The sequence below is a fragment of the Xenopus laevis genome, chromosome 7L (assembly GCF_017654675.1).
Source record: "Xenopus laevis strain J_2021 chromosome 7L, Xenopus_laevis_v10.1, whole genome shotgun sequence".
Taxonomy (NCBI): Eukaryota; Metazoa; Chordata; class Amphibia; order Anura; family Pipidae; genus Xenopus; species Xenopus laevis.
Window position 1 is genome coordinate 85,377,700 of NC_054383.1, and position 71,529 is coordinate 85,449,228.

Sequence of the window (71,529 nt, forward strand, 5' to 3'; positions counted from 1 at the left end):
CTGAGCATTTGTTTCCTGCTGCACTGAAATTGCCTGCAGAAGGGCTTTAACTACATTCTCCATCTTAGTTACCAAAGTTGGCACCAGCACAAACAGTGGATCCCACTTCTGACACCACGTGTGAACGATTGGCAGTGAAGGATCCAGACAATGGGTCTTGCAACAGAAGGTGCAGCGTTGCCTTTGTATATAAGACAACAGGCTGCCCATTTTAGGGCTTGCAGAGAACAAAATAAAACACAAAATAAAATCCTACTCCTGTCTTTAGGCTAACCAAACACACAGTTTTCCTTTCAAACGCAGTCAGCTATCCTGAGCTGTAGACGTAGAAACACACCAAAGGTATTCACCTGTTCAGTACACTGCGGCTTCTAATCAGAGCAGTCTCTCTAAAGAACTCCCCATCTCCTCTCACAGGCCACACAGTGCTGTAGAACAAACGTTTTAACACCCAGCAGCTAGCTTAATTGGAAACCCATGCACATGCTTGCCTGACAGGATTAACCCTAGAGCTGCTGGCAGAAATATTGCTTCTTTTGTCAAAAAAATCCCTCACTCCACTACAATAGGCAGAGAAAAACAATGTTTACTAAGGGAGAGCCAAGTGAGAAATAAATTACACAATGCCAGTGATTCAGAAAGGCAAAAAAATAGAGAAACAAATTGAAATCAATGGGCAGCAAAAAGATTTTGTGCACCACAATTTTTTATGCTCTCATCAATATTTCTCGCTTCAAATGCATTAAAGTCAATGGGCGTTTTTTTTGTGGTGACTTTTTGCCTCTGATATTTTTCGGGGGAATTTTTGCCACAGTTTCCCGATAAAATTTGCAGATGGAGAAATGCGGAATTTCTCCCAGAATCCATGGCTGGTGCAAAAAATTCTCTCATCCCTTCTGATTGATGTTTCTATTTAGATACTTATTTCTTTACTTTTTTTAATCTGCTGTGCTGTATGACACATTCTTAAACATCTTCTTTGCGAGGGTTGGGGTAAGCCTCCCTAAATCTTAATTTATTTCTTAAACCTAATGCAAATCCTTCAATTCAGTATATCTATATATATATATATATATATATATATATATATATATATATATATATATATATATATATATATATATATATATACACACTATAGGAAAATGGAAAACGAGGTTATTTAAAATTGAGGTTATTATTATCAGTTAATTTACAAAAAACACATTCCTTTTTTTCATTCTTCCCAATTAGAATCACCAACAGACAATTTGGGACACATTTACTAAGCTCGAGTGGATTCGAAGTAAAAAAACTTTGAATTTCGAAGTTTTTTTTGGGGTACTTCGACCATCGAATAGGCTACTACGACCTTCGACTACGACTTCGATTTGAACAATTCGAACTAAAAATCGTTCGACTATCCGACCATTTGATAGTCGAAGTACTGTCTCTTTAAAAAAAACGTTGACTACCTACTTCGCCACTTTAAACCTACCGAGCTACAGTGTTAGCCTATGGGGACCTTCCCCATAAGTTTTTTCTGATCGAAGGAAAATCCTTCGATCGATCGATTAAAATCCTTCGAATCGTTTGATTCGAAGGATTTAATCGTTCAATCGAACGATTTTACCTTTGATCATTCCATCGAAGCATTTGAGGTAAATCCTTCGACTTCGATATTCGAAGTCGAAGGATTTTACTTCGAGGGTCGAATATCGAGGGTTAATTAACCCTCGATATTCGACCCTTAGTAAATGTGCCCCATGATGTTAAATGCTGAAGTCTCTTCCCATTGTGATAGAAATCCACGACAATATAGACAATAATAACGACAATATAGACATAATATTATTTATTAGAGTGACAAGTACCCTCAGAACTGCAAAAAGTAACCTGGCTTGAGACAATAGAAGCCACTACCAGAACTAATTTGTAACCTTCTCTACACAACACAGTTGGGGCTTGTGTATCATTAATGCGACTGGGTGAACAAAGCTAATCAATGATTAGTTGCTATAGTTACTGCCCAAGTGCATATTTGCCCAGTGTCTGTAGATGAATCCTATTGTGTGTTTATTTCCTTGGTCTTTATTTTCTCAACCTCTTTGCTTTATTACTCCAACTTTATTCATCTCTTCTGTGTTCCAATTTATTGTGCTTCTCTTTCCGTTCTCTGTATTTCAGTTTTTCTGTATTTGTACAACTAAATGTAGACTCCCAGTTTGCACTGTACAGACATGTATGGTTTCAATCGTTGAACCATTCTTTTTCCATGAAGTATAATTATGCATAGCCAACATATTTATCTCTGTCTTAATGCAATTTGGATTTGCAGTTCTTGGCATCAGACTGTAGATATCAAGCATTCTTAAATATTTCTCTAAAATTCTTTTCTTATCACTCATTTGCATTTGCCGTGAATATCAATCAGCAAAAAAGTTATAAGCTGTCATTTTAAAAACCTCAGAAGTGCTCTAGTTTTCATAAACGGCAGTTATTTAAAGTAACTAAGTTAATTAGAACTTTTTTTAAAAAATATTTGGGGTTATGCAATAAATGGCACTAAGTTTGCCCAAGGGCAATAACTCATAGCAACCAATCAGCAGGTAGCGTTTACTGGTCACCTGTTTAAAAGCTAACATCTTATTGGTTACTATGGGTTACTGCTTCTGGGCAAACTTAATGCCTTTTATTACATATGGGGGTATGTGTGTTCTCCTCATATTTGTGTGGGTTTCTTCTTGTAACATTGGTTTTATCTCACACTCCTAAGGGTTAGTTCACACAGGGCATTTTGGGGAGATTTGGTCGCCTGGCGACTAATCGCCTTGTTTTTGCAGCGACCAATCTCCCCACTTTGGGCGACTTCGAAAAACGAACCACCGCGTGTGAATAGCGCCGGCATTTTTTTTCATTTTAGCCGGCGCAGGAACAGGGAAGGCATTTGGGGTGATTAGTCGCCACAAAAACGAGGCAATTAGTCGCTAGGTGATCGAATCTCCCCAAAATGCCCTGTGTGAACAAACCCTTAAACATACAGACAGGTTAGGTGGTTCCTAATAACATAGACCCTACTGTGTGTCTAAGGGGTATATTTATCAAAGAGTGAAGTTAATAGTGAAGTTCCGCCACTAGAGTGAAATTCTGCCACTTCCCATTAATTTCTATGGGGTTTTTAAAGGCGCATTTATCAAAGGGTGAAATTTCACTTTCACCCATTGATAAATACGCCTTTCAAAATCCCATAGAAATGAATGGAGAGCTGCGGAATTTCACTCTAGTGGTGGAACTTCACTCTTTGATAAATTTACCCCTAAGGGGCCGATTCACTGAGGGGCCGATTCATCAATAGTCGAATATCGAGGGTTAATTAACCCTCGATATTCGACTGGGAACTAAAATCGTTCGACTTCGAATATCGAATCGATCGATCGATCGAATCGAACGATTCGAAGGATTTTAATCCAACAATCGAAGGAAAATCCTTCGATCAAAAAATCACAGGACCTTCCCCATAGGCTAACATTGACTTCGGTAGGTTTTATCTACCGAAGTAGGTGGTCGAAGTATTTTTTAAAGAGACAGTACTTCGATTATCGAATGGTCGAATAGTCGAACGATTTTTACTTCGAATCGTTCGAATCGTTCGAATCGTTCGAATTCGAACGAATTTAACCAATTCGATGGTCGAAGTACCCAAAAAATACTTCGAAATTCTACGTTTTTTACATTCGAATTCTTCACTCGAATTTTGTAAATCTGCCCCTAAGGGTCGAATATTGAGGGTTAATTAACCCTCGATATTCGACTAGGAATTAAAATCCTTCGACTTTGAATATCGAAGTCGAAGGCTTTAGCACAGATAGTTTGATCAAACGATCGAAGGATAATTCCTTCGATCGAACGATAAAATCCTTCGAATCGAACGATTCGAAAGGATTTTAATCCAACGATCGAAGGAATATCCTTCAATCAAAAAAAGTTAGGCAAGCCTATGGGGACCTTCCCCATAGGCTAACATTGACTTCGGTAGCTTTTAGATGGCGAACTAGGGGGTCAACTTTTTTTTAAAGAGACAGTATATCGAATGGTCGAATAGTCGAACGATTTTTACTATGAATCCTTCGATTCAAAGTCGTAGTCGTAGTCGAAGTAGCCCATTCGATGGTCGAAGTAGCCCAAAAAAACTTCGAAATTCAACGTTTTTTTACTTCGAATCCTTCACTCTAAGTTAGTGAATCGGCCCCTAAATGTGATAGGGACCTTAGATTATAAGCTCCTCTGGGGCATGGACTGGTGTAAATGACATATCATTTCTAATCAGTGAATAGGACATCATCATATAAATAAAGAATGATGATAATAAAAATTTATGTATAATTCATTATAATACACAAAAGCCATGAATATCCTGTAAATTATATCCTTATAAACGGTGAGTTCTGATGTCATCAGTTATAAACGGTGAGTTCTGATGTCATTTCTGTCACATGACTCACTTAAATTTGTGTATTATAATAAATAAAGTACCCCCAGTTGCAAAATATAAGGATATTAGAAGTTACCTCGGAGTTCCATGACCTGTATAAAAACACTCGGCCTTCGGCCTCATGTTTTTATATGGTCATGAAACTCCTCGGTAACTGATAATATCCTTATATTTTACAAGAGGGGGTACTTTATTCACTATATAATAAACACTATATAATACACAAAAGCCATGAATATCCTGTAAATTATATCCTTATAAACGGTGAGTTCTGATGTCATCAGTTATAAACGGTGAGTTCTCATGTCATTTCTGTCACATGACTCACTTAAATTTGTGTATTATAATAAATAAAGTACCCCCAGTTGCAAAATATGAGGATATTAGAAGTAACCTCGGAGTTCCATGACCTGTATAAAAACACTCGGCCTTCGGCCTCGTGTTTTTATATGGTCATGAAACTCATCGGTAACTTATAATATCCTTATATTTTACAAGAGGGGGTACTTTATTCACTATATATATAATACAGATATATGGTCTGTTATCCGGAAATCTGTTATCCAGAAAGATCCAAATTACAGTCCCATAGACTCCATTTTATCGAAATCATCCACATTTTTAAAAATGATTTCCTTTTTCTCTGCACTAATAAAACAGTACCGTGTACTTGATCCAAACTAAGATGTAATTAATCCTTATTGGAAGCAAACCCAGTCTATTATAGGGTGTCATTTGTCCCCAGTACATTTTGTCGACATAAATACATTCTACTGTATATACAAAAATATCCCGGTACACTGAATGAATGTCTTTCAGGATAAATATGTAATTGTGGCCATATACACTGGTAAAAAAAAAGTATATTGTATGACTAAAAAGACAGCTCTCCATTTAATGGAGGTCTTTGTTCAGTAATATTCAGTAATATTATTCTAATATTATGTTACATTTAGGGGTCATATTTTTAAAGCTGTGCAAAAAAGTGGTACAGGTATAGATACAATATTCACAGCGCTTGGTTGTGTAGAAACCTGAAAAGCAGAGTGAAAAAGCAGTATGTCTAGTAACTTATATAGAAAACAACAAAGTACTAGACTCGCTGCAGTACTGCTTTCTTCTCACAGTCTTCAAAGAAGTCTGAATGAAGTCTATTTTCTTTTATCATTTTGGAGCATATTTCAGCAGAACTCTGGCACAGATTCTTTAATAAAATGTCCACAAAAAATGTACTCATGTATGGAAGATACAGTAAATACTGCACACAAAGCCTTTACATACAGAATAAAAGCCAGCTCAGCATTTGTTTAAACACAATATCTGCATCTTTATAAATGGATATGTAGTGCTATAGTAAACTGCTTTGTATTTAGCAGTTTTAGCTACTCCTTTGTGGGCTGATACCACAGATGAGCTCTATTTGTCAGGGGCAAGCCCTCACAGCAGGGTGGAGGCAGGGTTTAATGTAACTGTAACTGTGTGCAATGCACAAGAGATTGGGCGCCAGTAGTTTTATTTTGCTTAAACAATAAACGGAGTTTATTAACCAAAACCAGAGTTCACAATGGAGCATGGAACATACAGTAACACATAGATCAATCAATGTAACAAGGTATACTCACTGTATTAAACATAGAAATACTCTCTGCAAAGTAAAGAGTACACGTAGAGAACTAGGCAGTATGTCAGAAGGTATTTCCCCAATCTTCAGGATTACCTTAGGTGGAACTCAGAAGACTATATACTTCCCTGAGCCTAACACTTAGGCCCTATTATGGGGTCAGTAATGCCCGGGATCTTAATCCCTCTAATATCCTCGTCGGAGCTTTGAGCTGCTCAACTACATACCCTATCTATCACTCCTAGGGGCCGATTCATGAAGCTCGAGTGAAGGATTCGAATGAAAAAAATTTGAATTTCGAAGTATTTTTTTGGTACTTCGACCATCGAATTGGTTAAATTCGTTCGAATTCGAAAGAAATCGAACGAATCGAACGAAAAATCGTTCGACTATTCGACCATTCGATAGTCAAAGTACTTCCCCTTTAAAAAAAACTTCGACCCTTTACTTCGGCAGGTAAAACCTACCGAAGTCAATGTTAGCCTATGGGGAAGGTCCCCATAGGCTTGCCTGTGATTTTTTGATCGAAGGATTTTCCTTCGATCGTTGGATTAAAATCCTTCGAATCGTTCGATTCGAAGGATTTAATCGTTCGATCGAACGAAAAATCCTTCGATCGATCGATCGCAGGATTAGCGCTAAATCCTTCGACTTCGATATTCGAAGTCAAAGGATTTCAATTCGAGGGTCGAATTTCGAAGTATTTTTAACTTCGAAATTCGACCCTTAATGAATCTGCCCCCTAGAGTGATCTATTAAAGGGTATAACTATCACTTCCTATACTCAGGCTGAGTCCACCACCCCTAACCTCTGTGGCCTAACAGAGGAAAGGTTCAGCAGCAATGGCCCTGACCTCATGGTTTTCAAGCCTGGTTTTTCTAGCATCCACTAAGAGAACTGCAGGGATTACATAAGTACAAAGCCCCCATAAGGACCCACTTAGGCGTCAATATCACTAAGAATGTGCCTGTCAACAAAGAGTAAGGGTGTCTAAATTTTCACATCCCTACAGATATTATATAATATGCCAGTTTTAATTTATAAATTGGTTTGGTGTAAATGGAATACCCAGTTAATAAATCAGACCTTAAGCTTTTTTTGTAATTTTTACATCTACATCTCATTAGTAAGGCTTTACAGCTATAGTATCATACAGGTATGGGATCTATTATCCAGAACCCATTATTCAGAAAGCTCTGAATTACAGAAAGGCCATCTCTCAAAGACTCAATTTTATCCAAATAATTCAAATGTTTAAAAATGATTTCCTTTTCCTTTGTAATAATAAAACAGTACCTTGTATTTGATCCAAATTAAGATATAATTAATCCTTATTGAAAGCAAAACCAGCCTATTGGATTCATCTATGATCTTCTAGTAGACTTAAGGTATGAAGATCCAAATTAGAGAAAAATCCGTTATCCAGAAAATACCAGGTCCTTAACATTCTGGAAAACATGTCCCATACCCGTATATTCATTTTATTCTAATTTATTGGAATTTATTCCAGTCTGCTGTTGTTTTATTGGTCATCATAGAAATATAAATAGTATACAAACTTGCCAAAGCTTCATGGTTGTTTTTTGTGCAAGATGCACTCACAGAATATACCTGCACTTTCTTAGCAAGTGATTATATTTTATCCATCAGAAAGGGGAAATACGTGTCCATTACAAATGTATTGTTTCACATTACATTAGGGAAAGCCTCGATTTAAATTCTTTTAATTCTGTTGTAAGACCCCTAACAGTAAATAAATAGATACATCGTGTAGAAGACTTGGAAACCATGCACCAAATACTGATTTCCAACAGTAGAAAAAAATATTTGCATAGAGGATTGATTTAGACTGTCATCCAACCATAATAACCACCCTCCTTCACAATTGTAGTGTATTGACATGGCCTGCAGGGTGTACACAGGAATGAGCCATTAAGGTCTATTTAAACAGTATGTCATAGCATGGACTATCTAAACATTATATTGAGCAGATGAGACTTCAGATGATTCTTTCAGGTAGATGGAAAATGGGCCTGATCCAGTCTATCTTTGGAGCTTTATGCAAAGCAAAGGATTACCTCCAACAGAAAGTAATTTAAGACATGGCGATAATTAATTACGGGCAGATGGGGGAATATAGCAAATGGCATGACTGTAAACTAGAATTCAGCAAGGCTTGTGAATATTTTTGCACTTATTTGGCTTCTAGTTTTACTTTATACAACATAATCATAAACTTTTCTCTGCATTGCCTCCCCCCCATTATTGTGCTGATGCTATGTATATCGCTTCTTAATGGCTTCCAATTACACAAACCATCCAACAACACAGACCATATCTTTTTTATGACACCTTTGAAATAACTTTTAGCATGATGTAGTGTGTGATATTCTGAGACAATTTGCAATTGGTTTTCATTTTTTATTATTGAAGGTTTTTGAGTTATTCAGCTTTTTATTCAGCAGCTCTTCAATTTGCATCTTAAGCAACTAGGGACCAAATTACCCTAGCAACCATGCATTGATTTGAATAAGAGACTGGAATATGAATAGGAGAGGGCCTGAATAGAAGGATCAGGTAATAAATACTGAAACATTAAAGAGATACTGTCATGGGAAAAAATAAATTTTTCAAAATGTATCAGTTAATAGTGCTGCTCCAGCAGAATTCTGCACTGAAATCCATTTCTCAAAAGAGCAAACAGATTTTTTTATATTCAGTTTTGAAATCTGACATGGGGCTAGACATATTGTCAATTTCCCAGCTACCCCAAGTCATGTGACTTGTTCTCTGATAAACTTCGATCACTCTTTACTGCTGTACTGCAAGTTGGAGTGATATCACCCCCTCCCTTTCCCCCCCCCCAGCAGCCAAACAAAAGAACAATGGGAAGGTAACCAGATAGCAGCTCCCTAACACAAGATAACAGCTGCCTGGTAGATCTAAGAACAACACTCAATAGTAAAAACCCATGTCTCACTGAGACACATTCAGTTACATTGAGAAGGAAAAATAGCAGCTTGCCAGAAAGCATTTCTCTCCTGAAGTGCAGGCACAAGTCACATGACCAGGGGCAGCTGGGAAATTGACAAAATGACTAGCCCCATGTCAGATTTCAAAATTGAATATAAGAAATCTGTTGCTCTTTTGAGAAATGGATTTCAGTGCAGAATTTTGCCGGAGCAGCACTATTAACTGATGTGTTTTGAAAAAAAAATTTTTTTTTCCCATGACAGTATCCCTTTAAGAATAAGCGAGGCGGTCTCACCAAGTAATTTTTAATTTAGTACCTCTTGTAGATGGTATTGTTCTCAAATACAGACAAGTTGGTTAAAGGAGTTATTTCATAGTTAGAAACATTTGCCAATACTGACATTTGTCCAGTTGAATGTTTAAAAAAATCTATTAATGTTTGGCCTGATCGTCCAGGCTCACTTTTTGTTCATACAGACGTGTCCTTTTTATCAAGATTCTAATTTTCTCATGTCTTGCAAATGTGTTTAAAGCAGTTAAATATTCCTGGGGATCAAGTAAAATGTCATTCCTTTAGGACAGAAACTGCAACTCAGTAGTTTGGGGGCTGAAGAAAGACATTATTAAAAATATACGTAGGTGGGCAGTTCATTGAAAAGAATTTCGATCATTGGACATTCTCAAGGGAGAACATATTGTAAGAACTTTCGTTTGATGAAAAACCAAATTCCACACATGATGAATGGGACTCTGTGGAAATAGATTGGATAACCTTATCTCTGTAGTTTTGCAAATGGTTACTAAATTGGGTTTTCCAGATATTGTTATTGTTCATTTGGAGGTTAATGACTTGGAAAAATTCAGGTTGATTGATTTGATGAGGCAACTAAAGCATGTATTAGGGATGTAGCGAACTGTTCGCCGGCGAACTAGTTCGCGCGAACTTCGACTGTTCGCGTCCGCTGCAAGTTCGCGAACGTCGCGCGACGTTCGCCAATAGGTGTTCGCGTCAAAATCGTTCGACCATTCGACCATTCGATCGCTAAAATCGAACGATTTTCGTTCGATTCGAACGAAAATCGTTCGATCGAACGATTAAAATCCTTCGATCGTTCGAATCGAACGATTTTCGGATGTTCGAAGTTCGCGAACAGTTCGCGAACTGTTCGCATTTTTTGCCGGCGTTCGCGAACACATACTCGGCGGTTCGCTACATCCCTAGCATGTATTAGCTCAGATCCGCTTGCTATTACCAGATGTATTTGTATTTATCATTTGGTCAGAAATCATTAGCAGATTGATTTGGTTATCAGGCAGGTTTAGACCTCTGGAAAAATGTCAGCAAAAAAACACCTTGTAAAATGAGCTAAGTCACTGAATGTTCTGGTTTATAGACACAGAGACTTAGGGGGTTATTTATTAAAGTCTGAATGCCAAAAACTTATGAAATTTATGGTTTTAAAAGTCCGAATAAAAAAGTTCTCCAACTCAGACCTGCCGAGTTCATGTAGAAGTCATAGATATCCTGATCTGCTCTGGGTTTCGTGAAATAATTCGAATAGTTTGTGGATTTCAGGCAAAAATCCGAAAAATCTGAGTTTTCAGGCAACAAATCGTATGATTCAAATTTTTTCATGATTTTTTTATTTTTTTTCCCACGCAGGAAATTTTCGAAAGAATGTATTAATAGGAAATAGGAAAAAACTTGTGGGTATTTGGTCACAGTAGCTTTCAGAAAATAACAAGAAGATAAATAACCCCCTTAAAGTCATTGGAAACAGGTCAATATATTAAAGATGGCATTTGCTTTTCAGATATCAGCATGGATATCTTCAACAATGGTTTGCAATCAGCTATTGAACGAGCATTGTTTATGGAGGAATGTCAAGTTTATTTTGAGGTTACAAATGAGCTTGACTTGGTGAAAGTTCACATAACATCAGTACCAAAAGTAAGGAGTTAAGATAGTCTGATGGAGTTAATCTAAGAAGGTTCTGGTCAGGATGCTCAAAGAATGGTTTATTTAAGTTGTTTAAGGAATTAATTAAATATAGTGCTACAGCCTGCTTCCTCCACAAAATTCCTAATTAATCATTTACCTGTATTATTTTGTTCTGCTCTACCTTCCCCGTGTGTTAATTCCTGTGTACTAGCAATAATAAACAAACATCAAATATATGATGTTTGTAGAAATGATATTATTGCTCCAATTGCATAGGGATGGGCGAATTTGACCCATTTCGCCAACAATTAGCCGGAGGCAAAATGTCGCCGATGCCCATTTGACGCGCGTCTATTTTTAATTTTACGTGCGCCGCCATACAAGTCTATGGGCGTCATTTCCGCAGCAAAACAAGCCGAAAAAATTCACCCATCTCTAACAGCTCATTTAATTCAATGACAATTTTATGAATATATATATAGCATGAGAATGCTGGAAATATGAGGCAATTTCTGGCATTTTGTTATCAAATAAAATCAAAAATACACATCCATAAAAATCATTCCGATGCACTGACCTGAGTGTGTGCATATGTGTGTGCATATCAATTATTCACAATTTCTGTAATGCCTTCATGGCTTTAGTGTAATATTACTCTGTTTAACAGAAAATTGATGTGAAAATATAATAACTTATAACATTCTTATTCTACAGGTGCATATAACTATATATATATATATATAGATATATATAGATATATATATATATATATATATATAGATATATATATATATATATATATATATATATATATATAGATATATATATATATATATATATATATATATATATATATATATATATATATATATATATATACAATTACAAGAGTCCTCAGCACTCAACCTAGTATCAGTATATTTAAGACAGAGACATTTTGTGCATACTGCTACTAAAAAATGCCTTACCCTTTAAACAAAACAGGGATTGTTTGTCCATATATTGCAATATATTTAAGCTGGCCAACTACGTCAAAGTCATCCCATATCTGGCCAGTCCTATGCTCAATTTTCATCTGATTCATTAAGAATTCTATAGTTTTTTTATACAAAGTACTTGAAGAGTTACTTTAACACATTTCCCTAATTTTACATAATTTTTTCCTGGTCCCCCAAAAAACATAAAATGGGGGTTCTATTGTATAGATACAGATATATTAAATCAAATATATATTTTGAAAACATTTTTGTTGGTGTTTCCATCTATTTATACAGAATAGCTTGTCTAGGAGATCTATGCACATTGGAACAAGGATAATAGTCTGCACTGACAATGCAAATCATGGAGGCATACAAGCGAAAGAGTATTTGCATGTAAACAAATAAGGGAAAAAGTCACTTGGACACATCACAGGCTGTGAAAAATGTCCCTTTTCTCCCCACCTCTGTACAAAACAATATGAACACAACATATTCACAGTTTGTAAACTGCTGGTTGCGGGGAAAGGTTAGTGGAGAGGGAGAGCTTGGTCATCTAAGTGACTGACGACTCCAATAACAGGGACCAACATGGAAACAGGTAAGTCTGGCACATGCACAATACTGGGCACTGAGCTTTGGTGACTGGGAATTTACTGTGGGTTAAAACACAGGATTGTATGAGGTATGAGTTCACCCTGTATTGCTATTTAAGCATTGTAGTTACATTCATATGAAATTTGGTACATTCTACCACTGATTTATAAATATATACAGGAATGGGATGTGTTATGCATGAAATTAAACAGTACCTTGATCCCAATGAAGATAGAATTAATCCTTATTGGAGGCAGAACAATCCTATTGGGTTTAATTAATGTTTAAATTATTTTTTAGTAGACTGAAGGTACAGTGAGCCTTTGAGTAAATGCCCCATGAGGCACAAAACGCGTTAGGATGTTTATATCCTAATAAATGATTTTTCAACTGTAGCTGTGGCTGGCTTTGTGGACCTTCCATTGGCTCGTATTGCATAAAAGTATAACGGTTTCCTTCATTTTAGCTTATGACCCTATTTTTATTCGCTATTGAAAGCAAGATCGGCCTTTCCCTTTCTGCTCTCTGCACTTATAACTGGAGTCTTGGCTGGAGAAGATCTGGATTGTACTACTGCTTTCAAAAGTCCAAACCAGCAGTGCACCACTTTTAATTGCGATTACATTTATAAATATATTTAAAACTATTGAAAATGTTTTATTGATGTATTGCAGGAAGTTGCTTTAATTATTTAAAATGTAATTGTTTCCATTTTTTAATGGCATTCTATTTTGAAAGTCAATACCAAAAAAATGCACAAAGCTACAGTATATGAAACTGACAGTTTGATCATTAAACTAAATTAAGAAAATAAGAAAATTAAGAAAATAATTTACACGCACTGTAAATTTGCAAACGATCTGGTTTTAAAGGAGAAGGAAAGGCATTGTACACTTGGGTTGCTAAATGTTAGGCACCCCCAAGTGATTGTATTGACTTACCTGAAACCCCGGGCCGGTGCTCCTATCAGCAGAAAACTGCACCGGCCCGGGGTTATACTAGTGAGCACCACGGAGTGATTCACTTCCGTCTTCTTCTTTCTTCGAATTTCCCAGGGCAAACGCATGCGCAGTTAAGGAAATAGATTACTTTTTCGTTAAAGTTCGGCTTTTCGTTGTACTGTGCATGCGCAGCTGCGCGAAGGAGGAAGATGGAAGAAGATCGCTCCGTGGTGCTCACTGGTATAATCCCGGGCCGGTGCAGTTTTCTGCTGATAGGAGCACCGTAAATAAAATCACTCGGGGTGCCTAAAATTTGGCACTCCCAAGTGTACGATGCCTTTCCTTCTCCGTTAGAGAGGTTATGTTAACTATTTGAGTTACACTATTGTCGGTGCTATTTATTTTATTATTAGTTTGTTTTTTTATTAATGTAAATAAATGTTTTCTATATCACATTTTTGCTGAACAGTTCCATGTACAGGTGCTGACTGCACTCAGCATGGTAAGACCATGCAAATACCATATACTGTATAGATGCTCTAGGTCAGTAATCAAGTGGTAATTAAGGGAGGAGTTATTTGTACTTTTTGTACAAATTATTTTTTTAAGTGTACTTATTGAAGCATGTCTCATTTCTGTGTCAGCACCTATTGTTATAACTTAAGAGGAAGGATGTCCATATGTAGAGATGGGAACTGCCAGCCACAGGGGGTGACATAACACAGTGAACACAACCAAGGAAGATACTGATCAGCTTTTATAATTCATTGAACGTGAGTGAAAGTGTAACTGGAAGACTTATTCTGGAAGATTTATTCATATTTTTCACAAACTGTTACATGAGACACATGCTATTAAGATATACATAGTTGCTTTATGTGCATGGCAAGTGGGTCCTACAAGTGTATATTTTTAAAGATTAATATGACAAAGTTAGAGATAGAAACCACTAGAAGTGCTAGACTCTTTTGTTATTTTAAAAAGGGGAAGCAACAAATCCACTATTTTGGATTCAGGTGAACCCCCAAATCCTTTGTGAAAGATTCTACTGAACCGAATCCAACCCCTAATTTGCATGGGCAAATCAGGGACTGGGATAAGGTTGCCTCCTTTTCTGGAAAAAAATTCCTATATATTTATCTTTTTTTCCTATTAGGATCAGGCCACATTGGATGTTTTGGGGAGATTCGGTCGCTGGGCAACTAATTGCCCCGTCTTTGCGGCGACCAATCTCCCCAAACACCTTCCCTCATTCTGCGCTGGCTAAAATTAAAAAACGCTGGTGCCAATCACACGCGGCGGTTCATTTACCGAAGACGCCCGAAGTTGCCTCACGAGGAAACTTCGGGCGACTTTGGAAAACGAATCAGAGAGATTGGTCCCCGCAAAGACGAGGCGATTAGTCGCCAGGCGACCAAATCTCCCCAAAACGCCCAGTGTGACATTACCCTTAATAACATTGGGATCAACCATCATTTTTACCGGCCAGGTGGCAACCCTAGACAGGGAGGGAAAAGAGAAACACACGTGTAAAAGGAAATTCTACTTCCATGGAAATATTAATGATTCAGAATCAGATTCAGTTTCAAATGTTGGTTTCTATGTATGCACTAGTATTACAATAAATAATTTGACCTGTTTTTTTTTATTAGTGGTCATTTTTTCTAATATGTATAGCATAAATATTTATATCAAAATATATTCACATATGATATTACCCACTCTTACATAATCTTTCCAGATATTTATATAGGGATTGAGTCATGCACATGTATGTGCCTAAGAATAGGGTATTGCTGGTAAGGGCAGTGGAAAAGGTTTTTTTTATACAACCTGGAGGTATCAACTGTCCATATGGAGAACTGTGACAGTAAAAATGCCCTTCCCCCTCAGCAGCCAATTCACATGGCTTCTTTGTATTGTCTAAATATGTTGTTTAAAGTAGAAAGCAGTGGAAAAAAATATTGAAAATGTAATTTAATCACAGTCAAAGATACTCATAAAAATAATTTTGGTAAAAAAGTCAAGCAATTGAATTGATGTACTTTAATCTTCAGAAAACTGATGTGTCAGAGTTGGAAATTGGTGTTATGAGTAAGGAGAAAAGTCCATTGGTATTTTTTTCATAGACACATCATGAGACGGTTACTATTGCCAGAGGAGAGAGGGGTTATGTACATTTAAAGGGATTCTGTTATTATTTTTATGATGTCGTTTTTAGTTCTAAATTACACTGTTTACACTGCAAATAATTCACTCTACAATATAAAATGTCATTCCTGAACCAGCAAGTGTATTTTTTTTAGTTGTAAATTGGTGTGTAGTCGGCCATCTCAGGTCATTTTGCTTGGTCATGTGCTTTCAGAGCCAGCGCCAGGACGGAAATGCTTTCTGGCAGGCTGTTGTTTCTCCTACTCAATGTAACTGAATGTGTCTTGGGACCTGGATTTTACTGTTGAGTGCTGTTCTACTAGGCAGCTGTTATCTTGTGTTAGGGAGCTGTTATCAGAGCACAAGTCACATGACTCGGGCAGCTGGGAAACTAACAACATGTCTAGCCCCATGTCAGATTTCAAAATTAAATATAAAAATATCTGTTTGCTTTTTTGAGAAACAGATTTCAGTGCAGAAGTATGTTGGAGCAGCGCTATTGACTGATGCATTTTGAAAAAAACATTTTTTCCTATGACAGTATCCTTTTAAGATCACGTAGATATCCCTGCATTAATTGTCAAACTGAATCTAAGCATTCAGATCAGGTCAAAGAATCGTTAAATAATCTATATAGGGAATTTGTGGAATGGTTTTTACATTTGTATCGAAATATATCACAGGTATGGGATCCGTTATCTGGACACCCATTATCCAGAAAGCTCTGAATTACGGAAAGGCCATCTCCGATAGACTCCATTTTATCCAAATAATCCAAATTTTTTAAAAATATTACCTATTTTTCTGTAATAATAAAACAGTACCTTGTACTTGATCCAAACTAAGATAACCTTTATTGGAAGCAAAATCAACCTATTGGGTTTATTTATGTTTACACAAGTTTCTAGTAGACTTAAGGTATGAAGATCCAAATTATGGAAAGATCCATTATCAGGAAACCCCCAGGTCCTGAGCATTCTGGATAACAGGTCCCATATCTCCATGTAATAAATAGTTATGTTGCCTGTTATACAAAATGCTCAGGTAACAGATCTTCCATAATTTGGGTCTTTATAATTTATGTCTACTAGAAAATCCTTTACACATTAAAAAATCCCAATAGACTGTTTTTGCCTCCGATAAGGATTAACTATATCTTAGTTTAGACCAAAGTCCAAGGTACTATTTTATTATAACAGAGAAAGAGGAAATCGTAATTGCATAATTTGGATAAAATTGAGTCTATGGGAGACGGCCTTCCTGTAATGCGGAGTGTATGCACTCTTACCAGATATTCCAAACAATTTTGGGTGCGTGGGTCAATATTGTTCAGATAAGATAATCAAAGGACTCGCACTCCAATTCCTTTTTCGTGAATAAACGTGTTAATTTATTTTTAGTTGCATTTTTCCAACGTTTCGGCCCACATAAATAAAGGCCCTAATGTGGGCCGAAACGTTGGAAAAATGCAACTAAAATAAATTAACACGTTTATTCACGAAAAAGGCGAAAAAGGAATTGGAGTGCGAGTCCTTTGATTATCTTATATATATATATATATATATATATATATATATATATATATATATATATATATATATATATATATATATATAGTCCAACACTCACAGCTCATTCCATCAGTTCAAAGTGGTAAAAAATCTTTATTCCACACTCACATCTACGCTTTTCAACCCTCACGGGGTCGTCATCAGGATGGCGACCCTGTGAGGGTTGAAACTCATAGATGTGAGTGTGAAATAAAGAATTTTTACCACTTTGAACTGATGGAATGAGCTGTGAGTGCTTTCTACTGTTGGACTGCATTACTTTTTGGTTAGAACCCAGCCGTGATATTTTTGAATGGAGAGTGCCGTTGGAGCTGTATATATATATATATATATATATATATATATATATATATATATATATATATATATATATATATATATATATATATATATATATATATATATATATATACTGTATTTATATATATATACTGTATTTATATATATACTGTATTTATATATGTGTATATATATATGTACAATATATACATTTCCCACTTGGACTATGTAATTAGATTGCTGGCAGCCATGACTACTATTAATTAAGCATTACACAAACAATTAATATTTCCTGATACTTTGGCTGATTTGGATGCAGTTTGCAATGGAGCCGTGCTGTCCTAAAGGGGATAAAGGCAGGGCTGAGCTGCTTCTAGAATTTAAATCCAGTGCAAGGTGCAGAGAGAAGCCTAAGAAACAGACAGAGGCACTCTCTGCATTTTGGTATGTGGTTATGGTAAACTACCCAAATAGTCCTCTTGTACTTGAATCTGGGGCATTTGTAAAGGACCATGAGCAAAACAATTTAGTAAATTCCTGCATGTTCCTAATGTAGGTATTTCCAAGTATTTAAATCAATTCACATTTAGAACAGTAGGCGGATCTGTCCATATCCCAAAATGATGCTATGGGGCCAGCCATAGTTTAGCCCTACTAGACAAAGGATATTTACTATTTCAGGTTGCCTAAATAGAAATATTTCCTTATTTATTTTCCTTTAGTCACCAAAGTAATTTCTCATAGAACTGAGATGAATGGCACCACTTCTATCACCAATAGATGGTGCTGTTTAGTTTAAGTTCATAGAGCTTTGCCTCTCCAGCTATAAGGCCATAATTCCCTTGGCTCACTTGCAAATCTGATAAAGCTCAAGTGGATTTCCTACTCCCCATATATTGTAGCAGCTGCTGCAGTTTTGGCACAGAGCATATCAAAAGTGCCATTGCATTCCAGCTGTTCTGTTCTGCTGTTGTGACATTTTGTATGAAGTGAATGTAAATGTACAGGTATAGGATTCATTATCCAGAAAGCTCCTACTTACGAGAAAGCCATCTCCCACAGACTCCATTTTATCCAAATAATCCAAATTTTTAAAAATGATTTCCTTTTTATCTGTAATAATGAAACACTACCTTCTATTTCATCCAAACTAAGATGTAAACTAAGATGTAATTAAAGGGATTGTTCACCTTTAAGATAACTTTTAGTATGATGTAGTGAGTGATATTCTTAGACAATTTGCAATTGGTTTTCATTTTCTATTATTGAAGGTTTTTGAGTCTTTTTATTCAGCAGCTCTTCAATTTGCATCTTAAGCAATCTGGTAACTAGGGTCCAAATTACCCTAGCAACCATGCACTGATTTGAATAAGAGACTGGAATATTAATAGGAGAGGGCCTGAATAGAAGAATCAGTAATAAAGAGTAACAATTAAAATACATTTGTAGCCTTACAGAGCATTTGTTTTTTTAGAAGGGAGTCAGCGACACCCATTTGAAAGCTGCAAAAAGTCAGAAGAAACAAGGCAAAAAAATAGAAAAAATAAATAATCAAAACCAATTGAAAAGTTGCTTAGAATTTGCCATTCTATAACATAATAAAAGTTAAAAGGTGAACAATCCCTTTAATCCTTACTGGAGACAAAAGCAGTCTATTGGATTTATTTAATGTTTAAATTATTTTCAAGTAGATTTAAGGTATGAAGATCCAAATTATCTAAAGATCCATTATCTGGAAAACTCCAGGTCACGATCATTCTGGATAACAGGTCCCATACTAGTATATACAATACTCGTTTATCACATATTTGTCGTCGTATTTTATCACATATAAAGAGACTCTCTGCACAAAAACTGTTCTTTTGCATAATGAATTATACATTTTCATTGGCTCTCAAGGTATTTGTAAATGTAATTGCTACTGATATCTGAGTATCGGACTCCTGAAACAAAATAGCAGAAGGCAGCTGATTAACAGACCTGTGACTTCTGCTACATTGTAAGTCAAAAAATGTTGTTTAGCCTAATGGAAGGCTTATAATTGTAAGCAACATTCCCATGTACATACTAACACATTATTGATGGTTTTAACATTATTTGTAAATGTAACTGGTATTGACAGCAGAATCAGTATTTTCCTTGCTTCGCTGCATTATTCTGTCAGTTCTGACTATTTAAACAATGTAGCAGAAGCCAGATGATTAACAAATCTGTGTGTGAACTGGAGTATGAAATAAGCAAGAGGTCACATTTCATAGGACAGGATACAAAGTGGCATAGATCATTTGGGGGGAAAAAAATAAGGTCCATTAAGTTCAACCCAATGGAATGAACCCCAATGCACATAAATACACATACAGTAATTACTGTATATAGGCCTGTCTATACACTCACATATATATATATATATAAACTATAATATATATATATATATATATATATATATATATATATATATATATATATATATATATATATATATAGATAGATAGATAGATAGATAGATATAGATATATATATATATCCTTGAAAAAAGTCCCAACAGGGACCGAAACGTTTGATAATGATGCAATAAAAGATCATTTGTCTTACATCAAAGGGAGTGCTGGTCTATAAAACATTGATATATATATATATATATATATATATATATACAGCAACAAAAAACCGCACACACAGGCCTTTTCAAAGGTGCAAAATCCAAAAATGATGTTTATTCCAACGTTTCGGCTATTCACTTAAGCCGTCATCAGGACTTAAGTGAATAAGCCGAAACGTTGGAATAAACATCATTTTTGGATTTTGCACCTTTGAAAAGGCCTGGTTGTGCGGTTTTTTGTTGCTGTATACATGTTCTGTTATAACCAGCACCTAGGCATTAACGATTGTTTTGAGTGCACCAGTATTTGGACTATATATATATATATATATATAATATCAAAACAGGGAGGTTGTGGGAGCACTCTAAAGGCTTTAAAGTATATATATAAGTATAATAAATGCTATTGCATATGTACCCAAAACAGGGGTTATTTTGTTACAAAGTTATGATCATAAAATTGATAAGCCACCATACCACGTCAAGGTAAACCCCGAATGGCGGTCCCTAACTTGTTTTATATTTTGTGTGCATTTTAGCATTACCTGTAATCAATGTCCATTGAACGCTGTTTTTTCACTGAGGGCTAAATCCTCCCCAGCCAGCAATCAGGCTTTTAAAGGAGAGATATTCCCAAAACAAACGCCCAATTTTAAAAGCATAGGATCAACACTAGTTTAAAGGGGGGGTATGGGGTGCTACAACCACTGAAGCTATGCCACAGCTCCTGGCTAAATATACAATATCAAAACAGGGGGGTTGTGGGAGCACTCTAAAGGCTTTAAAGTATCTATATAAGTATAATAAATGCTATTGCATATGTACCCAAAACAGGGGTTATTTTGTTACAAAGTTATGATCATAAAATTGATAAGCCACCATACCACGTCAAGGTAAACCCCGAATGGCGGTCCCTAACTTGTTTTATATTTTGTGTGCATTTTAGCATTACCTATAATCAATGTCCATTGAACGCTGTTTTTTCACTAAGGGCTGTTTTTTCACTAAGGGCTAAAGCCTGATTGCTGGCTGGGGAGGATTTAGCCCTCAGTGAAAAAACAGCGTTCAACGGACATTGATTACAGGTAATGCTAAAATGCACACAAAATATAAAACAAGTTAGGGACCGCCATTCGGGGTTTACCTTGACGTGGTATGGTGGCTTATCAATTTTATGATCATAACTTTGTAACAAAATAACCCCTGTTTTGGGTACATATGCAATAGCATTTATTATACTTATATATACTTTAAAGCCTTTAGAGTGCTCCCACAACCCCCCTGTTTTGATATTATATATATATATATATATATATATATATATATATATATATATATATATATATATATATATATATATATATATATATTGATACCTATACTAAACTAACTGTAGATGATAAGATCACAATAGCCTTGGATATTATATTTGTTCAGAAGAAGTCATGAAAGCCATTCTTAAAGGCATAGGTTAGTAGTTATAAAGGTTGTATGCAAATACTGGAATTCAGCCTGAAAAACTGTATAGCTAAAGGGCTTCCCTTTCTATAAAGTCCATCCATAGGTTGTTCTTAAAATATGACCTACAGGTAACCCTCTTCACCTGAAGGTGCTCTAACTGTGGGAAGCACCTGTGATATGCCTTCAGGCACTTCTTTAAACAGTTGTGGAGACAAGATGCATGTGGCCTGAAGCTGTTTAGGCAGTTAGGCTATGTAGTAATTAGGGGAGCAAATACAAGGCTCTTTATCTGCCTTCACCTGAGGTGAAAAATGGAAATCCGTCCCTTCTTCTTCTTCTCCTATCATAGCCTACAGTGCTTTATAGGCAGTAATCCCTTTAGTCCACCAACGGTAGCTTTATCAGATACAGCTGTAAGGATGTGATCTAAACACAGTCAAAGCAGGTGAGATTACATTTAGTAGACATGTACTTTATGATAGTGATCAGTTATAGAATATTACAGATTTGGACGTTTTCATGCATATCAGAATCACTTGTACTAATGAAATTTCAATTAAAATTTAATTTAATATGATTAGAAAATATAGTCGCCTTCATTCAGTTATCAGTTTTTTTCTTGGTCTTGTAAAACTGGTAGATTTGATGTAAGGAGGTAGGGTGACAGATCTTTATCAGTCTGTTAAGAATGATTGATTGTTTGGGACCTTGTTTGGGATGTTGTCTACAACAGCCAAGGAAATGTAGGCTTGTTGGGAATGATAATGCACATAAACGCTAGCCAATGTGCCTAGACTTTTGTTAGGGCCAGATTTATTTAGAATTTCTAGTTTTTTATGGCCAAAACTGTCAAATTCGAATAGGGAACTGTTAAAATTCAGTTAGACTAATTGTAGTTGGTCAGATTTTGAGTTCATGGGAGTTCATGGGAGTTTAAAATAATTCCCATGAACTCGAAATTCGACCCTTAATAAATCTGCCCCTTATTTTCTATGGACAGCTGGAGGTCAATTTATACAGTTAATTTCATTTTTGATTTCTACTTCAAGGCTATTGTGTTTATGGAATTACATACATATAGCAAGCCCAGTATGTGCTGAGCATTCACCAGGGTTATATCCTCAATCAGGTTTAGTAAAACCATCATGGAATCTCTCTTGATCAAGATGGAAGGTCTCTCCATATTGCTATGACTGGCAACAGACCAGTAAGACTGTATGTTTGGGCCACCCCATATCATATGGGAAAATTAGTCTAGGTATCTGGGTCACTTTGTAGCTTTGTTATATAAAACAGAATTTGGTAGAAAATATTGGAGGTCTTAAGTCTATTTTACATTTTATTGAACTAAACAATGAGTATGGTTTATTTAGCAAAGTTAGAAGTGATATAATAATAAATAATATCCCATCACGGAAATATATTTTTTCTGGGGGAACAAATGTACAGCAATAAATAAATAAAACAGAAGTTTCATACTGAAGGGCAACATAAAGGAAGCCTTAAGCTGCTTTTATTGCCTTGTTTTATTTCTACCCTAGGCCATAGCTGTGCAAGGCTTTAAAAATTATTCGGAAGCAGGTGTCTCAATGTCTATAAAAATGGATTGTATTTGAGACACTCAAATACAATCCATCTTTATAGACATTACTGGAAGGGTTGACTCCTCCTTATAGTTAGCTATTATATCAGTTATACAGTTCTTTAGAACCTTTTGCATAATCTAGCCTGTATTATTGAGCAAATCAATCAGTTTAAACCACTTACTTTTGAATTGGATGCAAGGGTGCTTTTTATAAAGGTATAGTAACTGTCACACATTAAAACTACATGAATAAAAGGCCCCTCACTATAGTTACATAATTAACTTGGGTTTAAAGACAATAGTCGATAAAGTTTAACCCCCCTCCAGATGACCCCCAGTAGTAACCAATATAAACCAGGACCCGTTTACACAAATCTGCCTGGAGATGTCACAACACTGCTGAACACCATTCTCTAATGATATACTTAGGAAACTTTGTAGTAAGGGAAAATATATTATAAAAATGTTGATGGCTATATTTATATCTGGTTGAAAATCAGAGAGATATCTATTGGGTATGTGTGAAAATCTTTTCAGGACTAAGACCATATCTGGGTGTTGATCCAGTCCTTTCCCTATGGCCTGAATTGGCCTGTTATAATCCAGTCATTGGTGCAAGGGCCAAATAATTGGATCAGCCCGAAATGGACCAGAATTCATGACAAGCATTGCAGTCATGAAAATACTCTATTGAAAGGAAACATTCAGTGTGTTTTCTTACATCAGGCAGAAATCTACACAATAGAACCATTATTATACATCATTTTACACCTGGTGCAGCCTATAAAAGTCAATCAGACAAATTCAGATAGCAAAGAATTTCAGTCATGAAAACAAATATGAAATGCTGTTTTAAAAGCGGTGGAACTGAAAGCTGATTTTCAAGCTACCATCTCTCTGCACAATTGAATTTTACAACTTGCTACACATACACATAAAATCCTTACACAGTTTAGAAATATGTGTGACTTTACACGTAGTCCCTTTATGCAAACTACATGATAACGTTACCTAGAATAGACACCAACAGCATTTTCTGTTAGTGATGAGCGAATCTGTCATCACTGCATTGAAGTCAATGGGCGTAAAAATCGTTTTTATCCGAGACAATTTTTATGCGCAACAATTTTTCCTGCTCCAAATGCATTAAAGTCAATGGGCATTTTTTCTTATGGTGACTTTTTTGTCCAAATACATTAAAGTCAATGGGCGTTTTTTCTTCTGGCAACATTTTTGTCTCGGCTACTTTTTTTGTCGCAACAAATTTTTCCTCTGCAACCTTTTGCTGCAGTTTTGTGATAAAATGTGCAGAAGGAAAAATGCAGAATTTCACCAAAAATCCATGGCTGGGGGAAAAAATGGGCTTGTCACTAGTATATGAATGAATGTCAAACATTAATACATAGTAAAAATTCTGCCTTCCGCTATTAGAAAATATGAGCCTTTAATGAACCTTTCAGAAATTTCCACCTATGCGTAGTTGGAGAGTATTACCCTGAGAACAACCATGAAAGGATTATTATCAGGAGCTAAAAATATTAAACACACCACGAAAAAGCATTTACATAAAGGCCACGTGTGTGTATATATATATATATATATATATATTTTTTTTTTTTTTTTTTTTTTTTTTTTCACTTGTGAATGTACATTTCACTGTAATCGCTGATTAAGCAAACTCTGTGTCATTGCATTGCAATTTGAGGTTTGCATGTGAAAACATCTGAAAAGGAAAGATACCTTTAGGGAATCTCTATAAATTAGAAGGCGTGGGTGTGTCTGACAGAGAATGATAATGAACATTTCACTGGAGTGAATGTAAATGAAAGTGGTGGGAAAGTGAAACAGCAGGGGATCCTACATCCATTGAGCGAGTGATTAGGAGAATTTATACATACATATACATTTGTTTTTTAACTAATTCACTATTCCTTTATGTTGCTTAGGTGAGACTGATTTTATGAACAGCACTTTGCAAGTCATAATTGTGCTTTTTCTCTGATACCTTCACAAGCTAAAAAAAATATAGAATAAATACAAAAACTGCTTTATGTGAATTGTGTTTAGACGATTAGGCTTATGGCACACATTGCATTTCTTCCGCTGGAGGATAAAACTCTGATTCGGCATCCACTTGGTATCTGGGTATATTAACAGCATTGGAATGTGTCAGTGCGCATTACTTGAGCTTGTTAATGCTCCATGTGCACACTGACAAGCAGATGCCATATTCCATTCCTGTCAAGGTGTTGATAAAGATCTCTGGAAGATAGGGATCATTTACAAATCCCTGGGGCTCAAGATAGCATTTCTTAGCTCTAATTTAACAAGCACTTCTTCCCCAGAAAATGCTGCCATCTGCACCAAGTGTCAGGGTAAAAATCTGGTGCTGGGTACAGACCAGCCTTGTCCTTTCACACTGGCATAGCTCAAACTTATATGGAAGTCATAGAAGCAGGAGTGTTCCAGCCAGCTTGTTTCAGCTGGAAACATTAGATACCCACTTTAGTCTCATGAATAAAATTGCCAACCCACCCACAAATGTGTATTTTCCGGCTGAAAACCACCTGTCCCAAGCATTGCCAGGTGGTTTCCATTCATGTGAATGACAGGTGGCACATAGATATATTAGATGTTTCTCCGCCCTAAAGAAGAGCAAAGAAAACATCAGAGGTAGGAGACATGTAGGAGCCCGGTTTTGCATTTGTAAGAGAAACAGATACATGCTGGTATTTTGGTCCCCCATCCCCTTTAATACTACACACTGCTCTTTCTATGCAGTATGGGGTGGAAGAGACTAGACCATATACTTTATCAGCTTTTGCTCATTGTGAATTTAGGTGGAAACACTCCAAAATATGATCATACCACTATTACCAGTTATAAGCAATTATGCACCTAGTACTCAGAATATATACTGTATGGATTACATTCAGCATCCAGTGTAAAAGAATATCATATAACAAGGGGTGTGTTATTCCTTTTAAACCTGCAGAACATAAGTGCGCAGCAATCACAAATCATTCAAAGAAAAGTCAGTCTGTGGCTACATGTTCATTTAAACATTGCTATTCATTTAGCCTGGAAGTATGGCGTACCGTGTGTTTAGTTTAAGCAAAGAACCATCACCATATCATTTGAATGCCGAAGCCATAGAAAAAATGTAGTCAACTGTGCAGGTGCTGCAGCTTTAGAAATAGAAAAGAATCACGTTCAAAACTGTTGTCCTGAGGCGCAGCCTCAGACGATGAAAAACAGGAGGATCATTTAAGTAAATAACCATAGAATGAGTCCTTTTCTTCTTAAGCAAAATGTTCTCCAGCATTTAAATATTTTCACTTAAGGGTCATAGCCAATGTATTGTTAACTAACAATCTCCAGAGATTTCATGTCTAACGAGTGGGGAGTGTAATCTCCGCCTGTTTTGTATGGGTAAAGTGAAAGGTTCGGAAGTATAGTATAAATGCTATATAAATGAACCATAATTCAATGCTTTCAAGTTGTTTTTTCCTGTTGTCTTGCTCTTGAATGTTAACAGAATAATCCAATCATGTATTCCTTTTGCAGAACAATCCCTTTTCATTTGTATTAACTTTTGTAATGTTAAGTAGGGTTGTACCTATCCTGGAATAAAAAAAAAAAATTCAATAATGAGAATTTAAATTGAATTTAAAAATCGGCACTTACTTTAAGGTCACTGTGAGAAACATCAAATGTAGTTTAGAAAAGATCACACATCATACATTGGGCCAGATTCATTTCATTGTGATAAATTATAAAGCAAAGATGTCTTTACCCCTGAAAAGTAATGCGCAATTTTACCGAATTTAATTCATTGCTATATAGAATTAAGTGAATGTAAAAAATGGTCAATTTGGCATAACTGTGTTATCGCCACTTCTAGTTTTTTCTGCTGACTTTGGCGGAAACTGTTGCTATTGATCTTTTTTTTTCGCTAATGGGTACTTACAAATGTTTAGTATTGTTTAAAGTGCATCAATTAGCCCAAGTTGGTTTACCAGATGTTGATTCCTGCTATAGTTAAAACATATGGAATAGTATAAAACCGCTTTATAACTTTAAACATTTAAAAAAAAAACACACTCACAAGTGCGCTGCTTTCAATGGCATAACAAGTCTCCCCAGAAATAGTCTGCCCAAATCTTTACTGAAGCTCCGAAGTTGACAAGCAGACTACAACCAGCATTGTCCCGCTTTACCGCATGTTCCCTTCGGGGGGCTTCTGATTGACATCACATTGCTGGTACCTGACACGTTTCGACTTCCTCAGAGGCTTCAGCGATGTTTAGGTGAATTATTACAAGGGCTAATAGATGTGCATTGAACAATATGAAACGTTTGTAAGTACCCACCAGAAAAATAATGCACGTGGTGTTTTAAGTAGTTGTGGCTATGAACTATACAGCTTGATCTTACTGATAACACAGCACCTTGTGGTTATACAAACTGGGTCAGATTGGGGCATATAAGTATACAATATACTACACTATATTATCTTTTTGCTGTGTACTTGTCTCCCTGGGCTTTGTTAGCACTCCCATTTACTAAAAGAATTTGCTGTCTGTTGCATTAGGGGGAGAACAAGTTTTATTAGTCAGAGAACAACGGGGACCCCAGGGACTTTGGACAACCAACTTTTAAGTATTAAGGTTTCTATGAACATCTTCTTTGTCTGTTCAAATACTCCATGATGTATGGCAAGAAGCCAAGGAGTGAAGAGTTTTTATAGTCCTGTTTGCCATGGCCAAATCTAGTAATAACACTTTCAGATCTGGGTCTTAAAAACAACATTGAAAATGAGCTTAGCGCATTCAATTTGCAAAGATGAAGAGTTAACAGTCATGTGCAAACAATTGGAGATGATTAAATAATTTACCCGGTGAATTAGTGGGATCCATTGAAAGGGTAATGATTAAGAATGATTAGTAATGACAATTGTTAAAAAAAGGCTTATTTAGGATATGTGTAGAGATGTTAATATTTTAAAACATCAAGATGTTTCTGAAGGTTTGTCTTCATAGCTTTAGAATGTGACCAATAATCCAGTACACAAAATATATTGACATGTGAGATTGAACATTAGAATGTGATTGATGTAAGTGTTGTACAAGCATTATAAAGAGATTTGCTCCAAATAACTGTCTCATTGATCACTCATGGTCGTGGCCTGATTCTTAGAGGGACCAATATCACATCAGACACAGCCACTACACAACATGTATCTTGCAGAGACTCATTCATAAGCAAGGATTCATTATATTCAGGAAGCATGCAACGGTGTGTACCCTGTGCATTGTACAGAATTAAAGCTCCATACTTTGTATCCTTTATAACAAAAAAAGAAGAACACGTGAGTTTCGCGAAGAGTTTGAGAATAACAAACATTAAGTAGTGCAGCATTTGTTACTCTCAATATTATAATCCCCATACACTTCAGCAGGAAATGGCATTTGAGCATTACAACTCTTCATTACATACAGTAAATTACTATAAAAGAGCACTACTACTCATCCATGACACAGAGTACAACATACTGTAAAAAAACGACTCTCTGTTTGACCTTTACACCATAAAAATGCACAATACAGTAGATGGGATTTTAAATTACAGTAATCTCAGTCATACTTTATCTTGTTTTGTAAAGAAACTCAGTCTGATTGATCATTGGTCAGAAACAAAGCAATCCAACCACATTCATGGCCAAACTGTATTTGTGCAATGGCTAAAGCTAGCTTGCCTGCTGGCCTTGTATATGTGTTCATGTTTTAGGCATTCAGGTGCTACTGAGGCATACATAATTGCCAGAAAATTCAAGATGTCCAACACATGGACTCATGGTCATACTATTAATGAGATGGTCAGGCAGTAGCACATATGTTTATGGTTAGGATCTGCTCTCAAAACTGTGTCCATTATTTTTATTACAAGCAATTTATCCTCTAAGCAACTCACAATCCACTGGAACTATTTTAGCTGTTAAAGTTGCATGTGCTCTTTGCAGTTCCTGACGCATGGCTTGATGCATGTGCTCACATCAAGTAATGGCTGTAATTCATTGGGCACAAAGCTACAATATGGCTGGGTCAAGGTTTAGGTTCAATTAAGTACCTTTTGGTTACAGATGTGCAATCAAGGCAACAACCTGGACTATAAACTGGACTGCACCGGAGCACACACCCTATTTGCCTATATATTGAAGTGACCACATTCTGTTTTAAAGGGAGTCACTGAAAACATCAAGAATGTTTTTGTTAGCACATAGAGAATGTATATGAAGTCACAATGAAGGTAAAATTGCGAATGAATACAAGAAGCTAAACATGCCAGTGATAACACAGTTCTGGACCATTCACTGACTACAACAATGATGTACAACATTATTTTGCTTGTTGATGTTATATAAAGAAGTTATTTTTAAAGACCCTTATGGGGGTTATGTTACCATTAATGGCTGGATTCTGGTTTTGTTTACATACACTATACATGTATTTTGGTAGAGATGAATTCTTTATGTTCCTATAATTTCCATTCAGCCCTGACAAATACAGGTGTGAGTTGCTTTCTCAGTGAGAGTGTTACAAATTAATGGCTTGTGTAAATGTATACAACATCAAGTCCAAAGACAATTGGCACAATTATTATGCCTTTCTTTTATTCCAATCAACCAGTGAGGGAAATATTGATAGAAACAGGTTAAATATATAAATATGCTGCCAGGGTTTTCTAAATTGTCATTTATTGTGTGGGAAGCCATGACTGATAGTAACTTTCAAAAATCTTTTGTCTACAGTTTGTAAAAATATTTACTTTTAGTTATGCTATGTTTTGTCTGAAAGGGTGTCTTTGGCTTGATTCAAAACAGAGAGATGCTTTGCATATGGTCAGCTGTAAAAATGTGAAACAAATACACTAATATTTGGAATAGACATATTTTTTTAAAATATACTCATTTAGGGGAAGATTTACATAGGGTCGAATATCAAGGGTTAATTAACCCTCGATATTCGACTATCGAAGTTAAATCCTTCGACTTCGAATATCGAAATCGAAGGATTTAGCGATATTCATTCAATCTTTCGAATCGTTCAATTCGAAGGATTTTAATCCATCGATCTAACGATTTTTCTTCGACCAAAAAAACATTAGAAAGCCTATGGGGACTTTCCCATAGGCTAACATTGTACTTTCGGTCGGTTTTAGGTGGTGAACTAGGGGGACAGTAAGAGACAGTACTTCGACTATCGAATGGTCGAAAATTCGAATGATTTTTAGTTTGAATCGTTCGATTCGAAGTTGAAGTCGTAGTCAAAGTCGAAAGTAGCCAATTCCATGGGTCGAAGTAGCTAAAAAAAACATTCGAAATTCGAAGTTTTTTTTATTCTATTCCTTCACTCGAGCTAAGTAAATGGGCCCCTAAATCTGTAATATGCTATTTATTTATTTATTTATTATAGTATTTATTGTACATAATAAATCAATGATAAAGCTGCCTACAGCCAAATAAAGCAGTGAAAAGTTCTGGATGTTTAGCTTTACTAACAGTGTGAATACTGACAGGTGCATGTCTAATTCTGGATCAAGAAAAGGGACATATGCAACTAAGGGGCACACATTTTTGGCTCATGCAATAATCTGGCAATAAATGTCGACACTCAGAGTGCATCACAGGCTTCTTACAGCCCTTCTCAAACTGAAAATACTTTATCTGAAAAAAACTATATTTTCTTATAGTTTGCCTAAATGGATTTATATCTGGAAAACAGATACAGCAATAAACAGTTTACCAGTTACCGGTCATTTCTATGATAATGGAAAAACAATTTGGCACAAGTTCAATATTGGAAAAACAGGTTTAAATTTCCAGATTTACCCACACTACAGCATTTTTACCAGACTTTCACCTTAATAGTGGAAGCCCAAAGACGTTGCACCACTTGAGGCCAATTCATCAGTCTGCGCATGTTTGTGTTGGTATTTTGCAGATGTAAGTGGGGATGTGAACGCCATTGTATCCAACAAGGTGATATACACAGAGATTCATCAAGTAACACCTCCTTCAAAGTAAAGTGGTAAATGCAGATAGCATTTTGGCTCAAGTACAGAGAAGCATAGATACAAGAACCTCTGAGGATAGCATTTAAATAAAGCATAATGGAAAGGTCAACCAGAAGAAAAACAACCTGCAGGAATTTAAAGTTGGAAGTGATGCTTAGGGCTAAATGGATAGTTCTGTCCCACAAACCTTTACTATCCAAAGAGTATAAGGATGACCATATGCCATATTTTATTTTTTATTTAAAAAAAACTTTCTTTTTCCCTTATCACAAAAATTAGCCCTGTCATTGTGAATGCAGTTGTACACTCCTTCTCACAGAGTAATTCATATAATTTTTTTTAAAAAAGGGCAAATAACCCAAGCTACAAATTTCCCTTGATGTGCTAAAGTGAGGTTGAGATAAATGGATACAGTGGTGAAACTGAAAAGAATTATTACATTTTTCAGCACCATGGAAAGTTGGCAGGGATTGTGTAGAGTTGCTTTGCTTTGGCTTTCATACAGATTACTACTAATTCACACTACACTTGAACATTACAGTTCACCCCGCATATTACCGTAATAGGTTGTAAACCTTGCCCCCTATTTGCCTAAATCGTACAGTTAACAGCAGAAAGTTATTGACATTATACTGTTTTGGCATTGTCCATATGAAAAGGTTAGCTGAAAAATAATAGGCACCTTGCAAATCCAATGAGCAGAGCTGAACTGATTGAAAAACAGTTTAATTTAAATTAAATACCTGTGCATGATCTGCTAGCCATACCATATGGTTTCAGCATGTTATTTTTGTGCTACCTCCATATGTGTCTCATTGACATGTTTGCAGATGATGTAACTGGACTTGTTCCAACTGTAGTTATTTGTGACCCATACTTCATTATTTAAGTCTCAGTCCAGAAACAGATCTTTTACATAATGATTACATTTGTCAGTGGTCTTCATAAGCATCAGTACAAATCTTCATTATGGGGCAGATTTACAAAGCTCGAGTGAAGGATTCGAATTAAAAAAACTTTGAATTTCGAAGTGTTTTTTTGGCTACTTCGACCATCGAATGGACTACTTCGACCTTCGACTACTACTTCGACTTCGAATGGAACGATTCGAACTAAAAATCGTTCGACTATTCGACCATTCGATAATCGAAGTACTGTCTCTTTAAGAAAAACTTCGACCCCCTACTTCGGCAGCTAAAAGCTACCGAAGTCAATGTTAGCCTATGGGTAAGGTCCCCATAGGCTTGCCAGCGTTTTTTTGATCGAAGGATATTCCTTCGATCGTTGTATTAAAATCCTTCGAATCGTTCGATTCGAAGGATTTAATTGTTCGATCGAACGAATAATCCTTCGATTGTTCGATCGTAGGATTAGCGCTAAATCGTTCGACCTTCTATATTCGAAGTCGAACGATTTTAGTTCCTAGTTGAATATCGAGGGTTAATTAACCCTCGATATTCGACCCTTAGTAAATCTGCCCCTATGTGTCTGGTATGACAACTAGTTCTATTCCCAACTCCTTTTAAACGGCAGTGTACATCATGAACGCCATAGTAATGTAGACCTCTTGGGGGCATATTTATCAAAGGTCGAATTTCAAATTGAAAAAGACCAACCAAAATTAAGTTGAACTTTTTTTTGATCGAACAGGTCCATTTTCGATCAAATAGGTACAAATCGAAGGAATAGTGCATTAGATCGAATTCGATTCAAAGTTTTTCCCCAAAAAAACTTTGATTTTTCAAAGTCCACCAATTGACTCCAAATGGGTTCTAGGAGGTCCCCCATAGGCTAAAACACCAATTCGGCAGGTTTTAGATGGCGAATGGTCGAAGTCGAATTTTTAAAGAGACAGTACATGATAAATTTAGATTTGAATTTTTAATTTTTTTTCAAAGTACACAAAAAATAGCTGGAAATTAGATTTTTTTTCATTCAAAAATTCACCTCGACCTTTGATAAATCTGCCCTTTGGTGTTCATTGCTTTTTCCTGCAACTTCATATTAAAATGGTTTAAAGTTGATTTCTCTTATTAGTGCAGGTATGGGATCAGTTATCCGGAAACCTGTTATCCAGAAAAACCCAAACTACTGGAAAGATATCTCCCTATAGACTTCATTTTAAACAAATAATTCATATTTTTCAAAATGATTTCCTTATTATTCATGATAATAAAACAGTAACTCGGTATCTCAGCTAAGATAAAGTTATTTAAAGCTTAAATTCTTTTTTAATAGACTGAAGGTATGGGGATCCAAATTACAGAAAACCCCTAGATCCTGAGCATTCTAAATAACAGATCCCATACCTGTAGGTCCAAATAACCATCCCACAGAGAGAAACTGATATCATTTATTTTCTTATATCTAGTTTTCTTGGTAAAAAGCAGATTCTTCTGATATTAACAAGCACTCAAGACTGTTCCTTTAAAGACTGTGAATGTGACATTTTCTCTATTGAGGAGAGGGTTCCCCAACAGGCTACAGCCCTACTTTATCATGATTTCACAGTTTTATAATATACAGACATGTCTAAGGCAGAACAATGAGACAATGTGTTCTTTGGCACCAGAAAAGACTTTTTAAAGCACTCACACACCCACTCCAATGCAAACTTTAGCTACAATAAATATTAGAAGATGTCTCTTCATCAATAACTTCCCTTTATGGTCACTTTTTTTAAAGCTTTGCCTTGATCCCGTCAGTAGGGTATATTGTCATCACATAATAATAAGCTTTGGAAATGAGTCCACAGACAAGCTAGGACTTGGTCTAAAGGCTTGTGAGCAGCTTAAAAGTAAGCGAGTGATACTTTACTTTAAACTCAACATATTTGTTTTAGGTTTCAGAACTTGTACCTCCAATTGCATTTCAAACAAAGTAATCCAGCACCCCGAGGGAGATTTCATGCCCTTCAGGGTGCTATAACATCCAGTCAAGTGGGTTGTACCAGACAGACATCTCTTTATCACAGTGAGACTAATAAACTGTTGGCCCATCAGCATGCTAGTGCTACACAGAGATCTTTGGATAAGTCCTATGTGAACTAACACTTGTGTGATTCTTGTGCCTACAGGGTAAATGTAATGAATGGTGCAAACGATGCTGCAGGTATACTTATCGGTCACTTGTTTGATATAGGTTGCTAAAGCTGGTCAAACTTAACCCTTTATCCTCCTCCAGTTTGCTGATTCTGACTTATTTCTTGCATAAATGAAATTCATCCAGTCCATGAAATGCAACATTTATGAAATGGAAGTGGCTTAATGACACACCATGCACAGGTAGAAATAGGCACACATTCTCAGTTACATTGAAAGTCTAGTTAAGAATGCCAAATAGAACTTTTCAACTTTGCATTGACACTGCATATTTAGAGTCCCATGTTTTCATGTTCTCTGGCTTTTTTATTCAATGATGGGAAATGCTGACTAATTATCTGGCAAGAGTTAGCATACATAACCTCAATTTTTGTTATTCATTCCTTTATTTTCAGGGTATCTTATAAAAACAAATACAGGTATGGGGTAAGCTATCCAGAAAACCCACTTTCCAGAATTATGGGAAGAACATATCATATAGACTCCCTTTTAATCAAATAATTCAGATTTTAAAAATAATTTCCTTTCTGTAATAATAAAACAGTACCTTGTACTTGATCCAAAATAAGATATAATTAAGCTTTTTTGGAGGCAAAAAAAATCCTATTGGGTATAATTAATATTTCAATGATTTTTTTTAGTAGAGTTAAGGTATGGAGATCCAAATTATGGAAAGATCCCTTATCTGGAAAATCTGAGGTCCCAGGCATTCTGGTTAACAGGTCCCATACAGTGCCTGTAACTTAAATTCTAATGAATGATAACTGAGGATCCTAAAGCCTTTTCTGTTTTTCATAGGATAACATAGGATTGAATGTTCTCTGCCCATATCTTGTTTACAGAATGCTGTAAAATAACACTGTGCTAAAGTACTAAAGACTTTTCCTTGGTGTGAGCTATTTTATTTCTTAGCAGTAAAATTCTTCATATTACTTTGATTCAAATTTATTAAATGAAAAGGGTTATTATCTCTGTTTCTCCCTTCCTTACTCTAAACTTAATTAGGAAACAGTTGAATAAATGAGGCATAAACGGATTGAGCCTGCTACTCATTCACTCTTAAATTGTTTAAGACCAGCTAGAAGACCACCTTATGACCATTTTTTTAACGTTATCTCTTTGTTTTTGACATGACAGAAATGCTACTGTATACACTGCATATATAAAGGAGGATGCGCAAACACAAATTAGTCCTACCTAAGGCAGACTATTATGAGTTTCATTGTCTGTATTTGTTTTTCTTGGCCTGACCGTACAAGGAAGCATTCTTCTCTATCTTTTATGGCACACATACATGTAGATTTATGATGTCCTTCTTTTGAAAGGAAGCTTGCAAACAGGAGCATGACATAGCTCCAGTATGCACCTGTCACCAGCCACCTGCTTTATTTACGTGCTCCTTTAAAGAAGCATGCTCTCATTCTTTAGAATGAAAGTACAAATACACACATCTGACATTTCCAAAGATAACAGAGTATAAAATAATTAGTCTAATACAAAAAGTTAATGATATAGTAATGGATCAAAGGAAAGAAGAGAGGAATAAAACAGTAGTTGGAAAAATAATATGAAGAGAAATAAAACTAGGTTACCATAAATATTTAACCTTACGATAGATATAGCGATTCTCCATGCAAAGCCTTCTGCTTTGTAGTAACGAGTGTGATTTATTTTTAACAATCAATATACAAGATACAGAGTAACTCACTCCAAACATTTATTAGTGCAAAATCACCTCCTCTGATGAAGTGCCCAATGGCGCAAAATGCGTCAGGAGGGAGTGACTGTCATGAGGTATGCAGACTGATGGAGGACACTATGATGCAATGTATTTATATTAAGAATCACATGTTTTGATATTATTTGCTGTGATGATTTTGCACTAATAAATTTTTGAAGTGAGTTATTCTGCATCTTTTATATCTTTTGTGGTCTGCTTTTCAATTGATTTGGTGGACTGTCCAGAATCCTGGCTAAACGAATACAACTGATAACACACTACAATGCTATGTATAGGGAGGTAAATACAGGGCAGTTAGAACATTGGTCAACCACAAGCCATGATCTATGTACTACATGTTCACAGGCAAGGTTACACTAAAATGTTATCTGGTCTATAGATGTACAATAAAGACTATAAATAATTTTGTGCTCTCAATAGCAAAATGTGGGGGGGTGCTGACAAATTGTGTTCTATGACAACAAAATTACCTGTATATGTAATTTTATCATTTCATGACTAGGTACTTGATCTTTTTCATGAGAGCCTTGGGAACAGTGATTTTGTCATACATTTATATAAATTGCACTAGTGCATTCCTAATGTTTTTAAAGGAATATATATACCTAATGATAAGGTTGTCCCACTGCACGCCCTACTCAGTTACACACATGAAAAAAATCACCAACAAGAACTCTACTGGCTATAAACTTAATTATAAATGCAGGATAATTCACCATTTAAAATGCTTACTACCAGGACTATTCCAGGTATCTTGCTGTTATCTTACATACAGAGGTTATCATGCTTATTATATTATTTGTGTTTCATTCATTTCATTGCACTGTGAACAAACATGGTGATAGGGGACATACTTGTTCAGTGCTAGGAAAACTGTGCTCAAAGCTTCCAATTACAATTACATGATGGGACTCTCATTAGATGATTATTTCGCATAATAATAAAGCCACGGTCTCGGCGAGCTAGGAAAAAAGTATATAGAGCAATATTGCTTTTCAAATACAACCCTAATGTAGCTGGAGCTAAGGGGGCGATTCACTATGGGTCGAATATCGAGGGTTAATTAATCCTCGATATTCGACTAGGAATTAAAATCCTTAGACTTCGAATATCGAAGTCGAAGGATTTAGCGCAGATAGTTCGATCGAACGATCGAAGGATAATTCCTTTGATCGAACGATAAAATCCTTCAAATCGAACGATTCGAAGGATTTTAATCCAACGATCGAAGGAATATCCTTCGATCAAAAAAAGTTAGCCAAGCCTATGGGGACCTTCGAATGGTCGAATAGTCAAATGATTTTTACTTCGAATAGTTCGATTCGAAGTCATAGTCGTAGTCGAAGGTTGAAGTAGCCCATTCGATGGTCGAAGTAACCCAAAAAAAAACTTCTAAAAATTCTACGTTTTTTACCTTCGAATCCTTCACTCGAAGTTAGTGAATCGGCCCCTAAGTGTAGTTGAGTAGTGCAGCAATGTTTTAGATCCCCTTTAAAAACAAAACCTTGATATTGCTGGACTAAGGCTCCCAGCATGCATAAACTTTGACAATTTGTTAAAATATGCTGCGATTTGTAGTACAGAAAAAACTGAGTAAAGCATGGATGAACAGTGCAGTGCAACAGTGTTTAAATCCCCTTTAATAAAAACTATAGTTGTTTGCCTGAGCAGAAACATTTCCATTTTATTTTGAGTCCAAATATGCAAACAACAAGCCAGCGCTAAACCAAAACGTTTTCCTGAAGCAAGTAAAGCTTAAATAATGATGTGGTTTTGTAAGCATTAATTATGGTATCAGCATATTTATTGCATGGAAAATATTCGAATTCCATAATTATCCGATCTTCTGAGTTGCATGGGAATTCACTGTATGATGTTACTGTTTGCTATCTTGCCCGGGAAATGTTTGATCCTCCAATTATTTTGGTGAAGCACGAATTAATCGCATTGATTGTTAAGTATAGATCTGTCATTACTGGATTTATTACACAAGCTTTGTGATTCTTACTTAATGCTTAATTATTGTTTTCACTTTTTTCTTCTTCATCGAATGTTTTCCACGCAAAGACCATCATTTTATCCAACATTTTTTTTCAACTATGAATTCTAAACAAACTACCTTGATTGTGTCCAGTTGCTGGCCTATTCAAAAGAGGTTGTTTTTTTAAACAATGATACAGTGTCTAGTGAATATTCAGTGCTGAATACTAAAACCAGTTGTCTCTTCATAGTTCCAAGTGACTTCAATAAAAGAATTTACCAGGGAGTCCGAGTAAAACACACAGTCAAAGACCTTCTTGCAGAAAAAAGATCTAGACAGACAACGAGTTCAAGGTTGAATGTAAGTACCATACTTATGTCTGTTGTTTAATGGTATAATGTTAACATATAAAAGAACAAAAGTAGTAAAAGTGATGATAAGGGGTTTTCAACTCTATATACTCTACGTACTATAAACCTGCTTCGAGAACAATAATAGTCAGTTAACAAATGCGCAGGAGGCAAGATGCAACTTGTTGATAAATGTCATACTTCCAAGGGAAAACATATATATATATAAAAAAAAAAATATATATATATATATATATATTCATTCAGTCCAAGCTGCTGCACAAAATTCAGCAAATGCCTGGGTGCTGGAAGAGGATTTTATCAATATAAAGCAGTACAAAAGTAAACCGCACTCACAGGACTTTATTGAAAAACAAAAGTAGTCTTTATTACGACGTTTCAGCTATTATACTAGAGCCGTCTTCAGGAAGTGAAAAGGGCACACTAGAACAACCCTATTTAACAAAGAGATTGGCGACAAAATTAGAAGTGACATCCTCATTGAGTGTAAACAGTTACATACAGTGCTAATCCAGAGTGCTGGTGAGTAAATGTATTACCGATTGTGAAGCGCTAATCAGAATCACCAACAATATATTTACAGTACAGGTATAGGATCCCTTATACGGAAACCCGATATCCAGAAAGCTTCAAATTACGGAATGGCTGTCTCCCATAGACTCCATTTTATCCAAATAATCCAAATTTTTAAAAAGGATTTCCTTTTTCTCTGTAATTATAAAACCGTAGCTTGTACTTGATCCCAACTAAGATATAATTAATCCCTATTGGAAGTAAAAGCAGCCTATTGGGTTTTCTAGGCACGAAGACCCAAATTACGGGAAAGATCCATTATCCGGAAAACCCCAGGTCCCGAGCATTCTGGATAACAGGTCCCATACCTGTGCTATGCTAGCTGCACCTTACGTGATAGATATGACATAAACAGGTGAAAAGGTGAATCAAAAACCCAAAAGGGTAAAACACGTTTGTGTTTATTGCATGACACTAGAAGGAAACAGTGTTTACCCACGGATAGGGATCACGGCTACAATCATCAATATCTGCCCATGTAGCCCATAGTGCAGGGAACATACCTGCTGAAAAAACCCAAATCCTGGTCTAATAACAAACCTGGATTCGGTGCATCCCTACAATACTGTGTATATATATATATATATATATATATATATATATATATATATATATATATATATATATATATATATATATATATATATATATATATATATATATATATATATATATATATATATATATATATATATATATATTACTACAAAAATTAACCCCAGCACTCCAGTATATAGCCGAATGGGAAAACCTACAACTGAACTGTAACATCAAGTAAAAAAGACACTTATAGTTACAAAGTTTGTACAAAACATGCATAAGCTGGCGCGCCCGTCAAGTCAGTGTCCAAGCGTCAGTACTAAGTGAAAAACGATAAAGTGTTATCTTTGGGGGGGGAGAAAGACCATACCTGCTTTTCTCTTTATTTTGCATGCTCTCTTCCAAAGACACCATTAAGTGGGGGTTGGGAGAGCAGGCATTAAGAGGAGAGTCACCTTCCCATAATATAAAAATATAACAACAAAATGAAATGCCGCTCATCATTTTTATTGGGTGCACATGGGTCAGGCTTAATATACATACTACTACAGAAATTAACCGCAGCACTCCAATATATAGCCCCCTGGGAAAACCTATTTTGCACAACTGAACTGTAACTCTAGTAAAAACGACACTGAGCGGCATTTCATTTTATTGTTTTAATTTTATATTATCGGTAGGGTTGCCACCTTTACTCAAAAAGATTACCGGCCAGTGGGGGGCGGGCACAAAAAAGGGGCGGTCTGTGATGGGGAAGGGGGCGGAGCTACGTGATGTGCCGCAAAAGGGGCGGAGCAAATTCGCAGAGATGTCCACAGCGCTGGAAAAAATGTAAGTTCTGTGCGAATTGGGGGCAGGCCAGGGGCTTTTTTTAAAGGGTATTACAAATTACCGGCAACTGCATTGCCGGTAAATTTGTAATACCGGCCCCAGCCTTGGCAGGTGTTTTACCGGCTAGGCCGGGTGTCAACTCTAATTATGGGTAGTTGGCTCTCCTCTCAATGCCTGCTCTCCCAACCCCCACTTAATGGTGTCTTTGGAAGAGATCATGCTGAATAAAGAGAAAAGGTATGGTCTTTCCAAAGATAACACTTTCTTTTTTTTCACTTAGTTAGGACTGACTCTTGGACACTGCCTTGATTGAGCGAGTCAGCGTATGCATGCTTTGTACAAACTTTGGAACTAAAAGTGTCTTTTTTTACTAGAGTTACAGTGCAGTTGTACAAAATAGGTTTTCCCAGGGGGCTATATATTGGAGTGTTGGGGTTAATTTCTGTAGTAGTATCTATATCAAGCCTGACCCATGTGCACCCAATAAAAATGATGAGCGGCATTTCATTTTGTTGTTTTAATTGTCTAAATATATATATATATATATATATATATATATATATATATATATATATATATATATATATATATATATATATACACCTTAACCTTTCAGTCTGCATACGCTATACCAATGTCTTTCACTTCTGGGTGCTGTGAAGTGGTTGTAAAGATAAAAGCACCATGGTGATGCATTGACCATGAGCCGAAACGTTAATGCTTTTATATAATAAAATTCGGTGAATAAAATTTAAATCAAATGATTTCACTGGAGTGTGTGAGACCACGGTTTTCTTTTATATATATATATATATATATATATATATATATATATATATATATATATATATATATATATATATATATATATATATATATATATATATAAATAATTGTAAAGAGGACCAGCACTCCGTTTCCAAAACTCAAAAATTTATTTTAGTCTCATCACAGTGTCTCAGCATGGAAACACTGTGAAACTAAAATAAATTTTTGAGTTTTGGAAACGGAGTGCTGGTCCTCTTTACAATTATTTATATACTATTTTGACCAAGCACCTGAAAAACGACATATTGTGAAGGAGTGCGGGTATCATCTGCATTATTGTATATATATATATATATATATATATATATATACTTAGTCCAACCTGGTGCACTCACAATGCTTTAACATCATCTGCCTGGGTGCTGGTCAAACACCAGTTTACTTACAAATATCAAAGAACCGCACTCCAAGGACTTTGTTCGTGAAGAAAATAAAGTGATTTATAGCAACATTTCAGCTCCCATAAATATATATATATATATATATATATATATATATATATATATATATATATATATATATATTGTATATATTGTAAGCATATGATAATAAATACAAGCCCGCCAGTACTATTATAATTCTGCTTTAAACCAGCTTTATATATCCATCTATAGACCAGGTAACATTTCAGTGTAACCTTGTCTGTGAACATGTAGTACAGAGATCATGGCAAGTAGTTGACTGCCTGTCCTGTATTTACCTCCCTATACATGTAAAGTGAAGCCTTCACCTCTCTATACATAGCTTTTTTAGTGTCTGAAACAATTACTACTTTATAGAATGTGATCAATTGTATTCATTTAGCCCTCATCAGGTGTAAATCTTTGGGATTCTGGACAGTCCACCAAAGCACTTGAAATCAGATCACAAAAGATATTCAGACTCCCAATTGAATTTGCATGCTTTACAACTGAAGATGTTCAACACCCTGATGATCCAACAGATAATCTTTTAAATGCTTCAAGGCATCAAAACAAGGCTTCGAACTACAACTCTATGTAACCTGAAGGGTCAGTTTTGCTTATCTACCATAGACTGAATAATTAGAAGACACTAGAGGATAAACAGTTCAGCCTACTTACTGGGTATTACTCCTTTTTATGGGAACAGGTGCTGTGATGCCCTCCTATTGTATACGTCATAAATTAAAAATAATAATCCATATAGTCTATAAATAGTAAAGTATCTGGTGTGCACTTACAATTAGAATGTGGTTTATCTTATTAATATTGAAATAATATTTTCCCTGAAACAGAATAATAACAATGCTTTTTTGGATTTAAATCATAATGGGACAATAACAACATCACTAAAAGTAGAGCCTACATTAGTAAAGTATGGGCACTCCTGCATTACATACTGGTTAATTATAAAGGAACAATAATAGTCTGTTTTAGTGGTTTTTGAAACCACAAATAAACTAATTTCCACAACAGTCAGTCATTTATCAACAGATCCAAAATGAAAAAGCACAAATGGAACAAGTTGTGAAAACCACAACTTTTTTGACAATAACTACAACTTTTTTGTATTGCACAAAATCCAGCATCAAAAACACCTGAAAATCTCTAAAACCATGAATCAAAGACAGATCTTCCAGTTGTAAAAGGGACGTCTGCCATTTACTTCTACATTATTTAGACAGGTTTTAGTATTTGCAATTGTCATAGTTTTGTCTCATAATAAATCCCAGAAAATGTGTACTTTTTTTTGCAGCTTTTCCTGATTTTTGGCATCAAAAAGCCTGACCCAAAAAAAAAAGCAGTTTATTGAGTTGGACCCAATATGTTATGCATATTACTTCTAAAGTGGTTGCTGCATGAAACTATTCTAATCCAACATTTGCTGACAGTCATAAAACACAGACAGGTCTTGACTGATGCTACTGGATTATACACTGGTACTCTATAAAGTCAGTAGCAAAATGAGCACTAGCTTTATGTAAATCAGTTGTTTATTCTGTTCAATAAGCGTCCACATACTCAAGTAGTATCCATAACCCAATGCTTAAAGCTTTAACATTTATAGGTTGAAAGAATAATATGCAAAGAAACAAAAAAGTGTCCTGAAAATAAATTATTGGATGGAAGGATAGGAAAACTCTAGTAGTAATGCACTTGGCTACTTAAGCCAGTCAAAATGACTTAGGAAAAAAAATACTAGAGGGTTCATTTATAGTGATGGGCGAATTTATTCCCCAGGCGTGAATTCGCGGCGAATTTGCGCGATTCGCGCTGAGCAAATAAATTCGCGAAACGCCCGCGAAAATTCGCGGTAAAAATTCGAAAAATGGACGCCGGCGTCCAAAACGGGCGCCGGCGCAAAAAAACGCTGTTTTGCGAATTTTTCGCCGTTTCGCGAATTTCGCAAATTTTTCGCGAAGCGAAACGGCGCAAATTCGCCCATCACTATTCATTTATAAATAAAACCACAAAAAAATAATACAAAATTGAGTATTCCTTGACATCATTCCTAAAAGGCACCTATTCCCATGCACACTGTGTGCACTTATAAGTACTTGCAGGGGGTACCAGTGCACTTGCCCAGCCTAAGAATCATGCTCAAGGAAACCCTATAGGGGTCAAAATCTGCAACTGATTTACCCCAAATTGCTTACTACTGCTATTATTATAAAAATTGAATGATACTTAGCAATTGCGCCAAATACAAAATAACATGTACCCATGAAGACACTGGAATTTTGTAAATTTGTATTGCACAAAAAATGGCGAAAAAGTGCACTTTGCACCCTGCACGGTGTTTGTAAATGGGGCCTTTTGTCTAGTGCTTTAACAATTCAATATGTGCAGAAATTACTTGCCAGTAAGGTCCTTGCATGTAAGAACTTCACAAATGCAATGGTTAATCCTCCTTTGCTGCAGGGTAGCAGAGGCATTGGTGAAAGTAAAGCATATAGATGTCACTAAGTATATTTACACAGACACAAAAACCCAGAAATAAAAGAAAAATACGTGGATTACTGGAAGTACTTTAAATAATACACAATTTCAAACACCAAATACAGTGTTGTCTGAGGGGTCTTTTTCCCATTATCTTTTCAAATGTCATATCAGTATCAACAAGGTTAGAGATATTGTAATTAGCCTTGGCTTATGCATTCCTTGAAGTTTACATTGTGTGCAGCCAGAAGAAAAACTTGAATTCGTCTGCAATGGCAAATACTTGTGTGCAGTGTTTTACGTGATTGAAATATCTATTATGCATGTATGGAGGCTGTTGAAAGAAAGCACTTAGGCACTGTGGGTCACATTATGAAATAGCAACACTTAAAAGAGACTTTATTCAATGCAGCAAAGCCCTTCCTAGCAAATCCTAGTGAAAGGCGGTGATTCAGAGCATGTGGATAATAAATGATCATGTTAAACCCTGTCTACCCTCATAAAATCATGTCAAGTGTAACTTCTGTAAGATAAAAACTGTTTTTGACATGATGATGCACATGAAATTTACCAACATATAAAAACCAAATACAATGGCACTGCATTATTAATTAGGAAGATCTTTTTGGGAGATTTGTCGTTCATGGTAGCGCAGATTTCACTGTGGCAGACAAAGCTTATAGTTTACCATTCCCTTTAAAGGGATTCTGTCATGATTTTTATGGTGTCGTTTTTATTTCTAAATTACACAGTTTACACAGCAAATAATTCACTTTACCATGTAAAATAAAATTTTATCTATTTTTTTTTAATAAAGAAAGCTCAACCAAACTCCCATCCACGATTTTACCTTATTTATCATTAAAATAACTCAATAAAGGCAGGTCGGGGAAAAACACGATAAAATTGAGCAAAAAATCGAATTCTACGAATTTTTTTCTCTTGGTTTTTCGCCCAAAAACCCAGAATTTTTCAGATTATCGGGCTAACCCCAGTGCAGACCACTATATCTTCAAATTGGGATATGGACATCTGCCACTGACTTATACAGGACCTCGACAGGTTTGAGATGCTGGTTTTTCGGATTTGTGCTTTTTGCAGCATCGGGGCATAATAAATCTCTCGAAAAATTCTAGTTTTTTTTTTTTCATGAAAATTTAGACTCCTCGATTTATAGATTTGTGCCTGCTCCACCCCAGGAGCCAAGCCGGGTCGGCCCTGGTGCGGGTTAGGGTCGGGTGGGGGTGCAGAAAATCTGGACCTGCACATCACTACCACAAGTCACATGACTGATGGCACCTGGGAAACTGACAACATGTCTAGCCCCATGTCAGATTTTAAAATTAAAAATCAGTTTGCTCTTTTGAAAAATGGAATCAGTGCAGAAGTCTGCTGGAGCTGCACTATTAACTGATGCATTTTGGGAAAAAAAACTTTTCCCGTGACAGTATCCCTTTAATGACTACAATGGATTAACCTTTTGTATAGTCTGCCCCCCCTCTCTCTCCCACTCATTTAATCACTTACTATATCAATGCTGATTCCAATAACAACTCATTTTAAAGGACTGCAAATTAATTTTTATGAATCGTGTCTTAAGCATGCTCCTTTATTGATGAATGTTAAAATACATACCCATGTGTGAATGTTCCAGGACTGTGTAAACACGTTTATGCAGAGATACATTATCCCACTAGACAATCACATAATACATTGTATTATTGTGTAAAAAAATAAAAATTCAGGGAATGTGATTTGGCTAGGGTTGCCACCTTTTCTGGAAAAAATACCAGCCGTCCTATATATTTATCTTTTTTCCCTATTAATAACATTGGTAAAAAACCATCATTTTTAGTGGCCTGCCCGGTAAAATACTGGCCAGGTGGCAACCCTAGATCTGGCACCATTTGCCAAGAAAGTGTATTACAGCTAACTCTAAACAGACTTTAAAGAGGTGGTTCATCTTAAGTTATCTTTTAGTATGTTATACAATGGCCAATTCTAAGCAACTTTTAAATTGGTCTTCGTTGTTTATTTTTTTATAGTTTTTGAATTAATTACCTACTTCTTCTGACTCTCTCCAGCTTTCAAATGGGGGTCTCTGACCCCATTTAAACAACAAATGCTCTGACCCTTTTCATTACTCATCTTTCTATTCAGGCCCTCTCCTTTTCATATTCCAGTCTCTCGTTTAAACCAGTGCATGGTTGCTAGGATTATTTGGATCCTAGCAACCAGATAGCTAAAAATGCAAACTGGAGAGCTGCTGAATAAAAAGCTAAATAACTCAAAAGCCACAAAAAATAAAAGATGAAACCCAATAGCAAATTGTCTCAGAATATCCCTTTCTGCATCATACTAAAAGTTCATTTAAAGGTGAACAACCCCTTTAAGTTATAAAGTTTCTTATTTCCAGGAGATGAAAATTACATTTCCATTTTAGCAACAGTTACCTTTCGAGTAATGTAGCTCCCCCCCACTTCACAATATACTAGATTTTGTATCTCTTTTTTTTTATAGGGACAGGTTTTGAGCCAGCACGCTTTGGAACACAAAAACACTCTGCTTTCCATACCAGGGTTTACAGGAATTCCATATGATTGTCCCTTTTAAAAGGTTCACATAGTATTTCAACAGAGCATTGATTTCAAAGCTGTGTGACAGGGATTTGATATTGTATAGGACAATTCAATTTTGTCTTTGTACAAACGACTGTTGCATTCTTACAGAAAGCCTTTTGCTTCGTCTTTCATCGGTACTTGAATCAGTTCGTCGAATGGTAAACACGTTGCTTTTGATGGACCTATTTCCATTTAGGGTTTTATTTTCTGGGCAGCTGCTCGGCTTTAATATTAGCAAAAGGAAGCCTCTGATGGGCAAATTTCATTCAAATTTTAACCTCCAAATTTGTCTGTAGTATGTAACAGGAACTCGCTATTTGCCAAATGCAAAAATCATATTGTTTGTCATCTCCTCTGTGTGTGGAAAACATCGTGGAAAACAGGCACATTTTTGAGCTGAGCACATATTTTTAAACCAGATTTTCTTTACTTTTCCAGGTGAAGAGCAGTGATATTTTTATACATATAGTTATGATATATGTGCAAATCAAGCCCTGCTACTGTCTTGAAACTAGAAATCTTCAGAAAACAAAAGTTAAATGGCTCAAAAATCACATACTGTACATATATCACAAGAATATTATGTTGATTTAATGCTTCGATAATATGGAGTTTTCATGTAATGCAATAATAATATTAGTGTAGCGCTTTAGTAACTGAGTGCCACCGTCTATACTATGAGCTTACTTTCATATATATATTTGTGCTCCGGATGAGACCTTTCTCTCAGGTGTAAGCCCTCGCAACAGTATTGAGGCAGGATCTAGTGGAACTGTAACTAAATGCTATGCACAATAATTGGCCGCCAGTGGTTCTTTATGCTTAACCAGAGAACTTAATTTATTCAACAGAATAATCCACAAAGGGGTACATAGGAATCATCAAGAACATATGTACAGAGGATAGCATATACTCACAAGCACCGATGATCAGTTTAGTCCCTGCAGGCAAGGGAACTTGTATATCAGCAGTAAAGCAGCAATTGAAGGTACACCCAGCTTTCAGCCTTTTCCCTAAGAGGAACCCAGGGGAATCTCTACATCCCTAAGTCTATGCACTTAATCCCTACTTCTGGGCAATTAGTACCCAGGATCTTTATCCCTCTGACTCTTCTTGTTGGAGCCTTAGGCTGCTCAGCTAAATAACCACTCCTAGAGTGACCTATTATGGAGTATAACTTATCCTTTACTGGCCCTCCACTGCCCATTCCCTTCCTGCCTGCTTGGTAAGGGCTAAAGCAATGGACGCAGAGCACATGGTTACCTAGACCTTTATACTATAGCACAGTGCCATCTACTGTACACTGTGAGAACAACCAGGTGCTTAGTTTAAGGCAGAACATTGAAACAGGTCCCTCATTAGGATCCATTTAGGTGTCTATAACACTGAAGATTTGCCTGCCAATATTAATTAGGGTGGCTATTTCATCAGATCCCTATATTAGCATTAAAAAAATGAGTTTTCTGTGAGAAAAATGACATGTAATGCTTATACTGTATGTTATATATATATATATCTGATATCTTTTCATTTCATATGGATAGCTAATAAATAAATCTACTTTTTTACATTATGGTGGTTTCCAGGATATTTACAGTTTTAGACTGCTAATACCAGGCTTTATTTCAACAGTTCTTTTTGAAAGTCAAAAGGTTATATTTATTAATGTTGGTGATGTTGCCGATAGCAACCAATCAGCATTTAGATTTAGTCACCTACAAGTTAGAAAACAAAAGCAAAGATCTGATTGCTATGGAAACTGGTGATATTTGTCTCCAATGTTAATAAATATACCCCATAGTGTCAGCAACACTAATTGCGACCTGGATAGTGAGATAACCCTAGGGTTATTGACAGTGGTGTAACAAAATTATTTCTCCAGCCACCTACGTGGAATTGGCGGTCACCCATGTTGGGAAAAAATCATGGGTCATCTATGACACGCAAAAACACACAAGTGATGTTTTGCATGCATTGCAGGTCACGTGCAGGTACCCCCCTAAAGAAGTAAACTCACCCCACGGCCAAATTTTAAGTGCTGGTTAACATGCCCATTAAGGGTAAGTCCACACAGGGCGTTTTGGGGAGATTTGGTCGCCTGGCGACTAATCACCTCGTTTTTGCGGCGACCAATCTCCCCAAACGCCTTCCCTGAATATGCGCTGGCTGAAATGAAAAAACGCCAGCGCTAATCACACGCGGCGGTTCATTTTCCAAAGTCACCTGAAGTTGCCTCACGAGGAAACTTCGGACGACTTCGGAAAACGAATCGCCGCATGTGATTATCGCCGGCGTTTTTTTCATTTTAGCTGGCGCATATTCAGGGAAGGCATTTGGGGAGATTGGTCGCCGCGAAAACGAGGTGATTAGTTGCCAGGCGACCAAATCTCCCCAAAACGCCCTGTGTGGACTGACCCTAAGGGATGTTTAAAATTGGCCTATGCTTTGCAAGGCCATGTGAGCATAAACATAAATACCCTTTCATCCATCCCCTCCTGCCAAATCATCAGTTTGTTTGTAACATCTCCAGATCTAAAGCCTGCAAGTCAAGTGGGCAACTCTCCATGGGGCAGATTTACTAAAGGGCAAAGTGACTAACGCTAGTGAAAATTCGCTAGCGTGACGTAATTTCGTTACTTCGCCAATTTACAAACGGTCACTGGCATAACTTTGCTAGTGAAAGAGATAGACTCTAGCTGTACTTCGCTCCCTAATGCCTGGCGAAGTTACTACCTCGAAGTTACTACCTCGACAATGCAATAGAGTAGACTTCCTAAAAAATGTTTTAAAAATGTATCTAAGTTCCAAAAAACGCTAGCGTCTTTTCCTTTTTCAGGGTGATAGGCTGAAAAATAGTGTTAAAATTTTTTTGGGGTAACCCGCTTCCCCCTGACATTTCCTAATATATGGCACATAAACTATACACTGGGATTATGCGTAGGGCAATATAACAACTTTATTTTATTAAACTTTCCCGGGCTTGTGAAGTGTAATGTATTGGCTGCAACATATAAGTCTATTGAACTTTAACTTCCAGCCTTATGCAAATGAGGCAACACTATCGCAACTTCGCTTTACTTGCCGCAGTAACGCTAGCGCTACTTTGCCAGTGTTCAGTGCAACTTCGGATTTTAGTGAATTAGCGTTGTCCTGGCGAATCTACGCCTGGTGAAGTGTTGCAATGTGAGCGAAGCCGTCTCTGGCAAATTTTCGGAGGTTAGTAAATTTGCCCCATGCATAGATGAGGTTACAAGCAATACAATGTATAATGTTAATAACCCATCAAATAAATAATTCATTAGAAGAAATATAGTGATCTTCCAGAAGAGCTAAAGTGATTGCCATGCAACAGTCTCAAAATAACACAAAAGAACCTAAATCATCTTTTCATAGAATTAACCATCAATTGACACTATTGACAAGGTAAGACCATAATATATATCACAACCACAGTGCAAACCTCTTTGCTGAAGGACACAGACAAGGAATTAAGTTGATGCTTGTCTTTTGTAGAATGCTGATGACAGACACAATAGATGAATAAGACTTAACAAAATCAGCTAAAAAACTTTTTCCAAATAGCATGATGATTTCAACTCTTCATTTACAGCCATAGAATAAATAGTCATATGGTTGTAGATCCATCTAGCTCCTTCCCTGAATAATACTGTACTTCTATTTGTTTCAGACTCTCTTTAGTCCCCATTAATCTGGGTGATGACACATTATGTCTCATTCCTCTGCAATGTTGTCCCATGGACAGCCAATCTTTCCACCTCAGCCTTGATAATACATTTATGTATATAAATACAGCCTTTTAACTTAAATAGAATAGAATGCCTTGACATGTTGTATGTTGGATACTAAACATCTGTGGGTGTCATTCGATGATATGCTTGTAGGACACACAACAAAGCATTTACAACATTGCAATAGAGATGCGCTAAGAAAATTTATTTTTGCATATTGACATCTGTATGTAAGGATGTTTCTAATTATTAATGCTTTTATATGCAATCATTGGCATTCTTTGACAGATTGTACCTGAAACTGCAGTGACTGCCCAAGTGTACAGTATGTAGGATAAACACATGGCTTTCTTCTTATGACCTCTTTGTTCCTCCAGGTTTTAAACCTTTCGTTTAGATTCATCTACCATTTTTAAAGTATATCCTCTTTCTACCAAGTGTGAGTCTACTCAGAACCTCAAGTACAGGCATTCCAAGTGGAACCTAGGTGGGAACATATCTGACCCTAGTAGGGACTCTACTCTGTGGGTGGTACACCAAGGACTATTAATACTTCTAATCTCCTTGTTGGAGTATCAGGCTAACTACCCTATTCTTCTCCTGAAGAGAGCTATTACAGATCCATTTTCAAATAGTGATGGGCGAATTTGCAGCGATTTTTCCACATTAATTCACGAAACTGCGGCGAACATACAGCAGCAGAAAATCAGCTGCTTCAAAAAAAAAATTTGCGAGTCAAAATTATGCGCCCATTGACTTTAATGCATTTTGAACAAATAGTCGCGCGCATAAAAATTGACGCTTGAGTCAAAATTATTTTGACATCCATTGACTTCAATGCATTTTGCAGATTTTTCGATGTTTCATGGGACAGATTCACCCATCACTATTCTCAAACTATCTACACCCACATGTCTTACCGCTGCCTAGGCTCTGACTTTCATTCAATTTCAACAGATGGAATCCAAAATGAGACTGAGCACATGTTGGCTTCCCTTTATAAAAACTAGAATTATGACACCTCCTGGTCAGCTAATGAACTGCCTGAACTGCCTGATGAATACTTTAACTCAGGATAAAAAGTAAATGAACATCATATTTAGCTGTGGGAAACTTAAGAGACTACCTGAATAACTAATAAAAAATTAGACCTCTAGACTAGTTATCTTTATGTCAGAGCATTCAGACCACAATGATTTAGAGTACTTACCTGCTGAAGAACACTGAAGAACAATGAACAGAATGACTGCTATAACAAAGCCTAGCACAGGAAATAACTCCACATCAATTTAAAATGTGGTACTTTTAATAAAAATGAATATATTGAGTAGCAGAAACTAACTGAACTAGAAAATGTAAGGGAATGCAAAGATGGTAGTACAGTATATCCAGTGGGTAATGTCATGAGCATTTCAAATGTTTGCCATTGTCTTACAACCTTAAGCAATCAATCAGAAGGTAGAATTTACTGATCACCTGTTTGAAAGCAAACATCTGATTGGTTGCTATAGGTTGTTAGACAGGTTGCAATCTTGATCATCTTAATTATATTACCACTAACTAACCCACAGAAAGATTTGGGGAGTTTGGCTCCCCAATGTTTTTTTAGCAGCCAAAAAAATGCCATGGTTCTGATTCTCCATACCTTTTTACAGCTTATTCTAACTTTTCCTGACTTTCTCTATTTAATAGAAAAAAATATACCTTCAGAATGTATACTTAACCAAAATACACAGCTCTGTTCATTCGCATTGGTGTGAATTTGTGTGTGTGTGTGCTCTTGGGGCAAATCTTAGTTCTTGACGTTGTTGTTTTTTTTTCTTTAGGATTATCCAATGGCACATACTTCTAGGATATGCTAGAATAAAAGGATATTGTTATGAAAGTATTGAATTTTAAATTATGTTGAATATTTTTAAATAGATCTGCAATGTTAAGGGGTATTGTTTTCCTTTCAGTATTAGAGACCACGCTGCACTGCATATTCTAGATAGCCCTTACCTTAGCATTACTTAGCATTAAAATTGGAGAAAAAGAAGTACCTTCACCAGCCATGAATCTATTAAACCTTTTATTTTAAGGCAATACCTTTGTGGCCCTTTCTGCTGCTGACTGTCACTTCTGGATACTGTTAAATGTATTATGCACAAGCACTCCCTTTTCTAACATACATTTGCCAATTCTATTCCCAATCAAAATAATACAAAAAAGGTTGTTTTTTTGTTTTTTTAATACGAATTTAAATAGAATGCACCGTTACCCTGCACTGGTGAAAAATGCATATTTGCCCCACTGCCATTTATTTAAATAAGCTAATGGGCAGCCATAAGGCTATAGGACACAGGTTTACATAGCACTTAACCCATAAAATGTGTAGAATACAATAGTTTTAGTTGTTACCCGGAAAGATAAACAGGGGTAAAGAATCATTTATGGCTGTCCACAAAACTACTACAAAATATAAAATAGGACATTTGTCGGATATTACATCATAAATAGCAAGTGTATTTGTTTGAAATGATCTATGACTAGTGATGGCGGCATTAAAGTCAAAGGCCGTCCGAATAGTGCAACTGTTTTGACACAAGCGACTTTTCGGACGCGCGTCCAAATTTTTTGATGACGTGGAATATTTGCAGATGAATTTTAGCAGGAGTTTCGCAAATGTATTCGCGGGCGGCGAAATGCGGAAATTCGCCGTGAATTTGCGCCTAGCGAATTTATTTGTCCATCATTATCTATGACTACTAATGATCACTACCTACCTTTAAAGGGTTAGGAACATAGGTTGTTATATTAGCATTTGGTAGCCCATAATAAAAACTGGCAGCAACGCAACTTCCAGTGCTCTTTAACTGAGCATAGACATTTGGGCAGCTGTCCTGATGAAAATAGGGATTTATGAAAAAGAGACAACAGATGAGATCAGCCTCTGTTAAAAAAACAGAGTTAAAAAAAGTCAGTATCACTTTAACAGCTTCTATGTGGCAGCACAAGATTATCCCAAAATCCTAGTGTTTGCATATAAAAATTATACCAATATGGTATTTTAAAATAAAATGGTATGTCTGTCTATTATTTTGCAATTTTAAATTGAATCACATTTTTCTTGTGGTTTTATATGTCAAGTATTTTAATAGACATAGAACAGATATGAACTTGAACCTGGAATTTTCCTCTAAATGTTTTTGAACATGTCTTTGTGTTACAGAACGGTACCAACGCATCCCAGACTCCATTTGTCCAAATGTCAAGTAAGTTTTTTTTTTATATGAGATAACAGAAATCCATGTGTTTTCAGACTACTGGAAAAATAGTTGTATTTTTCTTGTGCCAATGTACTTGAAAACACAGTTCTATTATGTGGCACTTGTGAGTCATTTTGTCGTCATATGAATCTTAAAAAGAGCTCCCTGGTTATTTGAGATATACCGTATAACTAATATAATCCCTTTTTCTCATTGCACTGTGAAGTCTTTGTGGCGGTTGTGCTTCTATTTCATGCCCAAAACAAACAGCTGATCAAAGAGCTATGAAACGAAAAACTCTGGGACTTTTTTTTTATATAAAATAGGTGTGAGTATATGTATCAGTGCAGTAACCTGTAACTAATCAGACATGTACTTTATTCTAGCACATTAATCGAATTAAAGATTATCTCGCTGTTTTTTACACAGCATAATAAATATGCCCCCAAGTGTCTACTAGATCTACTAGTATTGATTTTTATGTAGACACAGGAGAATGGGGTGGTCACTGCAGCGGGTGTTTCCTAGCTATGCCCATTTTTTTATAAAATAGCAAGAAAGGCAGGGCAGTCCAAATATATGAATCCATTCTGCTCCCCTGTCACCCAAATTCTGAGCTTACAAACAAATGAGTGAGTGATATTTCTGTCAAATAGAGGGTGGGTTATAGTTAAAGAATTAAACCTTGCATACATGTTATAAAAGAAGGTCTGTGCTGTCCAGACAATTGGCTTCTTTTGTGCCCCCTAGCTCTCCAAAGTAGGAAATTCAACCTTAACTACAGACACAAAAAAAGTCTCTTATGAGAAACACTCCTACTAGCTGTTGTTTAACTCATTTTGATTAATCACACTGAGAGAACTAGGAAATGTTGCTAATATTACACTGTAATCACACTTCATAAACATGAAATATTGCTATTTAGGTGGTAAGTAGTTATGAGCGGAATTTTTCACCAAGTTCCCCTGAGAAAATGACGCCCATAGACTCTAATGGGTGAAAAAACTTGTAGTGCTTCAAAAAATGTTGTCATCCATAGACTTAAAGGAGAACCAAACTCTTGCTAATAAAAACCCCTACCCCTCTACCCTACATAGACCCCCTCCCTGCTCCCTCCTAGTCTAGGTGGTACCTTTTTGTAAATGCAGCGCATCAGAGTTTACGGGCGGCATCATCTTCTCTTCTGTAATCTTCGGGTCTTCTTCCGATGCTTCAGCAATTTCTGTGACTTTCGGCGCATGCGCAGTTTCGTGAAACAGAAGATTGCTCCGACTGCGCATGCGCCGACACGCACTTTCTTCCCGAAGATTACTGAAGAGAAGAAGATAGAGCCTGTGAACTCTGATGCCCTGAATCTGCACCGAGGGGTAAGTAAGCGATATGGGGCATTTACCAAAGGTACCACCTAGACTGGTGGAGAGCAGGGAGGGGGGTCTATGTAGGGTAGGGGGTGGTGGTTTTTATTAGCAAGGGTTTGGTTCTCCTTTCAAGATTTTTTGGCAAAGTGAAACGGGTCAGATTCGCCCATCACTAGTGATCAGAGCTAGTTAAAAATGTACAGTATGTAACTGCAGTTAGCAGTTTATTACTTTTATTGCAGTTATTCTGTTGGGCTCCAAATCTCCCCTGCTATTTAGTTTTGCTACTGTGTAGCATTGCACTTGAACAAAGTAAAAGGGAATTATAAGGATTATGTGTATTCTCTACTATAATGTGCAGTCCCACAGTTTCCCCTATAAGAAATAATGAAAGTCTTTTTTAACCTCAAGTTCGAAATCCTCAAACTATCGGACTTCCCCATCTCCCGACCTGCCACTAACCATTCAGATCAAATAAAGTAGAAAAGAACAGATCAGCCGATGTTCTGCCCCTGACAGCAATCGTACGAAAGTTATGTCCGACAAAAGATAGTGACAGTCTCCGTCTGAAAATCGTACGATTGGCAATACACGCAGAGATATTATCGGCAGCCGACAGAAATCTTTTAACCTGTCTGATCGACTAAACGACCGATCTCCATGGGACAAAAAATGTCGGAACTCTCCACACATGGTCCGAAATTGTACGAATCAATTTGGCCTATATGGCCAGCTTTACTTTCTGGAACACTCATGATATAAATGATGTCTGGGGACTGTGGTATTTAGCAGCAAGTATATGGGCATATAACATTAAGCAATTAATTTATCCTCTTCCTCTGTATATGACATAAGAACACATCAGAAGTGTGAGAGAACTATAAAATCAAATTTAACCTGGGTGTACCCGTTCTTTCCAGATATATGCACCACTATATTTTCCTTAAGGACTGTTGATGGTGCACTGGTAGATGCCTACATGTAAGGAGCAGAACATTACCCTTGATAACCGTATCTGCACATTCGCTTTCACCGAGCACCTATAAATGCAAGGCACATCTGAATGACTGTACTTAAAGGACCAGTAGCCAATAAGTGAAAATATGTTTTTTTAATTACATTTAAAAGTGGTATTGGGTCATTCAACACCTGCAAATAAACTATTCATGGGCAACAGTTGTCCCATTCTATATAAACATTATAGTATTATCCTGTAGAGGCATGGATGACATTTGATCTCAGTCTATATTCCTGTTTTCAAACTAAAACCATTGTATTTTATACTGTGCAGCTATGTAAATATGTGCATTTTTGCCCAATTCAACTTGAAGATCTGCCAGCTACACAGCAGCAAACAATGTTTAACATGTATCTAAAAGCATTTAAAAAACACTTAAATCTTTGTGCTACTAGTGCTTTAAAGCCTTCCAAAGGCAAGGGTTGATTACAGGCTTCCCTTGTTAACTTTAAAAAAGTCAGTCCTATGTGTATCTGCACAAACAATCTTGTCAATACATGCTAATGGGTGCGATTTTGTACTTGCACCCTGTAATGACAAATGAGAACATTAACCCTTACCACTTCCTAGTTACCCTCCTACACACATTGATAGAAGTTAACTTCTCAAGGGATAGATCTAGTGTCTGACCTAGATGCACTGTTGCTCATTGTGTGCTCCAACCACTTACAGTACACCATTCAATAGAATTGGATATGGCACAGTGTCTGGCCAGTCTACATTGTTAGTTACACATAGAACTCATTTGTGATAATAACATACCAAAATAAAATGTTTTTCTTTGAGGTTGGCTCCAATTTTTCCCCCTAATTGTGGCATTTTTATCATCAGGTTCTCCACACTTGTCTGGGTATTATGGAGTTAGGAGGCCGTTCCTTACTGATCCTGATTGCTATGCTACAAAACAATACTCAAACGAGTATTACCCTTCATCTCTGGGTTCAAAGTCATTAGCATGTGACCCAACCTCGATCCAAAGTTACCCAGCTATCCTAGATCCCTATTACACAGATTCAATGGGGGACTATCGAGGGACAACCATAACAACCGGCACCAGCTCATTGTTTAGCACGTCATCTCTGCCACCTCTTGTATCTCACTTCTCTGCTGACCCCTCACATTATTCAATGGTAAGTTGGTCTTTTTAATCTACAGTATGTAATAGGATTGGTCTCTTAGAACATTTATAAAGTAGATTTATAATTATCTGTACAATAATAGCTTCATGTATTCCATGTTATAAACAGCATGATCACAAGCGGGGGTTCGTTTTCCGAAGTTGCCCGAAATTGCCTCACGAGGAAACTTCGGGTGACTTCGCGTGATTGGCGCCGGCGTTTTTTCATTTTAGCCGGCGCAGGAACAGGGAAGGCGTTTGGGGAGATTGGTCGCCGAAAAAATGAGGCGATTGGTCGCCAGGCGACCAAATCTCCCCAAAACGCCCTGTGTGGACTTACCCTTAGATCCTACTCAGCATGCTCCCTGAAATTTATGAAAGTCTGTCATTGAGCAACTGTTACAATCAATGCATAAGTGGATTGCATTTCTCTGATGTTGCTGAGAAAATATATCTAATGTCATAAATGTATCAAATTATAACAGATTAGAAAGTTAGGGACCTAAGTGACTTTATCAGAGATAATATTCACATATAATTGATTGTTCTGGAGAAAATATGTTATGTTAGAGTCTTATCATATAAATGAACGAATGATGGATTTACTTGTATATATCATAAGGCAATAATGTATTATAATTGTATTTCTTGATAGAGAGACTCTTTGGAGCAAACTGTGCCTGACACAATAAACCAGTTGGATGTCCTAGGCTCTGACACTTCTCAAACTGTTTCATCATCCACAAGTTGCCTGTCACCTGAATCGGGAAGCACTCACTATAGGAGTTCAATAAGGGCAAATTCAACCCAAGGAACTCAGCCTTATCCCCTTCATGCTCTTGATGATGCACATTACTCATCCAGTTATCCAGCTACCTGCACTTATGCCTTCTCCCCATTCATGACAGTGGCCAATGAACTCACACCAAAGATGGTTCATCACCTCTCTTCAGATTCCCATTCGGAGAATGGATCCCTTCAGGAAAATTCTGCTTGGCCAAAGGATGACGCAAATTTAGCGTGGGGAGCTTATGAACTCAGAAGAAATTACTGAAAACAGACACTTATAAGCTTGCAGCTAAAATTGTTGATAATGAATGGATAACTTAATTGATAATACATAGCAAATAAAAATAAGACCTATTTGTATTCATATATAAAGAGCTTTTTGTTTAGAAAACCCTGACCTGGACAATATCACAATTTTGGCACACAAGCACAGAGCAGATTTCACGAATTGCTTCATCCATTCTGGCTATTTCTGCTGATTTTAGTGCATTGCGCATTGTGGATGGTTATATAAGACAACTGTCTTATATACTAACTATGGAATCTCTTATCCAGCAAACTTTTTTTCCAAAGTGCTATGAAATCCAGAATGCCACTCCCCACAGTGCATTTTTTTTAAATATCTCTTCTCTCTTTTACTGTTCACTCTCTAAAAACATGACAGTGCTTTGTAGCTGATGTTTATTAACCTAGAATAAATCCTCTTGATAAAATGTGTTTGTATATTTAAATGTATTATAGTTGTTGACTATTATTTAAAATATGGAATACAAAATCTAGAAAGACCAGATCCAAAGTATTCTGGAAAACACATCCTAAAGCTGTAAAACTAAAACAAAGTATAAAAAGAGAGGACAATGAAATAACAATAAAACCATGCAATTTGGTGTGTCCAACCTGCAGACCTTTAGTTATTTTTGACTCACAATTACCCGCATCGCCCAACAGCCAATTACTGCCCAACATGCTGACGTGTTCTTTAACAACAACTTGATTTGACAAGCCCATATAAGAGTTAGTCAGCCTTACGCAAGGCTTTAGATGTCTCTTAAACCACACTCAGAGCCATACTTAAAAGGAGGATGTTAACAACATTGGCAAGTCTATCAGGATGCGGTCACCCTCTACTGGACAATCATAAAAAGATGAGATAAGAATAAACACCAAAACAATATCTAAAATAAATGTCCAACCATAAGACTGTTCCATTACCCCAATTGTATACTTTATAAGTTGATGAAAATTAAACATGCAAAAAAATTACCAATTAGAATTGTACTGACCAACCACCTAATTAGAAGTGAAAGAGAATTCACCAATGAGAATGCGATTTCTAGCACTATGTCAACTATCTTGCTGTTATCTTACATACATATATTATTATGTCATATTTTGCTTTATTATATTACACTCCAATGAAGCACTGCACTGCTCAGCCTCGTTTTGCTCAGTTGCTATTGGACTGCAAAGCCCCCAATAATGCAACATATTGTCTAGGTTAAAGCATGCTGGGAATAGTCACCCAGCAGCATCAAGGTTGTATACTTAAAGTAATATTGCATAATACAACATTTGTGGAAGCACTTGGAGGGCTTTGTGCAACATCGGGCCTGGGACTTTCCTTTGGCACCCTTCTGTGTTGGCCTAGCTCTGTAAATATCTAAATTAAAGAGGTGGCTCTAAATGGAATACTTCCAGCCACTAGTAAATACATTTGTACATATATCTAGTCCCAACATTAAGCCTGACTTGTAGTTGCTCAGTTGTCTTCTATGCAAATTTAAGAGTCTGCCTTTTTTTACCCTGTGCATCAGAGAGCTTTGTACAGTAAAAAGCCTGAAAATTTTGGAGTTTCATCGGTAATTAGCTAAATGCCTTAAGCCATTATGCAAATACTGTAGTTGACCATTAGATAGGGCCTAGATAACTTCTCTTGAATTTGCTTATCTAAATACTGAATGCTAATCATTTATTTAACTTAGAGTACTAACACTTTCTATTAAACTGCACACTAAAAACTAAAAAAAACGAGTCATTTAGCTCAGCGCATGATGACCTTAAGTACGCTATAGGCAGCATCTTTACTTGGACTTCATTTGTTATTTTCTGTAGTTTTCAATCAATAGTGTTCCTGTTCTTCCTATTTATAATCTGTATCTAAAAAATTTTATCACCTTACATTTGATTATATATCTTTTTTTCTCGTCCTCTGCTGTTCAATTTCCATTCTAGGGTAATGAAACCATAGCAATTATATAGTGGAGGTTTTTTTTAACTAACCATTACAAAAAACTAAAAAATGAAGGTCTCTTAGAATAATAATGCCTACATCATATTAATAGTGAACTACAATTTTTATTTAAGTAGAAAGAGTATTGTCATTTCTTTTAAATATATGTATATTAACCGTTGCCCTATCTACAATGTAGATTACATCACCATGTGTAGCTCGTTGAAAAATCAAAGGAGGTTCCTGTTGGTAAAGTAACAATGTGTATATACAAAGGAGCGCATATAAAGTGCAGCAAAGTAGAATGACCAAGTGGTATATAAAATCATAAAACACATGGCCACGGACTTGAATTTGAGTGAGAAAAGTGGAGGGGTGCTCGGTGTGGTGAGCGTAGTGTGGCGTGCTAAACCAAGCCCGTCCCACAACCATAAGCCACACCCATTGTTATAAAAAGCCTCACGCATCATTTCTGGTTTCACCCACTTTTGCTATTTTGCTATTTTGCAATTTTGCTATTTCCTTTTTTGTATTTCCTTCTAATGCTCAGTTTGATGCCCAGTATACATAGATTTACATATGTGACCTGTAGGGACCCCAAACTGAAAATTGTGCATATTCTTGGCTGACAATTCAGCTACTGCAAACACAGCACCTTTTCTTTGTATTGTGTGTCATAACATAGCACAAACCCAGCATATTCTATATTACCCAAGATTATTTCATATCTATCATTCTGTCACTATTCCTTAATGCAGATGTGAAGAGGAGAAAAAGAAAGTTCTGGGATTCAAAAAGCTTGCATCTCCACTGAGGGGATACTATTTCGCAGAAATAAAGAAGTGAAGGGATGGCATCCCTGTCCATCCCTCCCCAATTCCAGTACTGGCCATGGAAAAGGAAAGGGAAACAGAGTAGAATGTAGTCAAATAAAGAGATAAGAAGAAATAAGAGGATGTGTTAAGTGACCACCACAAACAGAACCTTCATCACTGCCATAGGTTAGAAGAGTGGCAGCATATGTACTACCGCAGTGTCATGAGGATATTCTGGGACCCAAATATTTAAATGGCCTTATAGCACCATGCCAGGTGTTGCAAGACTCTATATTTTTCATGGATACCCATGCTGGGCAGTAGGGGGCACCACAGAGCACAAGTTGCTTTGCATAACAGGAGTTCCACAAACTGGCTCAGATGGGCGCAAAGCCCTGGCACATTAGTAGAGTATATATAATAAAAAAGAAATTGATTCACAGAGAGATAAAAACAGTAAATGAGGGACACGTTAGCCTATTATTGGAGGCATATCATGGTCATATGAGCTGCCAAGTATCAAATAGTGAGCTGATAGCGTGAAGGGAGTTGTAGTTGCACATAGGGTTGCCACCTTTTTCTAAATTTTTTACCGGCTGGTGGGGGCGGGTACAAAAAGGGGTAGGGTGTAAAGTAAAAGGATTTCCAAACAGGACAAAAGCTAAGTTTACAGGGGGTTGGGGGCTGGCCAAGGGGTCTTTTTAAGGGTATTACAAATTTACCGGCAGCTACATAGCCGGTAAATTTGTTATACAGGCCCCGGACTTGGCAGGTGTTTTACCGGCTAGGCCAGTAAAATACCGGCCGGGTGACAACCCTAGTTGCACACCATCTGAAGTACACAATCTGAGGCTAGGGTGATGTGTTTAGGTCAGGATAACCAGTGGGGTCATTCTGTGGGAGAACGAGTAGAAAAGAGAGAAAAAAAAAGAAGAAAATAAAAATGAGGCAAATGAGATTCAATGTTGATAAATGTAAAGTCATGCACCTGGGATGTAAAAATATCCAAGCCACTTATACCCTTAATGGGACTGCACTAGGCAAATCCATTATGGAAAAGGACCTTGGAGTCCTTGTAGATGATAAACTTGGCTGTAGCAAGCAATGCCAGTCGGCAGCATCAAGGGCAAATAAGGTCTTGAGCTGTATTAAAAGGGGCATAGAGTCAAGGGAGGAGGGGGTCATTCTTCCACTGTATAGAGCACTTGTAAGGCCCCATCTAGAATATGCCGTACAGTTTTGGTCTCCATCACTCAAACAGGACATTATTGTATTAGAGAGGGTACAGAGAAGGGCAACTAAGCTGGTAAAAGGTATTGAAAATCTTAGCTATGAGGAAAGACTGGCCAAATTGGGGATGTTCACACTGGAGAAGAGGCGCTTAAGGGGAGATATGATGACTATGTATAAATATATAAGGGGATCATATAACAATCTCTCTAATGCTTTATTTACCAGCAGGTCTTTCCAGCTGACACGAGGTCACCCATTCCGATTAGAAGAAAAGAGGTTCCGCCTAAATATTCGGAAGGGGTTTTTTACAGTGAGAGCTGTGAAGATGTGGAATTCTCTCCCTGAATCAGTTGTACAGGCTGATACATTAGATAGCTTTAAGAAGGGGTTGGATGGCTTTTTAGCAAGTAAGGGAATACAGGGTTATGGGAAATAGCTCATAGTCCAAGTTGATCCAGGGACTAGTCCGATTGCCATTTTGGAGTCAGGAAGGAATTTTCCCCCCTCTAAGGCAAATTGGAGAGGCTTCAGATGGGTTTTTTTGCCTTCCTCTGGATCAACTGGCAGATAGGTAGTTAATAAAAAAAAAAAAAAAAAAAAAAGGTTGAACTCGATGGACATGTGTCTTTTTTCAACCTTACTTACTATGTTACTATGTTACTATGTAAAAGTAGAAAGAAATTTACACCATTAAAGTTTTGCACATAAATTTAGTCCCATGAGTGCTCCATGTTCTTTATGCTGATATTACTTTTGTGGCAGTAGCGGGGCTTTTTTTTCTTTTTCTAGGTATGTGTGTGCTGCTCTTCAGAACATTGTACTTGATCCCAACTAAGATATAATTAATCCTTATTGTAAGCAAAAATAGCCTATTTGGATGTATTTAATGTTTACAAAGATCTATTATCCAGAAAACCTCTGGATAACAGGTCCCCTACCTGTACTACCTGTACAACCTAAACAATAAAAAAAAACAAGCAGCATAATATAGGCAATAAATCAGTACAGTTCCTTTCAAAGTTCTGACGACACAAACACAGCAGCACTAATCTACTTGAATAATTCATACAGAGAAGTGCAAAGGAAACAACTGGAGAAGACAATCAATAATGTTATTATCCCATAGTAAAAATTCAAAGGAACACTAAGCTTCTATTCACTACTTCGATTGCAAAGTAAATGCTCTGTATTGCTGAAAACCCCTTTGACAAATGTGTTAAAGAATTGCACGTTATTTACTTTAAAGAGAGGGCTTGGTACAGAAGCTTTTATTGTTCAACTTTGTACAGGCAATGGATTTCCATAACAAGCATCTATCTATTTTACACCTTTCACTTTTCAGGTCTGTAATTATATAAGAACCATATCACATGGATTTGATTTACTTGTAGGTGCTAAACTGCAGTTAGATGTAAACAGTTTATTAGAAATTAAAAAATAAAAGCAAAGACCTGATTGCTTGCTATCCACATCCACACAACTGCAACAAGGGAGCTATTGAATTATGAAAATGAAAAAAAGCTCTGACGAACCAGTTTCTATTTTAACAATGCAGAGAAGCCATGAGTATTAATGGGCTCAGTGTCGGACTGGGATGCCAGGGGCCCACCAGAAAACCTTAGATCTTGGGCCCACTGGAAAACCGTAGACTGTGAGACCGCTTTTCAAACTATTATTCCTCCTCTCCTCTCTCAAACTCTTTATTCTCTTAGTCTTGTATTACTTACTTCTAGGGTAAGTAAGGTTGAACTTGATGGACGTGTGTCTTTTTTAAACCTTACTTACTATGTTACTATGTTACTTCTACACTATATTCTTCCATTATTAAGCATTTTTTTCCCCATAAAGAAATAGGGAATGACCATGAAATAGGCTAAATGGTTAGAAGCAAGAGGCCCACTGACAACTGGCCCACCGGGAGTTTTCCTGGTATCCCGGTGGGCCAGTCCAACACTGAATGGGCTAACATATTTTGCATCTTTGTAGAGATTATGCATTAGTCAGATCAGTCCCCACACCAGCGGTTCCAATAGGCCCTAGTGATGGACGAATCTGTGGCGTTTCACTTCACTGAAAAATTTGCGAATTTACCGAATAATTTGTGAAATGGCGAAAAATTCGCAAAACGCATTAAAGTCAATGGGCTTCAAGGTTATTTTGATGCGCGACAATTTTGACGCAAGCAACAATTTTTATACACGCGACTATTTTGTCCAAATGCATCAAAGTCAATGGGCGTCCGAAAAAATTTGACACAAGCAACAATTTTTATATGCACGACGAGCAACAATTTTATATGCGAGGCTATTCTGATGTGCAACAGTTTTTATTTGTCGCGGCCGTTTTTTCAGCGGCAAATTTTCACCACAGTTTCACGAATTTATTCGCTGGTGCCAAAACACGGAAATGTGCCGCGAATTCATACCTGTTGAATTTATTCGCCCATCAGTAATAGGCCCCCCTTGTGTTGCTGGGGTTACAGTTAGGGGAATGATATTATATTAAGATTGGGATCAGCTCTATGTAACAATTCAAGTTTATAAAGATTTATAACATAAAAAAAAACATTAAGAATATAGAAATATAAATAAATGCATTAATGTTCATTTTATAACTTATAATTAGCATAATTAAAGAGAACAACCCTTCCCTAAATCTCTCCCATTTGCACCATTTTTAGATGTTGCAAATCTAATGACAAGCACACAGGGATTCTCCAGTGAGAATCATCCCTACCTGTGTTGTGTCACTGGTTTTACCAGATTACAAGATTCCTCATACTTAGTGATATTCCCACTATCTTTTGGCTTACTAAAATCACATTGTAATAAAGCATCAGAAGCGGGGGCTATGATACTGTTCAAGGTTTAATTCTACTAGAGGTTCCAAGAGCTGTGACTGACAATTCCAGGTAGATTTGTGGCCAAAAATGGCACTTTGCCTCTGAGGACATAATTTACTTTTTTAAATGTTTTTATTTGCGTTTGCCATATTTTTGGAAAGTATCATACAACAAAATGTTATACATTAGGACTTAAGGGACACTTTTAAACCATTCCATTTCTCAGGCTGAAAAAATACCTGTAATTCTGTATGTTTTCCACCAAGTCATTGAGAACTTTATAATTGGCTGAAATACACAGACTGAAAAATGCTTGGTGTGCCATGAGTCTATGGTTAGAAGCAACAGAACAAGATCAAAGGTAGTAGATGAAAGTAGATTGTGTATATCCCGTCTCTTTACATATATCACTTGCATCTATGTGCTTTGTACCACACCTTTTAACCAATGAATGATCCAACAAGAGGCATCAAATCTGTTAATAAAGGCTCGGGAAGGTGCCACTTAAAATGGTGTCTGTCTCCCGGAGGCTAAAATGAATGTTTGCGCATCCATTCACCAAAATAGCCTTTGGCTATCCTTAGGTTGTCAACAGTGGGAAAAAAACAAGCACATACCCAAATTCTTAGAAAACTGAATTGAGATTAGAATGTAATAGCAATGTTTCTCAAAAGATTAGAGGAACTATATGGAGAATCCATGATTCAGAGGCCTGATCTTCATATATTCTATCAACATGCTGAGCCGTAGATGTGCAACTTAAAATAACACGCAATCAGGGGATATATAATTGTAATATTTGACTCTTTACATCTATAGAGGCAGAAATACCCTACATGCCCTATAAGCAAAGTTAATAGTCCTATATGTCCTCTCTGGTCTGGACACTTTCATTTTAGGGGGGTGAAAGACAATAATTATTAAAAAAAGGGCTATATCTTCTATTCTATCCCGAATGATTCAAGTGGTTTCTTATGTTCTCATGTTGTGCCTTTGATTAAGGGCTTTGTCCTCAAACACATACGGCTATAGTCACACAGGTGGGTTCATACACAGGCTGAGAAACAGCCGATCTCCAAGGATAGAACTAGGGGTAGGTAGGTATGGCATCTGCCTAAGGCACAGTAAGAGCTTGGCACAATTTACACAGTTAACAACTATGTCCCACCAGCCCTGCTCCTCACTATTCCTACCCAGGTAGATACTGTGTCACCCAGAATAAATGATATATCATAAGGCAGCATGCCTCCTCCGTGCCCCTTCAACTTTAAAGGGGTTGCTCATAGTAATGAGCGAATTTTTTCACCAGCCATGGATTTGGGGATGAAATTCTGCATTTCTGCATCTGCAATGTTTTTTCGCGAAACTGTGGAATCAATTTACTGCGATAAAAAAGTCGCCAAGACAAATTGTTACCAAAACAAAAAAAAGAAAAAATGCCCATTGACTTTATTGCATTTGGACAAAACAGTCGCCATAAAAAAAAACGCCTCTTGACTTAAATGCATTTGGACAAAAAAAAGTTGCCTGAAAAAAAAATGCCCATTTACTTTCATGCATTTGGACAAAAAGTGGCAGACAAAAAGAGTTGCCACTATAAAAAAAACTCCTGCTGACTTTTTTTTGGTTGGTTTTTGAGTAATTTAGCGTTGTTTTTAGGCAGCTCTGCAGATTGCACTTTCAGTAGTCTGGTTGCTAGGGTCCAAATTACCCCAGCAACCATGCACTGATTTAAATAAGAGACTGGAATATGATTAGAAGAGGACCTGAATAGAAAAAAAGAGTAATAAAAAGTTGCAGTAGCAATACATTTGTAGCTTTACAGAGCATTTGTTTTTAGATGGGGTCAGTGACCCCTTTTGAAAGTTGGAAAGTCAAAAGGAAAAGGCAAGTATTTCAAAAACTATACAAAATACATAGTGAAGACCAATTGAAAGCTCACTTAGAATTGGCTATTCTATAACATACTAAAAGTTAACTTAAAGGTCAACCACCCCTTTAAAGTTTTGATGTGTGGACACAATTCTTCACATATTTGCCCTACTAGGTGTGTGGATAAGGCACTTCTCATATGAGCACCAGGTAGGGGAATCCAGTGCTGCTCCTATTGTAGATCCAGTGAGACAGGTAGCAAGACAGGGGGTAATAAGCAGAAAGAGGGGGGCTTATAATGCATCATTGACAGCATTGGAGGTGGGGTGAACATTGTGAGTACAAACAGGCAGGCTATGAGTTGGAGGGAGTAAGCCAAGTAGTATTTTACTGCAGAAACACGAGTATGCATTTTCATGTAGTTCCACTCATCTTGTTTTAAGAGGTTTCTCATGTTGAACCTGACATTATCCACAAGTTATCTCAAGCTAATCAGACCTGCTGTGATCTGCAGATGATGACTGGCCAGCAGGACACAGAGGGTCAAATGTAGACTATCTCTGCTTCTGATTTATCATTTTATCAAGGACAATTTTAAGGGAAAGAGACAAAGTCATAACAGGCATGTGACTTTTTACCAGTCACGAAACTGCATGAAACAAGCTTAAAAAAAGCCTATTATTATTTTCAGCAGCCGAGGCCCTAACAAGCTCAAACATGTAGTTGTGAAACAGGCCTGTTACATTGCAGACGTGTGTTGGAAATGTTCTGAATATATTTTAGCCATTTCAATTTATATAACAAATTATATGTTATTCATAATTATAAATCAAAGCTTTTCCCTGTCCCTAGGCTGTACATGTGTGGGTGTAAGCATCCTCTGATTTGGTGAATCCTGATTAATCACTTCCAAATAAACCAATTCCTTCAACATTCACAGTAAATCTGCCAATTCATATAATCTAACAGATCAAAACCTAATATTGATGGATCACCGATGTCATCAATATACTGATAATCACTATCTGTTAAAATGATCCTTGGGGATTCAGTTAAATATCCTAAAAAAAATAAATCAGTCTTGGAAGGGTTTAACCAATGACACCAACTGTTTAGTTGACCAGTCTATTGTTAAATATTACAGAAATGCATGACAAGCTATTATTGGACCCAACAGTATGCTCACGCAGATCCCAAAACTTCTTATAGGGAGTCAATTGGAAGGCTTTTGCTTTTGAATTCCTTACTTTGCTAGTAGTTCTGTTTCATGAGGTGTTCTGTTCACATGCAGTTATCAATACCATGAGTTGCATAAGAGCAATGACACACATGGAGGTTTATCACCAACGCATTATCATCTCTCCCTCGTTCAATAGAGCAGACACTCACATTTGAAGGTATAGATCTTGCCTGGGTGCAGTTCAAATCAGATGATGTATATGGATGGATGGATGGATGGAATCTGCATAGCACAGTTGTCTGCAATGCAACACCAGTAAATGTGAAATATGAACAGTGGAGCTTACAATCTAATGCCCTTGTTGCATTCACACACACATTTAAGGTGGCCGTATATGGACAGATAAAAGCTGGTGATTTGGGTGTAGGCCCATGGAAGTATCGGATTAACTCATTTTGTCCCAGCTCATGGGTAGCTGAATTGGTGTATACGCAGCTGTACACAAACTTGGGTCTGTTTAAACAGGGGTCAGTTAACCTGCTTTTATGTTTTATATAGTGTGAGAGGAACCCTACATAAGCACATGAGAGCAGTGCCAGACTGGGGTATCAGGGGCCCACCAGGGTTGCTGCCTGAGGGCCCCTAACCTAGTCGAGAGCACCACCTCCCTGCCACGCTCCACGAACCTTGTGATTGCAATTGCATGAGGGGGAGCAATAGTGCCCACAGCTGCCAGCAGACAAATGCTGGGACCCACCAAATTGTTTCCCATGTGTTCAACAGGCCCAGTCCAACCCTGCATGAGAGCATAGAAACTCATTACAGATGATGCCCAAGTCAGCATCAAACTCAGAAATTCAGTAAAAAAAAAATGTGTGTGTGATTTCTTCAGTGGCAAAGTAATATGTGGGGTTACTATGACATACCAAAGTTTGTAATATATTGATATGCAGGAGCCCACCAGGAACAGAGGTCCATACAATGTATACATCATAACTTCCCTGGATTAAGGGGCACATTTACCTAGGGTCGAATATCGAGGGTTAATTAACCCTCGATATTTGACCGTCTAAGTAAAATCCTTCGACTTCGAATATCGAAGTCGAAGGATTTTGCGATATTCCTACGATCGAACGATCGAAGGAATAATCGTTTGATTCGAAGGATTTTAATCCATTGATCGAAGGATATTCCTTCAATCAGGAAATTGTTAGGAAGCCTATGGGGACCTTCCCCATAGGCTAATATTGGCCTCGGTAGGTTTTAGGTGGCGAACTAGGGGGTCGAAGAAATTTTTAAAGAGACAGTACTTCGACTATCGAATGGTCGAATAGTCGAACGATTTTTAGTTTGAATCGTTCGAATCGTGCGATTCGAAGTCGAAGGTCGTAGTCGAAGGTCGAAGTAACCCATTCGATGGTCGAAGTAGCCATATTCGACCATTCGAAATTCAAACTATTTTTCCTCTATTCCTTCACTCGAACTAAGTAAATGGGCCCCTAAGAGTCAGTACAGCTAGGGGATCTACTATCTGAAATATAGAGATTTATGTTACTATTGTTATCACCAAGTAACAAATACTGTAGTATTATTATCACAGAAACATTGCATTTTCTACCTTTCTGCATAATATGTTTTTTGCATAGTAGTACCTATGCTACAATGTTTTTTTGGTAGGCTTGCTTGAGTTATAACTTGTATAAAGCCACAATATTGCCCTCTCCCCATAAGTTTCACTGCCCATAGCCTGCGTTCTATTCTGTTCCTCTGCTGTAAAAAGAATAATGCACTTTCTCGACTCTAGGCGGCGCTCTATCCATGTTCATCGATATTGGTCTATTAAAATAAAAATTAAGGCAAATTATTAGGAGAAAACTCGCCACTTCGATTCTCCTTCCCTGTTTGGACATGATCGGGCTTGTTTTCTAGAGAAGGGGAAATCTTACTGTTGAGAGCTTTCCCCTCTTCTTTATTATTGAATAAACATTTGACACTTTTGTGTGTATATGTACTGTGTGGGTGGGGGGGGTGTCTGATGGCGAATGTGTGTTTAATTGTGTGTTCCTAAATATGTGCACATCTGTTTTCTAATTGTGAGTGTGACAGTGTGTGTGTATTGTGAGTAGGACAGGACAGGACAATGCATGAACATTAAACTGTTTCAATATTTATCTTCTTTAAAAACAAACAAAAACACTGAAGACAAAAATACTGTCTATATTTTCTCTGCGACAAATCTGGGGAGCATTCACTCCTTTTCTGTTTCACTAGAGCTGAAAGAGTTATATTTTCCATTTCCCCTGTACAGAACTTACCTGGTTTTACTCCTTGTGTTCCAGGCAGCACAAAAGCATTCCTCTCCTTGCCCATTGTTTTCTGAGCAAGACGCTCTATAGTTTAATAAATAATTCGCCTTCTGCTTCATGTAAATGGTTACAGTAAGTCTGAAAGTGGGAGTGAGTGCTGATAAAGCTGAATCTAGAAATGCATATTTTCTAATATAGAGACATGCCATCATGCAGATGAAAGATGGACAGAGAGATACTGGAGATAAAGCTTAAGTGCTATTTCTGCATTGATGAATAAGATTTGTGTGTCTGTCGTTAAAAAGATCATTGTATGAAAATGTGCTTTTTTTAAGATCAGAAAAGGCAAGAAATGTTATAATTCTCTAGTGTGAGGATAGGTAAGGTCTCAGGGTGCTTGTTCTGAGAAGTAACTGTAACAAAAATGTCAGATTATCAGTGAAATATCAATTCTAGCTTGTGTTTTACCTTTTTATATGGAGCCTTTCTAATAAACACTGAAATAATATGATCTCCTGGGGTGAGATGCTTGATATACAGTAGAACCCCCATTTCACGTTTTTCAGGGGACCAGAAAAAAATGGTGTAAAATCCAGGAAAATGTCAAATCAGGGAAACATAATATGTATTTGGGACCACAAAACAACAATGTAAAATGAGGGAAAACTTAAAATCAGGGGATGTAAAATATATATATAATATACAGTATATATTTATATATATAATATACAGTATATATTTATATATATATATATATATATATATATATATATATATATATATATATATAGTATATGTATGTGTATATATATATATATATAGATATATATATATATATATATATATATATACATACATATATATATATATATATATATATATATACTGTCCTGCTATAATTATATTACTATATAATAATATATATCAGATTATTTCATATATATATATATATATATATATATATATATATATATATATATATATATATATATATATATATATATATATATATATATATATATATATATATATATATTGGT

The 71,529-nt window shown here is 36.6% G+C and overlaps 1 protein-coding gene across 2 annotated transcripts; it reads left to right on the forward strand.

Moving 5' to 3' along the window:
- The first annotated feature begins 12,391 nt into the window (after nt 1-12,391).
- Nucleotides 12,392-58,791, forward strand: c11orf53.L (chromosome 11 open reading frame 53 L homeolog). Of its 2 annotated transcripts, none has more exons than XM_018225902.2 (5): nt 12,392-12,586; nt 38,319-38,428; nt 53,693-53,735; nt 56,937-57,235; nt 57,878-58,791. In XM_018225902.2, exons 1-5 carry the CDS (start codon nt 12,577-12,579, stop codon nt 58,274-58,276), a joined length of 861 nt encoding a protein of 286 aa, XP_018081391.1. In that variant the 5' UTR covers nt 12,392-12,576; the 3' UTR covers nt 58,277-58,791. The 2 variants fall into 2 exon arrangements, with proteins under 2 accessions (XP_018081391.1, XP_041425216.1); XM_041569282.1 differs by lacking the exon at nt 12,392-12,586 and adding an exon at nt 21,825-22,029.
- The last annotated feature ends 12,738 nt before the right edge of the window (nt 58,792-71,529 follow it).

Bases quoted from the DNA above. Each gene is read 5' to 3' on its own strand.
- c11orf53.L (XM_018225902.2), top strand. The intron at 38,429-53,692 runs GTAAGTACCATA...TTTGTGTTACAG, and splicing joins CAACGAGTTCAAGGTTGAAT to AACGGTACCAACGCATCCCA. The intron at 57,236-57,877 runs GTAAGTTGGTCT...ATTTCTTGATAG, and splicing joins ACCCCTCACATTATTCAATG to AGAGACTCTTTGGAGCAAAC.